At 31.4% G+C, this 72,089-nt stretch overlaps 6 protein-coding genes across 9 annotated transcripts; 3 read left to right on the top strand and 3 right to left on the bottom strand.

Annotated features, from left to right (window-relative positions):
* Positions 1 to 7,189: 7,189 nt before the first annotated feature.
* Positions 7,190 to 11,409, top strand: LOC145101381 (polyamine oxidase 2-like). 2 transcript variants are annotated; one of them, XM_079038572.1, is made up of 11 exons: positions 7,190 to 7,510; positions 7,620 to 7,781; positions 8,691 to 8,806; positions 8,941 to 9,029; positions 9,141 to 9,254; positions 9,531 to 9,618; positions 9,729 to 9,814; positions 9,932 to 10,034; positions 10,130 to 10,227; positions 10,330 to 10,759; positions 10,875 to 11,409. In XM_079038572.1, exons 2-11 carry the CDS (start codon positions 7,739 to 7,741, stop codon positions 11,181 to 11,183), a joined length of 1,476 nt encoding a protein of 491 aa, XP_078894698.1. In that variant the 5' UTR covers positions 7,190 to 7,510; positions 7,620 to 7,738; the 3' UTR covers positions 11,184 to 11,409. The 2 variants fall into 2 exon arrangements, with proteins under 2 accessions (XP_078894698.1, XP_078894697.1); XM_079038571.1 differs by having other exon boundaries at positions 7,190 to 7,781.
* Positions 11,410 to 16,804: 5,395 nt separating this feature from the next.
* LOC145101380 (protein GAMETE EXPRESSED 1-like) lies at positions 16,805 to 20,318 on the bottom strand. Of its 2 annotated transcripts, none has more exons than XM_079038569.1 (7): positions 19,968 to 20,318; positions 18,671 to 19,173; positions 17,992 to 18,579; positions 17,777 to 17,903; positions 17,531 to 17,717; positions 17,301 to 17,445; positions 16,805 to 17,218 (listed from the first exon to the last, which is right to left on the bottom strand). In XM_079038569.1, the coding sequence occupies exons 2-7, from the start codon at positions 19,144 to 19,146 to the stop codon at positions 16,966 to 16,968; spliced, it is 1,776 nt and encodes a 591-aa protein (XP_078894695.1). In that variant the 5' UTR covers positions 19,147 to 19,173; positions 19,968 to 20,318; the 3' UTR covers positions 16,805 to 16,965. The 2 variants fall into 2 exon arrangements, with proteins under 2 accessions (XP_078894695.1, XP_078894696.1); XM_079038570.1 differs by having other exon boundaries at positions 20,010 to 20,318.
* An 8,235-nt stretch (positions 20,319 to 28,553) lies between these two features.
* Positions 28,554 to 30,059, top strand: LOC145101379 (forkhead-associated domain protein). The gene is made up of 4 exons (XM_079038568.1): positions 28,554 to 28,745; positions 28,945 to 29,144; positions 29,254 to 29,666; positions 29,743 to 30,059. The coding sequence occupies exons 1-4, from the start codon at positions 28,589 to 28,591 to the stop codon at positions 29,783 to 29,785; spliced, it is 813 nt and encodes a 270-aa protein (XP_078894694.1). The 5' UTR covers positions 28,554 to 28,588; the 3' UTR covers positions 29,786 to 30,059.
* Positions 30,060 to 33,255: 3,196 nt separating this feature from the next.
* Positions 33,256 to 35,364, top strand: LOC145101378 (transcription factor SRM1-like). Of its 2 annotated transcripts, none has more exons than XM_079038567.1 (3): positions 33,256 to 33,497; positions 33,987 to 34,419; positions 34,786 to 35,364. In XM_079038567.1, exons 2-3 carry the CDS (start codon positions 34,022 to 34,024, stop codon positions 35,174 to 35,176), a joined length of 789 nt encoding a protein of 262 aa, XP_078894693.1. In that variant the 5' UTR covers positions 33,256 to 33,497; positions 33,987 to 34,021; the 3' UTR covers positions 35,177 to 35,364. The 2 variants fall into 2 exon arrangements, with proteins under 2 accessions (XP_078894693.1, XP_078894692.1); XM_079038566.1 differs by having other exon boundaries at positions 33,984 to 34,419.
* Positions 35,365 to 49,748: 14,384 nt separating this feature from the next.
* LOC145098273 (protein FAR1-RELATED SEQUENCE 5-like) lies at positions 49,749 to 53,701 on the bottom strand. The gene is made up of 7 exons (XM_079035924.1): positions 53,559 to 53,701; positions 52,940 to 52,955; positions 52,298 to 52,400; positions 51,047 to 51,851; positions 50,677 to 50,935; positions 50,160 to 50,576; positions 49,749 to 49,838 (listed from the first exon to the last, which is right to left on the bottom strand). The coding sequence occupies exons 1-7, from the start codon at positions 53,699 to 53,701 to the stop codon at positions 49,749 to 49,751; spliced, it is 1,833 nt and encodes a 610-aa protein (XP_078892050.1).
* Positions 53,702 to 57,720: 4,019 nt separating this feature from the next.
* LOC145101377 (callose synthase 7-like) lies at positions 57,721 to 68,105 on the bottom strand. Its single transcript, XM_079038565.1, has 41 exons — positions 67,723 to 68,105; positions 67,531 to 67,631; positions 67,334 to 67,446; positions 67,161 to 67,251; positions 66,950 to 67,060; positions 66,742 to 66,864; positions 66,569 to 66,658; positions 66,388 to 66,479; positions 66,189 to 66,312; positions 65,949 to 66,083; positions 65,788 to 65,864; positions 65,616 to 65,703; positions 65,411 to 65,533; positions 65,214 to 65,331; positions 64,614 to 64,945; positions 64,350 to 64,402; positions 64,209 to 64,269; positions 64,032 to 64,113; positions 63,905 to 63,954; positions 63,741 to 63,827; positions 63,548 to 63,652; positions 63,366 to 63,463; positions 63,215 to 63,296; positions 62,949 to 63,112; positions 62,734 to 62,857; positions 62,543 to 62,646; positions 62,363 to 62,465; positions 61,837 to 61,988; positions 61,611 to 61,720; positions 61,393 to 61,512; positions 61,222 to 61,290; positions 60,957 to 61,146; positions 60,756 to 60,867; positions 60,550 to 60,672; positions 60,354 to 60,472; positions 60,039 to 60,122; positions 59,612 to 59,954; positions 58,725 to 59,522; positions 58,582 to 58,632; positions 58,278 to 58,463; positions 57,721 to 58,089 (listed from the first exon to the last, which is right to left on the bottom strand). The coding sequence occupies exons 1-41, from the start codon at positions 67,919 to 67,921 to the stop codon at positions 57,850 to 57,852; spliced, it is 5,727 nt and encodes a 1,908-aa protein (XP_078894691.1). The 5' UTR covers positions 67,922 to 68,105; the 3' UTR covers positions 57,721 to 57,849.
* Between the last annotated feature and the right edge of the window lie 3,984 nt (positions 68,106 to 72,089).

Raw genomic sequence — 72,089 nt, 5'->3', positions numbered from 1 at the left:
GAGAACGAATCTCTTCAAGCTTCTCCATGTAATAAACTTCATTTGTAACTATTTCCTTCTTCCTTAGCATACAATCTTTTTCAAGGTGATTGTGCCCATTACAGTAGTTATAATTGTAACCCGAATCACCTTTTAATTTCAATTCATTCTTGTTCTCGTTTGAACTTTCTACATCCTTCTTCTCAACTTTCGTACCTTCCTTCACACTTTTTTTAGACATTGACAATCCCTTACCATCATAAGTATTCTTGAACTTCCCATTGAATGACTTTTTGAAAAACTTCTTGACTTTATTTTCTAGTATGCAACTGCTTCATCATCAGAATTAAAATAGAATCCTTCTTTGCCATTTTTAGCTTCTTCATCATATTCAACTTCCTTTGTAGTAACTTTCGATACCAAAGCCAATGGTCCACTCAAACTTGATTTGTTTTCCTGAACAATATCTTTAACCTCATTTTCATGAGCTTTCAATACGTTGTAAAGATTCGATAGTGAGTAACCATTAAAGTTTTCCTATGTTTTAATCATCAAACTTATGTTAGGTCATTCCTTTCTTAATCCTATAAGAACATCAAATTGAACTCCAGTATCGAACGAGAAAACTCCATAGTGAGAACATTTGAAGATCAACTCATTCAATAGATCATAATATGATTCGATTGATTCACCTTCCTTCTGCTTGAACTCACCTAACTCTAACAAACATTGTGTGATTGAACTCTTCTTTGTCTTCTTAGTACCTTGATACTTCTCCTTCAAAGCATCCCAAATTTTCTTTTCAGTTGAACATCCACGAACATAGTTGTACACCACTAGTGGAAGAGCTCCACGTAATTCACGCAAACACTTATTTTCATTCACTTGCATCTTGTTACTTTGTTTAATCATGTCTTCAGCAGTTACAACAGTTCCAACAGTGATTAACATCTCCATTAGAAACGGACCTTTGGTGATTGACCTCATCAGATCTTCATCAATGCCATTCAAGTAATCCTCCATTCTGCCAGCCCATTGTTCGTAGTATTCTGCAATCAACAATGAAATTTTTGTTGCAGATCCAAGAAAATTAGAGAAATTCGTCAGCGTCTTCAAGTTGAAGTTCGCCATTGATGTACGGTTTTTGAAGAAAGAAAATTTTGAATCAAAGAGAAATCAATAAGAGATTAATTGATCTAACACACAAAAAGCAGAATCGATACAATTCAATCGATTGACAAGTTTTCTGTTTCAATCTGCGGAAAATTTTGAAAAAGATGAAAATTACGAGAAAACTTTAATTGATGATATGAATCATGATTTGATACCAATTGAAGTGCGTTAAAAATGATAAACGAATCAACCGATTAACTAAAATCAGTAAAAGACACACCTATCTAAATAATATCTGATTGGATCAATTTCATGTTTGAAGAGTACAGAGAGAGAGAGAGAGTACAAATGATAAGAGAGAATATTCAAACTGATACTCTAACCTAAGTACTTATCCTATTTATGGGGTATAACAGACATACAAAAAATACAAGGACTAAACATGACGTATCGAAACAACTATGCCTTGCAAATTAATAACATATCGAAAGTACTAAGCTTTCGATACTTACAGACAAGTGACAAAAGAAACAGCTTTCGACTCTCACTATCTACTTTCGACCCTACATATTTCATCACCAAGTTACCTCGATCGGCTAAGGAATTCAACGCTATATGGGTTATAGTGGACCGTCTGACCAAGAGCGCTCAGTTTCTAGCCATTCGAGATAGTTCTTCGGTCGAGAAATTGGCTAATTTGTATGTGCACAAAATCGTTGCTTGACATGGTATTCCAATATCCATTGTATTTGATCGAGATGTTCGGTTCACATCTCATTTTTTACAGAAGTTCCATGAGGAACTGGGTACGAGGTTTCATCTTAACACTGCTTATCATCAAAAGACTGACGGTCAGAGTGAGCGGACCATTCAGAAACTCGAGGATATGTTGAGATCCTGTATCATAGACATCGACGGGAGTTATGACTCCTACCTTCCCTTAACTGAGTTATCTTACAACAACAACTATCACTCCAGTATCGGTGTGCCGCCATTCGAGCTTCTCTATAGGAGGAAGTGTCGTACCCCTGTTTATTGGGGAAAGATTAGTCATAGGGTCATGGAAATGACTAAGGTAGTCCTTCAGATTTCAAAGCTTATTCAACAGATTAGACAGAGATTCCAAACAACACAGAGTCGACAAAAGAGTTATGCCGATAAGCGTCGATCCGAGTTGGAGCTCCAAGTCGGCGACATGGTTTTGCTGATCATATCACCCTGGAAGGGTATAATACGCTTTAGGAAGAGGGGAAAGTTAGGACCCCAGTATATTGGGCCATTTCTAGTGATTGTCAGGGTTGACAAGGTAGCTTACAAGTTGGATTTGCCTGAGGAGCCCATTCAGATCCACACTACCTTCCATGTTTCGCAGCTTCAGTGGCTGATGATTCAGCGGGTATACCTTTGGATGATGTTCGGATTGATGATCGCTTGAACTATATTGAGAGACCAGGGGCGGTTTTGGATCAGAAGATGAAGGCCTTGCGTAACAAGGTGGTGTCCCTGCGTTGTTCACAACAGCAGAATTCGAGATCAATCAAATCCATAACACCTTCCATGTTTTGCAGTAGAATTAAAGGATGAAGTCTAGTTCAGGTTAGGGAGAATTGTAACATTTTGATTCCCAAGTATTTACCTTTTGACCCTTAAGTGTGAAATTTTTTGCAAATGGGTCCCTTATAGCGTTTTGGAGAAAGCTCATTTTCAGAGGAACGCGTAGCATCCGTTTTGGACGCATAGCGTTCTCGGTCTGGACAAAAAACCCTAAACCATTTTTGAGCATTTTTTGAGCATTATTAAGCATTCTTGATCCATTGAAGTGTGTTCTAGTGATCTTGAAGAAAAAAGAAAGAAGAGGAAACCATCTTAAAAGAGTAGAGCACCTTGGATCTAGAATCACATCATTATTTGACATCTTTTGGAGGTAAAAAGCTTCGAACTTGATGAAGTTATGTTTATATCTTGTTTAGCCATGGACTTATGTTCATTTTTGGTCCAATAGGCTTGCTATTACGAGTATGGGTTACTCTAATTCATATAAGTTGTCATTTCAGACATTTTGGAGTATTTAGAAGCAAAAATGTAGTCTTAGTCATTAGTTTCCTTCCATGCATGAACTAGGATGTCTTTATGGGTTAAGAAGTTACGATTTTTGGTATTGGGCACTTAATAGCCATGCTAGTCCATAAAGTTGGAAACTTTATGGTTAAGGACATCATTTGAGGACTAGATTTGGAATTGGATGAAAATAACTTAAGTATTAAGCTTTTAATAAGAGAAAAAGGAATCAACTGAAGAACGCTAAGTGTCCCCCTAGGAACGCTACACGTTCGAGGTTCAGATCATGATTTTCTGGTCAAAGGCTTGAGTACGCTATGCGTCCATTCTAAACACTATGCGTACTTAGCTGTCGGTTGACTTCTTGACTTTTTGACTTTGACCAGGATTTGACCAAGTTTGACCTAAGGGTATTTTGATTTGCATTTGAGATTGGTGACTATTTGATTAATAGGTGACAGGTAGAGTTGATATTTGGATCCGAGACCTATTCAACTATTTGTTCGGACTAAGATGTAAGTTTTCCTCACTGTTCTTATGGGTCAAGTGCACCAATGCTGACCTATTAGTTTATGTATCATGGTATATAGTATGTTGCTATGCGGTAGAGATCTGTAGATCTTTCTGTTAGTCAATTGACTAGTTATAAGATTATTTGTTGCTAGATAGATGTTATTTGTTATGTATATATCGACGTAGTATGTGGGGTTGAGACTGTACTACTTTGTGTTGTCAGTCAACGGACCGGGGCATTCCAACCAGGAGGTTATGGGTCGGGGGTAATCCAACCAGGAGGTTGTGGACCCATTATGTATTGGGCAAGCCAAACGAAAGGTTGTAGGTCGGGGCATTCCAACCGAAAGGTTGTGGGCCGGGAGTAATCCAACCAGGAGGTTGTGGACCCGATATCTGTTTGGTTATATGTTTGTGTGGTGGTACTCTGGAGGAACTCACTAAGCTTTGGCTTACATTTTTAGTTTATTGTTTCAGGTACTTCAGATGATCATAGCAAGGCGAAGGCGTGATCGTGCACATCTTTCAGATTTATGATATTTGGATTTTGGGACACTCTAATATTTGATTAACACTTTTGAAACCATGGTTTTGTAAACAATTAATATTTTGGGTTTTTTTTGAAAAGTTTAAATTTACTGTGATTTTTGGGATGTTACATCAATGTCGCGTCGACCATAACTAGCAGCTCTTACTGCCAAATGATGGGTGCTAAACACCACCCAAAAATCCACACAAGGTAAACCCTAAGTTTACCTTCTAAAAATAGAAATTTTACCAAAAGTCAACCCATGTTAACAAGTCAATGGTCAAAGTCAAATTCAACAGCCCACAATGCCAACTGTCAAGCCTTATGTTTTAACCAGCCCTTGGTCATGTCGTAAGAGTCCACTCGATCTGATTCCAACTCGACTCGCCCTAACTCAGCCCACTGTCAAGCCTCATATTTTAAACATCTTGATGTCGCATCGTGAGCCCCAAAAAGCTTAGCAGACAATGGGTTCTTTCAATCTAACATTGTGAGACCTCATGTCTCACATCGTGACTACAGTCTGAAGCCAAAATCCAAGGATTTAAGTCCTTAATCCATCAAGTCTTTCACTTTAACTTTTCCAGAAGCCAAAAGGGACTCCAAAGGTCCATAAAAATGATTACTTGATGGACATGCATTCCTCATGCATGTCTTCCATCTATTCTAGGTCCAAATGAAGAGATTAAACCAAAATCCTCAAGCATGGATCCAATAATCAACCAACTTTTAGATATGAACAATAATCATACTTTAAGGCCCCTTAGAATGCATAAATTTGCCAACTTTATGTGTTCCTTCCATTCAGACTTGCTTAAACATGAAAGAAATGGGACAATAACTTATATCTAACCACCTTCAACAATAAAGTTTGAGCCTTTGACACTTATAAAGGTCTAGAAACTAAATGAGATGATGACGTTTCCTTGCAAGTTCTACCAATAGAACACCTTGTTCTCCTTTTTCTCTTTTTCTTCAAGCCAATAAATTCTCCAAAAGGCCATGAATCAACCAAGGAATTTGGGTTAGGGTTTTTCTGAGGTAAAATCAAAAATGGGTGTTGGAGGCTAATAATGAACCCTAAAATTGGATTAAAGGGGATTAAATACGAAGGAAATCCTAAAAGATCATGGGTTTGGGCTGCAACTGTTCTCACGTAGTGAGACCTTATGTCTCATGTTGTGAGATTGGTCCCATACACGTTTCTCATATTTACCCTTGTCACACAGTGACCGCCCAATAGTCACATCGTGACACTCGATTTTCTCCAAAAATCAACATTTTCACTCCTTGAAACCTTGAAGCGATCCATCCTGGAAAATGGGGTGTTACACTTTCTCATCTAAGCATGTTAGATCTAAGTTTTATTCATTTTTCTTCATAATTGGGTTGAGTAGCATGCATGGGATCCATAAATTTAGCAACTTTATGGATCATTGAGGCCCTTTGTTTAGCATAGTCATCAAATTTGAGGATTGGTGGTGGTTGGGACTCCAAGCATGAGTTTTGGCATCATTTTCTCTTTATTGACCTAGTTAGTGTTCAATTCATGCATTGGACATGCATGACTAAAAAAGCTACAATTTTTATGGCCCTTTGGGTTGGGGAAAACCTTTTGGAAGGTTTGAAGGTTTGTCTTTAGGGATTAAGAGCTTAATGCTCTAAGCTGTTCAGATTAGGTTTTACGATGTGATGGGTTTTGTGTCACATCGTGAAGAAGGATGTTTTCGCGACTTTTTTGTCTTAACTCTATCACGACGTAACCCATAGGTGGCCACAACGTGATAATTAGTTGAGGTGGACTTTAGCATTGACTCTTGACCATGGTTGACTTTTGGGTCAAACTAGGGTTTTAGGGTGTAGACTGAGAGGGTACTTCTTTATTGATGTTAGGTGTCTCGTTACTCCTGCCTACTCTGTATGAGAGTCGTGGTATTTTTAGCTGCTATTCACGAGGTGAGTCTTCTCACTATATTTAAAAATGAAAAAATTTGTGGTAAAAATTAGGATGTTACAAGTTAACATTTGCTCCATTAACAAGACATCAAAACTCAAAACTTCAAGATTAAATCTAAACATGATTGTTTTATGATAGTTGTGTACTTGTAATATCACTTGTAGGGTCGATTTTTAAAAATGGTTTCTTGAAGTTCTTCTAGAAACGACTCTAAGAAATGTGAATACGTCAGTGTGAAATCTAAGGTGATCCAGGCTTACTCTTTGTTTAATGATAGTTAGGCACCTAGATTTTCATTTGGAGAGTCGCTCCTTGAAGTTCTTGTCATTCACCGACCTTGAACTTCTCCTTGCAGCTTTTGAAAGCTGAAGAGACTAAATCTTTGTTTAATGGTATTTCAAATCTGTTTTAAGACCAACTGCCACATATACTTTGAAACGGGATTAATCAATATATGTATATTTCCAAGTGAGACTAAGTAAGCAAATTCAGTAGGTTACATGCTATATCATTCATATGGACCATTTCGGGAGAAAATAAAAGTTAAGTGACATTGTAAAACTTAAAGTGACTTAAGGGACCAAATAAATACACAAAATTCAACTTTAACCTTTAATTATAATAAGTTTAAAAATCTTTTGAGTTGTAACGGAAACTAATTAAATATCTTATGTTAAAATGTTTTTAAGTTGTAGTACTTAGTTAGTTATAAGATCAATAATTACAACATTAAAATAAATTAATGTTATGGTTAATTAATAAAAAGTTAGTTTGAAGTTTTAAATGAATATGATTCAAGATAAATTGTTTAATTTAAATCTTAATGATTTTGATGATCTTTTAAAAAAAATTATAATAAAGATAAAAGTAAAATATAAAAAATAACTATTACTGCATATCTTTATATCTAAGTTAATATAAAAATTATTATTCCATAAATTTTTTTTTTTATAAAGTATATTTATCTATATTTTCGCCTAGTGCATATAAGAGGAAAAGCACGTACTTTATGAAACCTAACAATTCTCACACAATTTATTGAAAGGAAGGGGAACAAAGCAACGTGTGTTGGTTGATCTCTTCATCATCTCACTAATAAATACAAATCCAAAATCACAAAATATCTCACCCGTGGATCTCTCTCTCTCTCTCTCTCTCTCTCTCTCTCTCTCTCTGAGTCTCTGTCGAATCAAACTCTGAAACGCATTTAGCAATCATCAATTCATTCCGGTGGAGTTACCATATTTGGTTACCTGGATTTTGATCTTTTACCCGAATCCTACCAGATCATATAGGCACCAGGGTTTCCGAGAGATTTATACAGAGATTTGAAACCAAGAGTTCGTAATACGCATGAGCTGGTTGGTAAATCTGGGTTGTAATTCTTCGAATTCAAATCACTTCATCACTTGTCTTCTCCTTTTCGTTCTTCATCACTCACCCCAATTGTTACCTACTTCCCTTTTTCAGTTCGACAAACCCTTGGATCCTAGAAGGCCTGTTAATAGTTTCTCCCTCTTACAGTTGTCGTTATTATTGTTTTGGTTACGAATTAATCCCTTTATTTGGTCCAACATCATCATCGCAACATGGGTTCAGGAGGAGACAAGAGTAATCCCCAATTGAAACAAGGTATCTCGTAAATTCTATTCTCTTTTTGTTCTTACTTTAGTATCTGTATTACCTGTGCAATAATTCATTATTCGATTACTTTTCAATTTTGGGGGATCTTCATATGTAACAGCATATTACACTTTTTGCTAGTTCTCTTTTAATTCTAAACTTGAATTTTAGGAGAAGATTAAAACTTAAAAGACACACCAAAGTTACAATTAGGTATTACTTGTGTAGAAGAATAAACTGTAGTGGTAATAGATAATTTACCACTACAAAAAGTCAAGAACAGATAACCGATCATATTATTTGTGGTTATGAAAGAGGGTTTTAAAGGAACTGCGTGTCATGGGTCGTTGCCTCTACCATAAATTGTTGTAAATGGGGAAGTATTATTTGGGGTATACCACATAAGATACAAATATTTTTCATATATTTGGGCTCTACATGTTGTGTTTTGACCTGTCTGTAACACTATTTTGGAATGGAGTGTATACTAATAGTAATATACTACCATCGCTACATGTGCATATCAATACTGCTGGTGGGGTCCCTTCTGAGAATCTGTATTATTGTTTATGCATTCTAGTCACATTCCAATGTGGTCCCTAAAAAAAGCACTCATGCATCTAAAGTAGCAAATCTTTACAGATTCTTTTTTGTAACTTCTTTGCGTACACACATGTATGTATGTATATATGTATGTTTGTGTATGTATATGTATGTTTTCTACTTTCAGTTGCTAAATTGTAAACCTTTTATGGAGAAAATTGTATGTCAGTCTCTAGCTGTAATGAATCGAGCCTTATTCTCTTGGTTAAGCTAAAAAACTGTAAATTTATTGTTGACTTTCAAGTACTCATAGTAACATATTAATTATTTATATGAGAGTTTCATATCTAATTATTGTTTCCCCTTAAAATGTAGCAATTTGCTATTCAAATGTTGAAGCAAGGCGTTCAACCTCACCATCTGTTATTGTGATTGGTGGTGGATTTGCTGGCATAGCTGCTGCTCGTGCCCTTCATGATGCTTCATTTCAGGTACTTTAAATCAACATTCTTTTTTCTTCAGATATTGTTAAATGATGATTCTTTTGCAGTGACACTATTTCTTGAAGATAAATAATACACAAACATACAAGACATAAGCATGAATTTCATTTTTTTTTTTTCAGGTTATAGTACTTGAATCTCGTAATAGAATTGGTGGGCGGGTTCGTACTGATTACTCATTTGGTTTTCCAGTTGACTTAGGTGCATCATGGTGAGAAGGGCCTTCATATCCATTGACTGTTTGACTTTACATGATAGATAAATATAATAATTACCATATTAAGATTCTTTCCCTACTTGTACATTAATGTTAACCTTTCAGGTTGCATGGGGTTTGCAAAGAGAATCCATTGGCACCAGTTATCAGTAGACTTGGATTACCTTTATACAGAACTAGTGGCGATGATTCAGTGTTATATGATCATGATTTGGAGAGGTAATGAATTTCAAATCTTCATATTTAATGTATATTGCTAGCTCTACTTCTAGTTTGGTTATATAATGGTGAGTGTATTGTTATTTTAATATTGCCTAATTATTGTGGTTTCTGTGTGTGTTATGTTCATATCTTGAAAATAAGTTATGACTATTAGTTTAGATTCTTGAACATAGAAACAAAAAAAAAAGATAATGGTCAATTTGCATTTACTTTGTTACCGACTTAATTCAAGGAGCAAATTGGTTACTGATGTACTCCTTCAATTTTCTTCAGCTATGCACTGTTTGATATGGATGGGAATCAAGTTCCTCAAGAATTAGTCTCACAGGTTGGAAAAACATTTGAGAACATATTGGAAGAGGCAAGTTCTTCTATCACAACTGTTATCATTAATCAAATTTATTTCTAAATATTTAACCATTTTTTTTCTTTCATTATTGGTCTCTTGACATGCTGCTTTATGTACTGCAGACTAATAAAGTGAGGGAGGAGTTCCCTGAAGACATGTCTATAGAGCATGCAATATCAATCGTGTTTGAAAGAAACCCAAAACTAAGGTAAATCCATATCACACTTCAATAACATAATGTTAAAAATATTAAAATCAGTTTTCCATTTTTTAAGCCTGTTTGTTTGTCATAAAACACTATAATTAAAGCATCCATTTGTTACAGGTTGGAGGGGCTTTCTCATAAGGTCTTGCAGTGGTACTTATGTAGAATGGAAGGCTGGTTTGCTGCAGATGCTGAAACCATATCCCTTAAATGCTGGGATAAGGCATGTTTTTTTACCTTTTCCTTTTTCTTTATCCCCTTATATAAACATTTTAGACTGAAGAGGGCATTCACTGATAGTTACTTATTGATGAACAGGAAGAATTGCTGCCAGGTGGACATGGACTTATGGTCCGTGGTTACCTTCCAGTTATAAACACACTTGCCAAAGGGCTCGACATCCGATTAGATCACAGGTAGTTACCTGAGTTGTTATAAAAAAAAAAATAGTAATGAAAAAAACTTACACCCACTTTTTTCTTTGTTTAATACTTATTGGTGTATATTCGTTCGCAAAGGGTAACGAAGATAAATAGACGTAAAAACGGCGTAAAAGTAAGCGTCGAAAACGGGAAAACATTATTTGCGGATGCAGTTGTTGTGGCAGTGCCACTTGGCGTGTTGAAGTCAAACACCATTAAATTCGAACCCAGATTACCGGAATGGAAAGAGGAAGCCATAGCCGACCTCGGAGTCGGAATCGAAAACAAGATAGTTTTGCATTTTGAGAGAGTGTTTTGGCCAAATGTTGAATTTCTAGGAGTAGTTTCAGAAACTTCTTACGGATGTAGCTACTTTCTTAATCTCCACAAAGCCACTGGTCATTCTGTCTTGGTTTATATGCCAGCTGGACGCCTCGCAAAAGACATCGAGAAATTATCAGATGATGCCGCCGCTAATTTTGCTTTTTTACATCTCAAAAAGATTCTTCCTGACGCCTCCCCCCCTGTAATACAAATATACCATTATTATTATTATTATATTAAAAAAAAGTAACAAACACCACCACAAGCATAGCAACTCTCAGTAATTCATGTGAATATTTTTATTTGTTTTGATGCAGATTCAACATTTGGTGTCGCGTTGGGGTAGTGATGTAAATTCACTTGGGTCGTATAGCTATGATGCAGTAGGGAAACCCCATGATCTGTATGAAAGGCTAAGGATTCCTGTGGATAACTTATTTTTTGCTGGGGAAGCGACAAGTGTCGACTACCCGGGGTCAGTACATGGTGCCTACCACACTGGATTAATGGCGGCTGAGGACTGTAGGATGCGTGTTCTAGAACGTTATGGAGAGCTTGATCTTTTCCAGCCTGTCATGGGTGAGGATACCCCTGCTTCTATTCCTTTGTTGATATCACGTATTTAAGAAGGTGGGGCCGGGTTACTCACTCACAGTCACTGGGTTTTGGTTCCTTTTTTTTGTGAAAGGAACCTAATATTGAGATTGCTTTATGGATATAAATAATGAGGTGTGTGGACTATATAGCCAAACTTATTGAGGACACTGTGTTTATGAAATGGTCTGAACTTTGAGAACAATATGAAATTATGGATTGGTTTAACAAAATAGTAAGTAAATTGGTTGATGGTAATGTTTATTGTATGACATGTATTTACCCTTACATCGAAGTAACAAGTTATCTTGATAACAATTCAAGCGAATAGTTTTTGTTATGTATTTTCTATCATTTTTTATTTTCTAGTTTTCCAAAAAAAAAAGACTATAAATTTTTTTAAGTTAGTTTAAATAGGATAAAGGGTGGGTAGTGTGTGGTTTAGGGATGAGTGGGAGTGGATTTATAGGCCGGGTAGCTAAGGTAGGGTATGTAGGGTGGGTAGGGTCTATAGGGGTTTGGTGGATGAGTGTAGGGTGGGTTATGGGTGCATAGATGGGGTAGGTAGGGTGTAGAATGGGTAAGTTCTCTAGGGGGGTGGTATAGGGGTAAGTGGGATGGGTGCGTATATGGGTAGGTATAGATTAAGTAGGTGTATGGGTAGGTAGATAGGATAGGTCAGGTAAGTTAGAGTTGATGTATAGGGGGTTTTATGTTTTCAATCAATTATAAATTGACAACTTATATAAACAATTCATCAAAAACAAATTAAAAAACACTCTAATTGTAGAGATAGTGATGATAGAAATGGTGATGGTTATCGTGTCGCAACTATGATGTTATTAATGATGATAGTTGTGGTAGTGATGTTAGAGATGATAGAGTTTATGATTAGTGGCTTGCAGTTGATAATTCATTCATTGTTAAATCTTTTTTTCTTCCTAGTGCCATAGATTCTCAGCAATTTGGTAACCCCTTTACTCTTTCTCCCTTATCTCCCCTACAACGCACAACTGGGGATATGTAAGTAGATGAACCCTTCCTCGTCTATTACAATCATACACACCCTCTCAGTCAAACTCTAGTGTATTCTCAACTGTCATTACCTTGAATATTCCAATTATCTATCTTAGAACAAAGACTAGGAACTGTGTTCTATCCAGATTTTATGAGAAACATGTCACCACGCCATGCAAATCTAAGATCACTCCTAAACCTCCATTAACTGCTACTTAAACACTATTTTTCACTCCCTTTGCCACTTCTCGGACACCCGAAACTAAAGCGTCACTGAGCTCAATAGGACTCAACGTAAACAAACATAAGTAATAGGTTAGTAATATAATAGATAAATATATTCAATTACCAAACATGATCATTACTATAGATAGACACATATATGGGTACACAAAAAACTAGGTCTTCTTGCAAGCAGGTTAATGTATTTAGAAAATACACGACAACACTATTTGAATGTAGGAATCCGACTTAGTGCAGGAGGGATACGACATTTATAGTAAATAAATGTCTTCCGCATACAAGAAGTTGCAATGTCAAAAACTACGAAGAGAATAGTTGATTTATAGCTAAAGTCACCAAAAAAAAGAATCATAGTATTTATCAAAGTAGGAATTTCGAGACAAAGAATGTCTAAAAAGGAGCCCGTACGAGAGAGTTATGAATTTTGGTAGTTATAACATATAGGCTAAAAACAAAAGTTAAGATTTAGCCAAAACACCTAAAAAGAAAGTTGTAGTATACGTCAAGGCCTACACAGGGATTTAAGAATCGTCGAAAACGGAACTCATACGCATGAATTTTGGAATTTAGAAGCCTGAATTCTAGTTATGCATTCACCACTGCGTGTCACGCACGATGCACATTCTGACACCCAGATTCGTCAGGATACTAGTGACGTGGCATGATGAGGAAAGAACATGTGGCAACTTTCTAATGGAGCCACAAACACACCCTGTGCAGTGTGACGCACTGCACGCGCCCCAAAAACTTGCTATAAATAGCAAACTTAAGCAGTCCAGTTCTCACAGTTCCATACAACTCTCTCTCTCTCTCTCTCTATATATATATATATATATATATATATATATATATATATATATATATATATCAATTTCTGTGCCTCTACCTCCCAAGCGAAACCCGAGTTCTGGCTTCCCGGTTCTACCCTACGTCAACGACTCACACTTCAAGGATGAGTTCACGACCCTACTTTTATAGTTTTCAAACCCTTTTATGGCGGCGACGGTGGCGGGGGGGGGGGGGGGGTACATGTCTAACTACTACTGATTTCATAATAATTACTAACTGTATAACATTAGTGATGTAATCATGCCTAGTACTTTAGGGTAATATTATGTCTGGTAGATACCTGCCCAACTTTTATGGATAATATTATGCCTAGTTATTATGCTGACTATTCCACTTGTAAAACATGAAAACCTAGTCGTTACACTGCCCAAAATTTTAGGAACATTATACCTATCTGTTGTCCTAGCCAAACTATATGATTAACTAACACATGATGACAACACAATGGTTAGATGAGTCACTATTCATCCTTAGCTACATGAATTTTAGCTAGCCCTGACCTATAATCGTTAAATCTTAAGTGAGTAGGAAAGATATGTATAGATCTATACAGGGTTGACACCCCCACATGCGGTTACTAACTACAACCTGATGGTTAACTCGAAGTAGGCATGACTTTCTAAAATTTGGAATATAATAATCATAAGCTCGATTATAGGAACTCATTTTAACATTTTTCAAACACACTTATGAAGGGATGCATTGAGGAAGTAGTAATAATATAAACAGACTGATGTATGTGTGTCAAGAAATCCAATAGTATGTTAAATGTCTATGATCCAACATCCTAACGTCGCACCACTTGACGTTTTCGCCGTCGTCCGAGGGTGTGACACTTCCCCTCCTACAACATCAAAGGGAGATTCTCCATCTTATAAGGAGTAAACTCATAAAGCCCTTGCTTCATCTTGTAATCCTCCCTTCAAGGAAGTGATGACAAAAAGGGAGATACAAGTTTAGGAATAAAGAAAATCATTTTAAAGAAAAGGCTCTAGCAGAGTCTGCTGGTTCATCTAAAAAGCCACCTTCTTCCTACATATCTAAAAATGAAGATGAAGATCGAGAATCTATAATGTGAAATTTATATATACTATCTAGTTTTAAATTTAAAATACTAACCTACTTAACTAACTAATTGCACTTAAGCAGTGTACATATTCAAATTTATATAATAGTTTAGGTAAGTTGGGTATCGAATACAGAGAACAAATTTAGCTAATAAAATAATTACTAAAAGTTAATCTAAAAACAATAATTAAATTGAGGGTTTTATCTGATTTTGCAAGTTCAGATTAACTTAAAACTAAGCAAACACTCAACTAAAAACAATTGTAATCAAGATTAAAAAGACACCCCCGTTTAACTTCGAATACCCATTTTTCCTATGGTTAGTTTCCAAAACATGGATTTACTCAGTCGGTTACCAATTTAAATGTAATTAGCAGTCGCGATCCAATCTCCTAATATTTTCACCAATTCATGAACTACTATGTAATGATCATACACAAGCAAACACATAATTGATTATTAATGATAATTGGGCTATGTAAGATATATCTAAGATAATTATCTATAATCATGACAAGTTACCAAACATAATTATGATCAAATTATGTTCTCTAACACAGTCAAATTTGTTACCTTTATTACTTAATCTAAGATTTGGTTAATACTAGCTCTAGTAATTTAATAATCATAAACTACCATGTAATCAAGTTCATGCAATTCAAATGGTCATTAAACTACACTTAACTTGAATCAAAGCAACAAAGATGTAAACTTTAACATGCTAGGTAATGATAATCAAACACATGCATTAACCAACTTCATAAAATCCATAGAAATCAAGAAAATCACACACAATATTAAGGTTCATCTACACTAAACTCACACACAGTATTAGGATTCCCTTTGGAGAAAACCAAGCTCAAACAACTAACCAAGCAGAATATCCAAATTCCCATTTTCAATTTAAGCAAGGGATTGTTGGTGATAAATCGTCGGCGATGCCAAACAGTTGGAGAGAGAGAGAGAGAGAGAGAGAGAGAGAGAGAGAGAGAGAGAGAGAGAGAGAGAGACCTTTTGCATATTATTTCATTTTTTATCTTTTAAAAAAAATAAGTGAAAACATCATAAATGGTCCCTGTGGTAGTGAAATGACGAAAATGCATTTCAGTTAACGGACAAAACTTAACGGAGTTAACAATAAGGACAAATTGTCAAAAGTTTTGAAAGCATAGGTACCATCTACGATGTTTTTATACCACGGGAACTAAACTGGGGAAACCACACGGACCATTTATGATGTTTTTTATAAATAAAATTTCAAAATCTTTAAACCTAATTGTACACTATAAAAGAATATTTGGAAATTGCATAATACCATGCGTTATATTTAGTGTTTGAGTGTACGAATGAAAACTCCTTTTCATACGGCTAAAATTTTAAACTTTTGAAAAGAAGCAAATCAATCTCAAATATTATGATAAAATATAAACTAAATAAATATTATCTTAAACTACACAAATGTAATTTAAATATAGATTGCATTTTAAAATAATCCTTATCTTGGTTGTACACATGCGTCCATTAAAAGGACGTTTATATAATTACTTAAAAAAAAATTACACCTTTAACCAATAAAAAAATTCTTGACGCCAAGAGGACATAAACAGATATGTATATTTCAAAACGTTTTGGAGATTTGAAACCAACCATTAACGCCTTGTTTCCGAGTTCTACTTAAGGAGGGAAATGGGAGGATACGGAGGGAAAGTGACGGGTATCGAAGGAAAATCGTGTTCCCGAGTTTCATTAATGGAAGGAAAATGAAGGGCGGGGAAGGATTTTAGAGTCATATTTTCCTTCCAAATTTTCCTCCCAAATTGGGCGGATTTAGGAAGAAAGTGAGGGGAACGAAAATTTCAAGTTTTATTTTCTTTTTCCTCCTAACTTGGGAACACGAAAACATAAATTTTTTCTCTCATTTCTTTTCATTTCCTTCGAACTCGGGAACACGGTATAATGAATATTTTCCTTCCCCTCCCTTTCTTTTGGACAAAATTTTCCTTCCCTTTCCTTTGATGAATTTTCAAAAAAACTGGGGAACAAGGCGTAAAAGGATTTCTAGTAACATATATATTCGAGTAGACTCCGATACCAATTGTAAGTTATGTATACATACCTTCTTCTGTTGAGATCCGACGAGTATAGTTGGTTTTCCAGTCGATCTCAAGGTTCTCTCTATAATCCCGTAGCAACAAGAAAACAAATTTTATGAATGTATTTCGTGTATTCTTAATCAGTTTCTGATCATATGTTTATATAGATGGAGAAATAACCAAATGTGAAAGATAATAGGGATTTATGAGATCTTGAGTCAAACCGGAAACTCCACCTACAAAATAAACATAGTAAGTGTATATCTTCATTTATGAATAAAATCGGTCCATCAACAATTTTATATAGTTTCCATAATAATATAAAATTAATGATAACATTGTTATATGCTCTGTTGAAAAATACGACATGTTGCACATATAAGTAACTAACCCAATAAAAGATAATTAGATATTATCATTGTTATGGATCAGGTTTATGGTTTCTATAGAACACGCATATGAAACTGTATCATCTCAAAGAACAGTTTAATAATAATAACCCGATGAGAATACATGTTGCCTCAATATTTATGGATCTTAAAGCTTATAGATGACGATGGCGAAGATTATATTGTCTAGAAACTGCAGTGGTGATTGAAGCCTCTCCAAGACCTTCCGGAAGCATATAGTCAAGGTCTTCCAATTCATCTTCGGGCAAATCAGTGTCAACCCATGAAGACCATTCCACATCATCATCATCATCATCATCATCAGCTACCATCTGTTTATTTCCTTGCATGCCATTAACCTTCTCAATTAGTGATTGTAGCAGACGATGGTTCAATGTCTCGTAATCTCTGCTTGAATTCAATTTCACAAACAGTAAGTGATATTTCCCAAAAAAAAAAGAACTTCTAATGGAAGAGTCTTCATGTTTACCTGTATGTGTATATGGCATACAGAAGTTGACATGATGCGAGAAGCACAAATATTGACCTAACAATGCTTATAATCCATCTCTGTTGTTCAATGTCATTTCCATAACGAAGCACCACAATCTCAATCACAAATGTCACACATAATCCTACACAAACAAAAATAATTGGAGATTATTGTAAGATATGGAAACATCCTAAAAGTGAACTGATGAAAATTATTAGCTAATTTACCTATATAAAGCCTGGACCTCACATTGTAGGTTTGCTTTGTACTTGTGAACATATAGAGCGTGAAGATTAATATAGAATACACAAGGAAAGCTTTAAAGATTCGTGATTCAACCAAAATTGCATTGTGCAGAGTGAAAAGCTTGTCAATTGCAACAAACATACTCGCTTGCTTTGACTCAAAAATTTCCTATCAAACACAGATTATTTAGAATGATTTAAAAATAAATAAATAAATAACACACAAACCTGGGAAGCCAATATGGTTTTTGAATTCTCAACTAGATGATCATGAACTTGTTTAAGTTGTTGTTGTCTTTGTATGAGTTCCTGTTGTTGACTATGACCAAGTTCAATCAACTGTTGCAATGTGCCCCTTTAACAAAATTGTAAAACTCAATAAGTATATATAATATATGCAAATAAATATATTATGTATCTTTTTTTTTTTTTTTCTAATTTACCTGCTCTCTTCTAGGGCTTGGGACTGAAAACTTGTGACAATCTGAAGAGCCTCAAGTGCAGCAGTTTGGCTATCAAGAAGTTGTTTGTGTTTATCCAATGAAGTTTCTGTTATGTTCTCAATATCATCAGCTTTGCTTTGTAATGTATCCATTTTCATAAACATTACATCTCCAACTTTACTAATCTCTTTTTCTATTTCAACAGTTTCGTCTCTTAAATTCTTCAATTCTCCCCCAATCTTATTGGCAGATTCATTCAACATCATCATCCCTTCATCCAGTCTTTCATTCATTATACTTTGTCCATTACGCAGCTCCATTTGAGAATCTGCTAATTTGAGGGATTGCTCATAAATCGATTGGGAATGCTCTAACACAACAATGACATGTTGTTCAACGTTTTTTGATGTTTTAGCCACTTGTTGAGTTTGAACATCAATAGAAGCCAATGATTCATGAATATGTTGTGAACTATGCAACATACGTTCTGATTGCTCTTCTATGTTCTCTAATTTGTCCTCTGCATATTCAGCAGACCTTTTGAGTTCATTCACTAGTCTTTCGGTTTGTCTCTTGAATGCATCCGTTCTACAATACAAATTCAATTCTAATAATTGCTAATGTCTCCATATAACTTTTTTTTTATAATAATCTAAAGATCGCATATGAGAGACTCAACTGTAACTGATGACAGATGGAATTGGTCTCAAGATAGAACTCGAGATAAATCCTATGAGCATCTTCGTCTAATTTTTGAAGACAATTTTTCATGGGAGATTTTACATCACAATAAGGAAAATGAGACCTTCCAGTGTCCTTCTGAAAGCAATCAGTAAGATGCCAAGCAAGTCTAGATCGTTGTTCTTCACCTGCTAGAATCTCAGAGCATCCTGCAAATAGATCTTGATATGCATTTTGCCAACAAGAATTCGATGCAATAACCTTTCTCTTTGCTTTTTCAATCAAACTCATTCCTTTCTTGCTGTTGAAGGATTCCATTGAGAATTCAGCGACAACATCATGTGAAACAACGGGAATCGTTGAAGGCTTATCAATTTTTTCAGTAGTGAAAAACCAACTGAATGACTTGATGTTGTGCGATAGAAACAAAAGAACCCATAGGATCCCAATATTATAACGCTTATGTTGATTCATCGGATCCAGTAAACAAAGATCATAAGCCTGTATGAAAATTGTAGAGATATATATATATATATATATATATATATATATAATCAAAAGATATGATTTAGTGGAGAGAGAGACTGTATAAGATGAATAGTGCAAAACTTGTGAAGCAAGAATTACGAATAGTTAACAATTCAGCAGCAAAGGGCCTACCGGATAAAAAAGAATGCAAGCGGAAAAAGACTGCCCATGAATATATATAATATTTATATTAAAATCTCTGTTGCTTTTGCGTGAAGGAAACGGATATAAAATTTATTCTAGACAAAATTGCAAAAATGGTCCCTGTTCTTGTCAAAAATTTAACTTAGAAATTTGTTAACTTAAATGGAAGGCTAATAATTTCATTATGCGAAAAGTGGTATGGCATAATGAACTTAATGACACAGATGGACCTTATTTCAATTATTTTTAGAAGTAAATATCCTGATATGATAACATTACAAGCATAAACAATTGATATGATAAATAAAGATCCATACTTTCCAAACAAACCACATACTACTATAAATTTGATTTAGTTTTAAGTTTTAAGTAATTAAATCCATTCAATCTGATACTCTCTCATCGTTTCAAGAAGAAAGCTCGATGCAGATTACTGTTTATGTTCTGCTGTACATAAGTATAGATCAAATAGAGAAATGAACAGTTTTGCAACGTTCTTATCGATAAGACTTCTACTTTTTTGTGAGTATGTTGACTTCATATAGAGCACGAAAAATAGGAGCTTTTTACCATTGAGGCATTTTATCAAACAATTGATGCTCAGTAGAAATTTGGGTACTTACAGTCTACTGAGTTTTCCTCGAAATGAAAAGAGAAGAACCCACCGATTACTAAATGTGCCAAAAGGGTAAAACATGGTTTTAAAGGGATAAAACGGTTGGGGTGCCAATGGGTCGTCAGGATTTTGTTTCCCACTTTCACTTAAACGCTTCCTTTCTCAATCAACTCCGCGCTTCCGTGTTGGTCGCCTGCTACCGTAATACTCCGTGGCAAAAATTGTATTTTGGCGGTGTGGGCGACCCCATTACTGACAAAGAAGATTGTGTAGATGTCTTCATTTTTCTTTTTCTTTTTTTTCTTTTTTTTTTTTTTTTTTTTTTTTTTTTTTTTTTTTACGTAGGTTTGTATAGTCGGGTTGTGCATTAGCCATTGGAGATGGATTATATCATGGGAGAGTTGTATCAAATTTAAATATGTATGCAATCCCTTCAACTCTTAAAAGATTCCTAATTATCCTTACAATTCTATTAAACGTTTCATGGTCATTCAACGCTACATATTCTCTTCTCTATATTATATTCATATATGAAATTAAATGCTTATTTCTTAAGTTTTTTTTTTTTTTTTTTTTTTTTTTTTTAAATTAGTTTATGTTGTATTTAGAAGGTAGTGAATTAAAAGGTTATTTTTTTAGTTTAATAAATACACCTAATTGTTTGAGAAATTAAACATTTTTCCTATCTATTTTTCTAGCCTTTTTAGATGATTATAAATGTAATACAAATTTATTAATTTTATTAAATATGACAAGTATAATAATCTTAAGTGTAGTAATATAGTAGAAGAAAAAAAGTATGAGAATATTTGATTTCTCCTAATTGTTCATCAATTCCGAAAATTTGAACAAGAATGACAAAAAACAATATATATATATATATATATATATATATATATATATATATATATATATATATTAATCTTAGAAATTTTTGAGTTCTTTGTAACGGTTTGTTCATCTTATAGTTTTAATCAAGTTTGTCACAAGATCACATTTGGGATTATATTAGGGTCGAATTTGACATAAGATTGTATTTGGGATTGTGGGATTAAGATTAGAATTGTAAGGTCGAGATCCCATCTATCTTACTATTCAATCAAAATATGAATTTAGACATTACCCAATAGGTTTGTACATATTTCCCCCCTCTTTTTTTATTGTTTTATTTTTTGAACAGTAAACGATTAAAAGGGTAAAGTAAAAGACGTAAAATAAAATTTCCCTTTAGCCACTCAAGAAACTTGTCATGTCTTCATAAATCAAACAAAGAATCATGAATAACTCGAGAAAAGAATCAAGAAACAACTCAAAAAATTCGAGATTACATGTTTTGTATATGTCCTTGTTATTTTTTAATTTTTATTTTGATATAAACTTGATAATTCTTGATTTTTTTTGTACATAACCATGTTTGATCTTTTGTATATTATGTTCATATTTAATTGCTTTAGTTCAACATGATTAGTTGTACATAATGTCATACAATATTATACAAGAAAAAGTCATTAAAGATTTTGATACTAAGTACAAACATATACTTTCAAATAATAATTAGACAAAACTACAAGAATGGCAATCCATATGACCAAGAAGATGACAACTTATCCGAAGGAAATTGTGAATAGTCTACTTGTAAAAATAGGGAAATTTGTATTTCCAATTGATTTTGTGGTAATTGAAATGGAGGAAGATTATGACATTTCAATCATTCTTGGTCGGCCATTCGTTAGCAACGTACGCGCAGACTTTAGTTGACATTCACGATTCAAATGTAACTTTAAGAGTGGGTTCAGAAGAAATCGCATTTGGGGTTGATCAAGCAACAAAATTTTCAAGGAAAAGTGATGACGAAGTATTTTATGTCAATACATTTGAAGAAGAAATAAATGACATCATAAAAGGGATGACAAATGATGACTTGAAAAAGGAAGAAGGGTTTGAAGAAGAAATGCACAAATACGATAAGTTAATAGAAGAAGAGTGTGAAATATTGGAGGCAGGGGAGGATACGATATGCGGTGTAAAACCAAGTTTAAGGTATATCTCTTTTAAAAATATTAATATTTTAAAATTTGAATTTATGGTGGCCATGACGTGGTCATTGAGTCCCACGACATGGCCATGATCAGTGGATTCATGGAGGCCAAGTAAGTGTCAAGGCGTGGCAATCTATTCGCCATGGCGTGACCGTTATTTAATGACAAACTCTAATTGTGGGGTTTGTGCCCCTATTTAAGGGATGTGATGGCTAGGGTTGCCCACCCTCAGCCTCCAAAAGAAACCCTAGCCTCCATTGCTAACTCTTAAGTTTTTGTGGTGTTTGGTGGTGTTTTAAAGAAGAAGAATGTGCCCTTGATCTTTGTTTTAGTAAGCACCTCTCCCCATCCTCCTTGTGCATGGTTTCTGGAATTTTGTAAGTCCTCGAGATCCAATTTTTATGTTACTTGTCTCTAAATCTAGCCCTTTTGTCCCTTAATATTCATGGTGTGGGAGTTTGGAAGGTTGGATCCCATAAAGTTGGCAACTTTATGGATCTTTATGGTCATCTTGCCAACTTTATGGATCTTTATGGTCATCTTAGTGACATACGTTCCAAATATGAGGATCCTTGGAGTTTTGGTCTCATACACAAGCTTTGAGTTCCTAATTGGCATGTTTATTTACCTAAAATAGAAGGAGCATGCATTGGACATGCATGTCTATAAAGCTACGATTTCTATGTTCCATTAAGTGTAGAAAACCATTTTGGAAACTTTGGAAGAATAAGTCTAGTGATTAGGTGTTTAATGGGTGCTTTCATGCCTTTAGTTGCCTTTAAGGATTTAGGGTTTGGGATCTTGATTTATTGAGATGTCTTAATGGATAAATTTGGAAACTTTACAAGACCGTGGGAAGGATAATATATGAGCTTTGGAGCTCTTGGAATTGTTGGAAAATAGATTAATATGTTAAGTTGTCCAGACCAGTCCCCACAGTGTGACCTTAGGTTGCCACGGCACAGTGACTGGGTAAGGACACGTGTATTTGTCATTATGTTGCCACGACGTGGCAAATGGATGGATACAAGTATACAACGTGGCGACTCGCTGATTTGGACTTTTGGGATGTTGACTTGACCGTTGACTATAGGGGTTGATTTTTTGACTTAGTATACTTTTGGTCAACTTATGGGATTGGACTTTAGGCTAGGAAATGAGTTTCCTTGTATTATAGGTGACTCATGATATCAGACTTTATCCCGGGACGGATCTATTGGATTATCTTCTAGATTTCGAGGTGAGTTTTCTCATTGTACTTGTGGGTCGAAGGCACAAATGTCAGCCCACCAGGTTGTGTTGTGTATCCTAGTATATAGGATGTTGTTATGTTGTAGTGATATGTTAAATTGGTATATCTCTATGATTACATATACTTGTTGGTTATTATTTATCTAATGCATATGTCGACATAGTATGGTTGGGTTGAGGATTTACTGCTCCATGCTGTAAAGTCAACAAACCCAGGGCAACCCAGTCTGATGATTATGGGCCAGGGCAACCTAGTCTAATGATTGTGGACCCGAAGGTAATCTAGTCTGATGACTGTGGACCCAGTATGCATGCTTGTATATGTTTTGTTGTGTGAGATATTTTAGGGGAACTCACTAAGCTTTGGCTTACAGTTGTATTCGTAGTTTCAGGTATACCATATGATCAGGGCAAAGCGAATGCGTGATTGTACACATCATCCTTGGGATTTATGTTGAGAGATGTTATTGGATACTCTAATTTTATGACTATGTTTTGGAAGCAATTTTTTATATGAATTATGGATTATGAAAATAGTTTTTGAAAAATGAAAATTTTTATCATGATTTTTGGGATGTTACATGCTAAGATTCCATCAACGCACTGTGTAATGAACAAAAATCACGATCAAAATATGATTCCAGGTCCAGTTCGCGATGTGAACTACCTAATATTAGCGACGTGATTGCTGACAATTTTGATGTATTTTCCAAAATTCCAAATGAGTGTTAAAGCAAGAAACTGAAGTTGGACAACAATGCAAAATTCTAGAAGCAGAAGAGTGTCCAAAGGAAAAAGGTGTAAAGATCCATATATATCTCAAAGTGGTATCAAAGAAGAAGATATAGAGAAAAACTTAAATTTTTTTTCTTACTATCATAACAAGGATATATGAAGTTATTCGAGCAATGATTAACCTCCAAGAGTTGATTAAGTATCGCAAGTTTTGAAGAATGGAAAAGAGAGAAAATAAAAAAACACAAGGAATGTTATGAATAATGGGAAAAAAGGTAAAGGATGATACGAGAAAGAAAATAGATACATACACATTCATACACACACACACACACATATATATATATATATATATATATATATATATATATATATACACACACACACATACATACATATTCACATATATATATATATATATATATATATATATATATATATATATATATACATACACATACACATTCACATTAACATACACATACATACACACATACATATTCATTTATTCATGTGTTAAATGTAGTTTTTTATGCTTTTCGTGTGTTAAACGCATTTATTATTATTATTATTACTACTACTACTACTACTATCATCATCATCATTGTTATTGTTGTTATTATCATCATCATCATCATTTTCCCTTATTTGTGTGTTACATGTAGTATTTTCTGCTTCATGTTTTATGTGTGTATATGTAACATAATAATATATGTGTATCAAGGAGGGGCGGAAGCATGAATTCATAGTAGGGGTGGCACGAGAAATTTAAGATGTGTATATATGTATATGTATGATAAATAAATATGTAAACAAAACAAACCGAAAAACACTACGTTTAATACTTGGAAAATGAAAAATGACAACCACGACAATGATGATGATGGTGATAATTTTGAGAAAATAACCTATGCTTAAGAGATTATGGTGTGGAATATTAAGTTAGTCTCATGAATCTTTAGATAGCTCAACAATAATAAGATTGCAGAATTAAAAAAGAAACATAACAGCAAAATACAACAATAAATGTAAGCAAGTCATACATACTTAAAAAACTAGCATTTTTTCTTGAATCTCATGCATTTGAAACCCCCATTCTTTTTTCCTTTCACCACATTCATTTGAAACTCCCATGACTTTTCAATTTCTTTATAATAATAATTATAATTTGGTAGTTAGGATAAATAAATATCAAATCTAAAGTGTATTCATATATAAACTAAATTTCAATATTAAAATAATATCTTTAATTCTACTTATAAAATTATGTTTTTTAACTTTTAACATATTGTACTTAATTTATTAGTTTTAATATATTGTTGGATGTAAACCATTATCATTTTAAAGGTTCAATTTTTGAACAATTTGTATAAAATACTTAAATTATTAATTAAAATATAACATTATAGGCTCAACTTAAATATAAACTTTATTTAACTTAAACAACCCAAAGATTATTTAATAAATAGTTAAAAGTGATAAATTGTAATGTCTTTCTAATAATGATTGTAAGTTGGTTAATAAGGTTAAATAAATATCAAACCTAAAGTGTAATCATAAATAGACTAAATTTCAATTTTAAACTAATATCTTTACTTCTATTTATAAAGTTCTATCTTTAAATTTTAACATATTATACTTAATTTATTAGATTTAAAATGTTGTTGCATGTAAACCATTATCAGTTTAAAGCTACAATTTTTAAACGGTTTGGACAAAATACTTAAATTGTTAATTTAAATATAACATTACAGTGTCAACTTAAATATAAATTTCAGTTCCACTAAAAAACCAAATAATATTTTGTAAATAGTTAAAAATGATAAATTATAGTGATAAATGCAAAAAACTAAATTATAATATCAGTTTAACTAAAATATTTCCTAAATATATTTATATAATCGTTAAAAATTTTCAAATAAGTAGCTTAAAATAACTTATAACAACAATAGTTAAAAATAAATCTATATAAATGATTATATTGTTACCTTTAAAATCAAAAAAATAATGTTCGATGTTTTAAAAAATTATAATGATAAAAATTAAAACATTAAGCAAATATATTTTAAAAAATTAGTTAAAAATAAAACCTATAAATAATATTAAACCATATATAATATTTAATTTTATTGATGTGTAACTCACGAGTATAATTTATTCAAACGATTGAGATTATGACGTTATAATAGATTTATATATTATCATATAATTCAAAATAGTCAATATATTATATCAAATTAATATACGAATTATTATATAAAATTTAACAACGACGTTAGTGTTATATTTTAAAATATATATATTTTTAAAGACTTCAACTATATAGGTGTTTCTGCGCATTACAATGTCAACTCAAATATAAATTTCAGTTCCATTTAAAAATCTATAGAATATTTTGTAAATAGTTAAAAGTGATAAATTGTAGTGATAAAAGCAAAAACTAAATTGTAATTTCAATTTAACTAAAATATTTCTTAAATATATTTTTATAATCGTTAAAAGTTTCCAAATAAGTAGCTTAAAATAACTTACAATAACAATAGTTAAAAACAACTCTATATAAATGAATATATTGCTAGCTTTAAAATAAAAAACAATGTTTGATGTTTTAAATAATTATAATGATAGAAATTAAAACATTAAGCAAATAAATTTTAAAAAAATTAATTAACAATAAAAACAACTATAAATAATATCAAATCATATATTATATTTAATTTTATTCATGTGTAACTCGCGGGTAGAAGTCATTCAAAACGATTGAGATTATGAAGTTATAATAAATGTATATATTATCATATAATTCAAAATAATCAGTATATTATATCAATTTAGTATATACAAATTATTATATCAAATTTAACAACAACATTATTGTTATATTCAAAAAATCATATATTTATAAAGACTTCAACTATATAGGTGTTTCTGCTCAACGCGCGGGCATTCGCCTAGTTTAAATATATTTGTTGAATCGTAACATGGTTTGCATGCAAACACAAGTTTGTAAATGATGAACAACAAAGTATAATAAGATAATATAGATAAGGAGACTTGAATTTCAATAGCATGAAAATTACAAGGAAGATAGGATCAAACACACATTCTATCTATCGACATGATCATCTATTTATAGAAGCAAAAAGTACATGTCTTGAACTGATCAATACAAAAAGTGAGATAAGGATAGACGACCATGCTTGCCACATCTAAACTGACACATACAACCAAACATTCAATGTCAGCAAAAGTTGATCATTGTGCTATCTCCTCGGATACACAAAAAGACAAATCAACATCAAGTCTTCAGTAAGTCTCCTTCAACTCCGGTCATCGTAACTTCTTCGCCATATCAAAAGAGACAATTTTCCGTATCTTCATCACCAAAGCCTCCGCGACAACAAAAGATCTTCTTAGCTGCCGAAGGTCACTTTTATGCATCAACAAATAATAATAAAATAATGATGATGATGATGATGATGATGATGATAATAATAATAATAATATAAAAAACTACATTTAATTCTATATAATCCTTTTATATGGAATGGTGTTTGGACGAGGCTTATTAGCTGAAGTGGTTGTTGCATCCCCCTACCCCTACAACATCAGTCTACGTTTGAACTCCGACCATAACATTTTTTTTTAATTTTTCGAGCTGGCGATATTTCATTGGTACCGTTGATTTTAATAAGATGCTCGATCTCTGAAAAGGTATTCGACACCTACAAAAAAAAACTATGTTTAACACATAAATAAGTAGAAAAAACTACATTTAACACATAAGTAATTGAATGTGTATGTGTGTGTATGTATGTATATATGTATGTATGTGTGTGTGTGCTTGAGTTGTTGAATGAAGAAATAAATAATAATCGAAGCTAAATCTCAAATGCTACCATCAAAGAGGGTAAAACATAAAAGAAGAAAAAAAATACTATGATTGTTGGTCATTTACGGTTCACAAAAAAATACAAGAATGTGGCTATTTTGGATTAACCTTCGGATAAGGAGAGAGTCAACCAGTAAATAGGTAAGATAATAAAATCGAATTAAAATTTAGAAATTTTCATGGATTGGAAGGATCGGATTAGACCTAGTCATACGATCTACAAAACAATCATATTGCAATGCGACTAAGTTTTCATACATATATGATCAAGATCTCACTTTTGACGGTTTTGATTTTTATAATTTAGTCAATTCATTGCTATAATATTTCGTATTAAAGTTTTAAAAATATCAAATTATAATCTAATTTATCGAGACATTGCATGAAATTTAAGTATTTAATATTCTTTTTATCTCATATTTATTGTCTACTTTTGATTTTTAAAGTTTTTATTCTTCAACTTTGACCTTAAATTATTTTTTTATATATAAACTTGATGTAAAATATATAAATAAATTGTGTTTTAAAATATCGTTTTATTGTTATAAGTTTCATCAATTAATTTATAATACAAATAAAAATATTTAAGATTAAAATTGAAAAATAAAATCTTTAAAAATAAAAAAATGATAAATAAATATGAAAGGGAAGAATATTAACCAAAAGTCGAGATAAATTGAAAATTATATACGGAACGAGGGCACAAGGATAATGTTTCCGGGAGCGATGATGCTAACCGGCGCTGCAACCTTTCTTCACCGGTGTTCTCCGGCGAGGACAGTTTGCTTGGCTTCTCGAACCGACACCGATCAATTACGAGATCAACTCGATCAGCTTCACTATGAGGCTTCAAACACCAGAGCTAAAGGTAAACCTTATTGAATCCCACATACAATCTTAGGTTTCACCATTGGATCCCACATACAATCTTCATTGTAAACAAAAGAGCTTCATATGGCTTTAACTGTAAATCATATCACTTTTAGCTTCAAAAACATATGCTCCTTTTAGGTAAACCCCTTGGCAACAAGCCTTCATTAAAGAAGTGATGAATATGGTTATCTCAGCTAATAAAGCAAGACAGAGGCTGTTGCGCTTGTCTGAAGCAGCAGAGAAACTTCAAAGACAGGCAGCCATTAGTGTTCAAACTGGAAAAGAAAACGATGCCAGAGATCTGCTATTCCAAAAGAAGAAGACAATGCAAGCTTTAGAGAAGACAAAAAGTCGAATCGAGTTGCTTGATGAACTCTCAACTAAGCTTATCGAGGTCTGTTCATCCATTAACCTTTTCTATCCCCAATTTCGAGATTTAGAAGCTACATTCCATGTACATCACTTTTGAGTATTCATTTGATGTTCCTTCAATCTGGTGTTAGGCAATATCTCTGCGAGAACAGCAGCTTGTTGGGACAGTAGGTCAAGACGTTGAAATTGAAACAGAAGATGATACATCTCCAGTTAGGGTTGTGTCTGCACCTTCTGAAAAGGATTTGCTGAATTCTAGTGATGATCAAGAACTGCAAGATAAAACCTATAACATTCCCACCAATCTTCAAGAATCTTTGGAAGTTCTTGATAGTGATAGTGACCTGATCAGTAGCTTGACCGAGTTGACTTCTTACAGAGACTTGTTGGATCGTATTGATCAGCATCTGAACAAAACTGAAGCTGAGCTCATGACAGTTGTGAAGTTCTCAAGCTTGATTCTTGAAAGTGAGAAAAGCCATGAAAATGTGAAGGTGAAACAACTGATGGGAATTCTTGATGCTGTTCGAGACCTTAGAAAAAGGTATAAATGTAATCTACAGTTTATTCAAGATGATGATTACTCCAGCTGAACATTCGACTTTTTTTTTTGCTTGCAGAATTGCTAACATTATTATGCAGAAAGAAGCAGAGATGAAATGAATATGTATAACAATGCTCAATTGTTCCAGTCAGATCCGAAAAAATGAGAAAGAAATTAAAAGTAAAGGGATTGAATTGAATCATGGCCATATAATTGTTTTGATTTTATTGCAGCAGGTTTACATATGAATTGTAAAGCCATTATCTCATAGATGAATTAAGCATTTTTAGGCATATTCTTCTTCCAAAAAATTTAGACATCATGTTTGAGTTTTCTGTGTGATTACTTGTGGAAATGAGAAATAAAAAATTGAGTTACAAGTTACAACACCAATTATGATAAGTTCTTGAGTTACAAAACTGATTTGGGTTTGGTTTGGTTTGATTTTGTTTTAGGTTTGACCATGGTTTTGATCATGATTTATTTTTAGGGTAAATTATAGTTGTCGTCCCAGTGATATGTTGAAAATGACAAGTTTCGTCCATTTTTATAATTTGTAACGTTATGAAGGAATTGACAAACCCTGATGGATATTTGAAGAAAAAGTTGTAGAGTTAACCACTAATAGATGTTCTTCTACTCCAAATCTTGTAACACCCTTGGAAAGGTGAGGATATTTTACTGAATTTTAAAATCACAACCAAATTTTCATAGAGTATGCCAATCATAAGTAACAACAATATAGACAACTTTCAAGGTGTTACTTTGTTACATCAGTTCAATACGAAAAGAAACCAACTTCAAGCATCAAACTATGTCCTCAACTCCTCATTCCCATTATCATACCATCTCATTTGTCTCTCCTCTCCATTCTGAACGCCACGCCACTGTATCTCATCACCGCATAAATAAGGCACAACATTGAAAGAAAATTATGTCATAAAGCTTGAGTTTGTTTGTTCAGCCATATATAGAAGGTTCAGTTCAAGTCTTGCTGGAAACAAAATAACCAATTTAAGAGTAAGATGGAGAGTGTGTATGTGTTTGCCATTCTAAAAAAAAGTCTGAGTTATTCACACGTTGGTAACTCGATAAAACACGCAAAATCCAAGTTTGTAGTACAAATACCCATAGATGTTACTGTAATGTATCTTCAAAGTATAAATAAGTGCAATGTATGATATATAAGTACTTAACACATCTGATTCTCATCACCCAACTCGACTAGATAAGAATGAACTAGTCAAACTTCTCTATGGGCTACCGTCTTTGATACACTTGAAAGGTACAACCACCACGATTGTGTATCATAAAGTCAATGGGAACCACAAGCCCAATAACTTTAAAAAATAAATACATGAGGATAACATAGTTATTTTAAGTCTGGTATGAACGAAAATCACAATAAAACTAAACCATACACATAGTGAATTGTGAATATATATATATATATATATATATATATATATATATATATATATATATATGTTAATATGTTTCTCATATTTATTGTGTGTTAGAATGCACCAATAGAAATTTAATAAAATTAAATAATTATTTAATTAAGTAAAGACATATATTAAATGATTTCCATAATTGTTTGTATATTAAATGATATCCATAATTATATTTTTTTATGGAAACTAAATATATTCTTCATTAATGTCAGCAATAACATTCTTTCAGAATAAATTCGTATCTAGGTTTTTATATATGAGTTCATTTTTTGTTTCAGGATCAGACACTTAAAATAAAATAAATTTGCATCGAATATGAAGAATGAGAGTGCATTATTGAAAGAATATTATTGTTGACATTAATGACGAATTTAATTAGTTTCAATAAAAATGAATTATAACTATGTATATCATTTATTATGCATTAATTTTTACTTAATTCTTATTGGTGCATTCTAGCACACAATAGATTAGAGAAACATTTAAACCTACCTACCTCTCTCTCTCTCTCTCTCTATATATATATATATATATATATATATATATATATATATATATATATACACACGAAACGCAAGGACAAATTATTCTTTAATCCGAAAAAAAAATCATGTTTTCTTTATATCAATAAAATGTATATAGCTATAATTATTACATGTGATTTACACTAAAAAATTATTGTAGTTGTTTTTTCGTACAAATTAGTTGGGAGACACATGTATTACATGAGTTAATTATAAAAAAATCATATAAATGTCAAAATATTTGAAAACTTTAAATTTATAAGAAAATAAGAAAAATAATGAATTATTATAATGGAAATGTTTTTTATCTTTTAAATTTAAATAAATAAACAAAAGAAACTAATGAGCTTTAATTTTAGGAATTTTGAAATAAGAAGGTAAGTCCATTAATGAAATTGATATTCAGTTATTACTACATTTATTATAATTATTACATTAAAATATTATGTGGAATTTATTAAAATATAAAAACCCATGAAATGACATGTGGAAAATATATTAATTTAAAATAACCATAAAATGACGTTTAGCAAATTGAATAAGAGTGTGACATGTGACAAAAAAAAACACTTCATTTATTAGAGTAGATATTTAAACTAAAAAGTTATTGTAGTTGGTAAATTTTTAATGGGAGTTGGTCCGTACACAATAATATTTTTCCATATACAATAGTTCATGCTTTAAAATGTTGTACAGTACAATCATCATATAAAGCATAATTTTCCCTAATAAATAAAGATCTTTTTGTCAAATGTCATGCTCTCATTTATTTTGTAATATGTAATTTTGTGGTTATTTTAAATTAATTTTTATTCCACATGTTTTTTTATGTTTTTTCATTTTATTAAATTCTAGACAGTGTTTAAATGCAATAATAAATGCATATCAATCATCCCTAATAAATAAAGTTCTTTTTGTCACATGTTACATTTTCATTTGTTTTGTCACATGTAATTTTATGGTTTTTTAAATTAAATTTTATTCCACATGTCATTTTATGGTTTTTTTTCATTTTATTAAATTCCAAATATTATTTAAATGCAATAATAAATGCATATCAATTTCATTAATAAACTTTCCTTCTAATTTCAAAATTACTAAATTAAAGATTTATTAATTTTATTTATTTATTTATCTAAATTAATTGTTTAAATTTAAATGAGAAAAGAAAACATTTTAATTTTTATAATTCAATATTTTCTTATTTTTCTTATAAATTCAAACTTCTTAAATATTTATAAATTTGTATTTAGTTTTTCTTTTAAATAGACTCATGTAATACATGGGTCTCACACCTAGTTTTATTAATGAACTTTCCTTATAATTTCAAAGTTACCAAATTAAAGATTTATTGATTTTCTTTATTTATTTATCTAAATTATTTGTTTAAATTTAAAAGAAAAAAAATACTTTAATTTTCCGATTTTTAATACAAATGCTCATATTATCATATGAAGATTTTGTTACCAAAGTTTTTTTTTTTATTATTTTTTTTTTTTGGCTCATTGCTTGTTTCCACCTCGTTTTTGCCAATTACGAAAATTTTGTTACCACTGTCAACGATTTGTGCCGAATTTGAAGCGAGGAAGTATATACTATATATAAGATCCCAGATAAAAATATCTGACATCGCCAATTCACAACTTGAGTTCTCTTCCGGGTCATTCTGTCGTCATCACTCTTCCTTTTTACTGCAATTTTACATTTATATCAAAAACCGATCCACCGCCTCCACCTCACTTCTCCTAATTTGGGCACTTCAATCAGTTTTAGGGTTTAATCGAAGAAAAACAAGAGACTGCTGTTCAGTCGAGCTTTCTGCTGATGCCGATCACATATCAATTCAAAGGGTATTTGTTCATACTTCATTTCTTGATTTAGTTCCAGTTGAGTTATAAGCGTCTTGATTTTAATTCTACAATGGGTGATAAAATCCTTCTCTACTAGGTACATTTCTAGAGTGTACAAAAAGAAAAATAAGAACATAAGGATTGGTGAAATTTTCTGTTGTTTCGGTGAAAAACTATTGTTATGTAATGGCAATAGATCGTTTTTTTTCGTATTCCTGCTGACATCGTAAATAGATTTTTTTTTTTTTTTTTTAAATTCCATTTCCTCTTTCTTTCATTTATCCAATCTACAGTTTCTGAGCACATATTCTTTGTTTGATTACAAAAAACGGCTCTTGTACATTTGGGTATACACCAAAACCCTAAATTTCCATTGAACTATACCGACCATGATCTACTTGCGCCTATATGTTGCTATGCTACATCTTTGATTTGATGACATTCAAATATTTCTCAAATTTGTGGTTTCATTTTGTTTGTCATCAGTAGGGGTCAATTGAACTAGATTTAACAAATTACATACAATGGCTGATGAACCTGTGAAAGATTCCAATTCCATATGGAGTAGAGAGCAGGATAAAGCTTTTGAAAATGCTTTGGTTGATTACCCTGATGAAGACGATGAGAATCGATGGGAGAAAATTGCTGGCGATGTTCCAGGGAAATCAGTCGAAGAGATTAAGCGTCATTACGAGATGTTAATGGAGGATTTGGATCGAATTGAATCTGGACTTGTTCCTTTGCCTTGTTATAGTTCCTCTTTGGATGATGACTCAGAAAGCCATGCGGGTAATGATGGTGGAAGTGGGACCAGTAAGAAAGCTCAGAACACAAATGAATCCAATCATAATCATGGAGGTAAAGCCTCAAAGTCAGATCAAGAACGACGCAAGGGGATTGCTTGGACTGAAGATGAACACAGGTTAGTTATATATTACATATGCCTTAAATTTATTGCGAGAGAATCAATAATTTAATATCCTCCTACTAAATATTCCTATTTATCTTTTACTCATTGGATCATATGACAAGTGTCAAAATCAAAATCAAAGAATAAGACTACTAAATATTCCTACTTATCCTTTGCTCACTGGATCATGACAAGTGTCAAAATCAAAGAATAAGACGAGGAAGTTTTATTTTCCATTTATTGTTGTTATGTTGGAATATGACTAGTGTTCCTCGAGTAAATAATGAGTATTTAGTAACATATTTGTTCCTTGACTAAATACTTAATGCGACCCTGTAGGATCATATATAATTAACAGTATAGTAAATTCTTTTACAGGTTATTTCTTCTTGGTTTGGAGAAATATGGGAAAGGAGATTGGCGGAGTATATCAAGAAATTATGTGGTGACACGGACACCAACACAAGTAGCAAGTCATGCACAAAAATATTTCATTCGTTTAAACTCCATGAACAAAGACAGGAGGCGATCAAGCATCCATGACATCACTAGTGTCAACAATGGTGACGTGTCGGTCCCACAGCCACCAACAAACGCCAAACAAGCGCCAGGTGTCGGTGTCAGTATGTATGGCGGAACAACAATCGGACAACCGGTAGGACCGGCGGTAGGAACACCGGTTAGTCTTGCACCACCGCCACCACACATGGCATATGGTGCACCACCGCCACCACCCAATATGGATCCTAGGGCATCGCGTCACAGATGATGAAGGGGAAGAAGGAAAGTTTTTAAAATTGTACAAACAAGGGTAGTAGCTAGGAATGGATCAACATCATATGTTGTGGTTTGACTTACGTGAGTAGAAATGATTTTGAATTTAGTTTATTTTTATGAGATTAGTCTTTGATGATATTATATTCTAATAAGACATATAGGTGAAGATTTTGCTTATTATATTAATTGTGTGCGTGGTTAAGTGACAAATATATGTGTATTATTTGTTAAAGAAGTTGCTTGTTGTTGATATGCAACAATTTGCTAAGGGAAATTGACATTGTGATTAAATAATTGTTTTATTCAGGTGGACGACATAAAATCAAAATGCTCTGTTTACATTACAATAACACTGTTGGTGAGCATGCTAATTTAGTGTTATGCTATTTATTTTTTATCAAATTTTGTTCAATATTTAATAGGAAAATAGGAAATTGGCTAATAAAAATATATAATCATAATGATCTAATTTGAGATCTTTAAAATGAATTAAATATTAAATTTGATATTCCAAAACTGTAAATATATACATTACATTATCACTTTTATCTTAGTAAACGTTTTTATTTAAAATCTCTATTCTAATAAAAGAATAGTTTTAATATCTTTTTGACATGTGTCATCATATTAAGTCTTCTAATTAATACACATTTTATTCTTTTTTTTGCCATGTGTCACCCTATTAAACCTCTTAATTAATGCATGTCATTTGTCAACCTATTAATTATCTATTTCAAATTTTAAATTTTTCACTTTAATTACAATAAATTAATAACAATGCAATAAAAATTAAAATAAAATTAATATAAATTATAAGGTGATATAATTTCACATATTTATTTAAATTAACGATAATAATTGATTAATAATTTTGTGTTTTAACTGTTAAAGTTTAATTATTTTTGTAGCCGTGGTTTCACGGGTTATAAACTAGTATTGTTAATATAATTGTTATGTTTTAATAGAATAATGTAATACCAATGTCAACTGATTTTATGTCGGTTTCCAGGTAACCTATCGGTTATCTAATGCCAGTAAAGTCCTTACATTTTCAAAAATGTTCGTATTTACCCTTAAGTTTTTCAAAAATGTTCGAATTTACCCTTACATTGATTTTTATTTTGATTATTATTGTTATTATTATTATTATTATTATTATTATTATTATTATTATTATTATTACATTTTTAAATGTATAAAAATATTTTATACATACATTTTTAAATGTATGTAAATATTTGTACTAATATAAATATATTTTTATATGAAATAAATATATATTTATACCTACTGTATACAAATAAATACTTTTTTAATATATAAATACGTTTTAATGGAATACATGGTAATTCAAATGTATATAAATACCAGATACAAGTATATATATTTTTAAAAATATATTTATATTAATAAAAATATTTGTATACATTTAAAAATGTATGTATAAAATATTTTTATACATTAAAATGTATTAAAATACGTAATAATAATAATAATAATTATAATAATTATAATTATAATAATAATAATTGTAGCACATGATTCTTGGTACGTATTCTCTTATTTAATTCCTTGTGCATTTTGCATCTTGGCCTTGGACTCGGCGAGTCAGAGAATCGACTCGCCGAGTAGAAGCGGGAATGGGCATGGGGTTTAAGTTGTGGACTCGCCGAGTCGGGTCCCGGACTCGACGAGTAAGCTGCTGTTCGGACAAAAACCCTAATCCAGGAGTGTGCACCTTATTTAAACACTCTAACTCGGCCTCCCTTGCCCCTAACACTTCCAGAAGAGCTGTAGAGCGAAACCCTAGCCCTCATATTGTTCTTGTGAGTGATTTTGGCTTTGTGAATGAAGTTTGGAGCTTAGAAGAAGAAGGAGAAGGTTGAAGGGTGCAAGGAGGGGAAGTAGATCTGAAATCTACTCTGTGAAAGGCTTCCATTCAGGTAGAAAAGTTCCTACCTTGATCTTTAGTTCATTAGATCCCCTTTTTGTCCCTAATGTGTGGGTTTTAAGCCCTAAAACCTTAAACTCTATGTTTTTATGCTCTATGTTCTGAAAGGACTTCAGATCTGGGCCTTATGGACATCTTAGAAGTGTAAAGTTTTTGTGGTTGAAGTGATTGAGGTCCCTATTAAGTGTTTGACCTCATAAAGAGCTTGGATTTGCCTTTTTGAGCTTATAGGGCCATGCATGCACGTAAAGTTTGCAACTTTACGTGATAAGCATGCCCTAGGAACACAGATCTATGGTTTAGAAGCGTTGCATGTCTCAGATTTGGTCTGTATGGGAAGTGGGTTGAAGGGACTCGGCGAGTCCTATGAAGATGGTCTTAGACTCGGCGAGTTGGATGAACCACTCGACGAGTCCTATGAAGATTGCCTGGAACTCGACGAGCTGTTCTTCAAACTCGGCGAGTCATATGAACAGTTACTGAGTTGAGAGGGGTTTAAGTGTAGAAGGTCCAACCCTTCGTCACTGCTCGCGGAATTAGCAACTTAGCATGTAGCAATAGTCCTAGAAACCCAAATCCTCATAAAGAATGCCCTGGTGAGGATTTGGAAGCGAGTAGGAGATCTGTTCGTGGGACTCGGTGAGTTGTTCTTCAAACTCGGCGAGTCGGATGAGTTTCCTTGTAGCCTTCGAATGGGAGAAGAACTCATCGAGTTGTAGGCCCAACTCGACGAGTAGGGTCGCGGATGGGGACGAGTAGAGAGCAAGGGACTCGGCGAGTTGATGACCCAACTCGGCGAGTCGGGTCAACTGGAAGTTGACTTTGACTTTGAATTTGACTTGACTTGGTTGAAGGTAAAATGGTCATTTCACCCTAAGTATAGAGATCCATTTCTAACTGAGTGTTGTGGGGTTTGTAGCTGGAGGATTTCCGGAGCAGCAGCGGACGAAGGTTTCCCACACTGATTATCAGCAGCTACTTGTATGAGGTGAGTTACCTTCCAGTAGGGGTGGGTCTAAGGCCACAATGTCGGCCCACCATTAAGGAGTATTTAGAAGATAATTGTCTTTGTGATAATTTATCTTGGTCTGGTATGCATTTGGTTATGAGTTATATATGTATGATACATGATAGGGATAGTTTCCCTGATAGTGGTCCTTAGGACCAAGGGGTAGGTCAGTACCCGGATATGCCTGACTGTGTGCTTATATCTTGCTATTGTATGCTAGTGGTAGGAGGTGGAATAGTCCCCAGTTACCGGTTGAAAGATACCGATGGCGATTACCGGTTGAAAGATACCGATGGTATTGTATGGTATGTGGTATGATGGGGGAACTCACTAAGCTTTGTGCTTACAGTTTCAGTTTTTGGTTTCAGGTACCTCTTCATCTAAGGGGAAGGAGTCGGCGGCGTAGCATGGCATCACACACACATTTGATTTTTCGAACGGTGTTTTCTGGGATTGTACTCTGATATGTTATTTGCTTATGTTGTGGGTTTGAAACATGATACTTGATTTTATGAGATGACGTGTTGATTCAATATTTTCCTAGTAAATGTTTTATGAGCAACTTAATTAAAAATGAAATTTTTGGACTTAAATTTTGGGATGTTACAATAATAATAATAATAATAATAATAATAATAATAATAATAATAATAATAATAATAATAATAATAAGAGTAAATTACTCAAATTTTCCCTATGGTTTGGTCAAAATTACACGTTTGGTCCCTAACTTTTTATTTTGCACTCGGATCATCCTTATGGTTTGATTTTGTTGCGTTTTTCGTCCCTATGGTTTTGTCAAAATTGCACGTTTGGTCCCTAACTTTATGTATGTAAGGGACGAAAAACGCAACAAAATCAAACCACAGGGAGTATCCGAGTGCAAAAAAAAGTTAGGGACCAAACGTGCAATTTTGACCAAACCATAGGGACGATTTCAGTAATTTACTCTAATAATAATAATAATAATAATAATAATAATAATAATAATAATAATAATAATAATAATAATAATAATAATAATCAAAATAATCAAAATAAAAATCAAGGTAAGGGTAAATCCGAACATTTTTGAAAAACTTAAGGGTAAATCTGAACATTTTGAAAATTCAAGGGCTTTACTGGCATTAGGTAACCGGTAGGTTACCTGGAAACCTGCTACAAGGGTAAAAATGAACAAATGAACAAATTTCCCAAAACTCCGGGCTTTACTGGACCTAAAACACATCCAAGGGTAAAACCGATATTTTTGTGAAAACTTAAGGGATTTTATGTCATTTTCCCTTTTTTTTACAAAGTTCTTGTCAATGTGGAACATTCGAGCTCATGGATGCGATTTAAATATACAAGTTAGTTATGGTAAGTTGGTCATTGGAACATGGGGGAATGATAATGCTTGCATGTTATATGTCAATATTTATTGAGATTTGTGGTTTTGTTATGATATACAAAAGGTAATCCAAGCATGTTCACAACAAAGATGCACCATCAGGGATGCTTCTCTAAAGCTCAAGGAAGAATGTAGAGATGTGGATTTGTTGACTTTGTAGATTTCGTTGACATTGCTCGCTTCTCAATGAAGGGAATGGGGACGAAGGTTGTAAGTTTTTTGGGTGGTATTGTCGGTTTGTCATTCATTCAGTGGAAGCGGTTTAAGTGGGCTACAGAAAAATTAGTTTGAGCGGCTTTTAGAACCAAAAGAAACTTTGGGCGTGTTTGGCAAAAGTAGCTTTTAGCTGGAAGCGAGTAGCGGTTAGCTGGTAGCGGGTAGCTAGTAGCATGTAGCGGGTAGCTGGTAGCGAGAAGCTGTAACTTTTATTTGTTATATGAATGTTTGGCAAAAGTAGTTGGAAGCTTTTGAAATATATAAAATTACATTAAAGGACACTTGATTAAAAATAAATAAATATATAAATATATTTTAAAGGGTAATTATGGAAATTGATTTCGAAAGCTCAGGAACGTTTTGTTAAATGCTACATGAAGTAGCTTTTACAATCGGAGCGTTTTGTTAAAACTAAAAGTTAAACGCTCATACTGTCAAACGAAGCTTTTTGTTTAAACTAGAGTGTTTTATCAAAAGCTAAAAGCTAGAAGCTCCTAAACGTTTCCAAAAGCTCTGTGTCAAACACACCCTTTATCTATTTGCTTTGTGGGTCATGCACCGCCTTTTTATTTAATTTTCAAAGAAAAAAAATAAGAGGCATAGCATGCATATATGCAACCGTGACATTTTATTTATTTGTTTTTTTCTACATAAGTTTGTAACATATATATATATATATATATATATATATATATATATAGAGAGAGAGAGAGAGAGAGAGAGAGGAGGGTTCAATTGAGAAAAAAAAAAGGTTGAGAATGGGGGAACCATTCTCAGCCAATCATTTAATGAGCTTAAAAAACACACGGTGACAAACTTGTAAATAATCCAAATACATTAATGAGCGGTGGCAAATTTTTAATAATCAAAAAACATTAAACCGTCAGTGCACTTGAGTAATTTGATATCACGTCAAATCTCGACAGAAAAGCACCATTCCTTCTTCGATACACCATAACTCGAAAACCATTTGAAGAACAATCGACAAGAAGAAACACATTTGCAGAAGCATCAAATAACATAAACGAAGAAAAATGTCTTCCGATGAAAACATGAACGGGACCATTTCCTCACTCTTGACAATAAAAGGTAACCATCGGCGTTTTTTCTCGAGTTTTTAACGATTTCGAATCATTTCTAAAATTATCACTTGATTACTTGAAATTTCTCATAATGTTCGAAAATTATTAGTTGATTTAGAACTAAAAACATTGTTTTCACACTGTTCATTCTTCAAAAAAGGTTGTTTACTTCAATTTTACTTGAAATTTATGATACTCGTTCATTCTCGTAACCCTCCTTCGTTATTACTTTATTTACTTGAAATTTTTGTAAGAATCATCTATTATTATTTGATATATTGATTTTACATCATCTCTTCATTTTTCATCTTTATTCAAAACATTCAGTCAAAATACAAACGTTACTTAACATTTTGCTTATGTTTTCCGAATATTAACTACTTACCCTTACAGAAACGACACCAACAATGAAGAATACATATAAACGAAAACCAAGAACAAATCAAAAAGGTAAATAAAATATGTTTTGTCTACTTCTGAACACAAGCAAAACTAATTTTCATTCGTGAATATGTATAGCTTGCTGCCATACATACATTATTAATATGTGAATACAACAAGAATTACTTACGTATGTTCTATTCACATATGAATATTACAAAATATATTCATATGTGAATAAAGAAAATATGAATACATATGTTTTATTCAAATATTCATTCATGAATATGTATGTTATATTCACATAGAACATAACTTGGTGCCATACATACATTATTAATATGTGAATACAACAAGAATCACTTACATATGTTCTATTCACATATGAATATAACAAAACATATTCATATGTGAATAAAGAAAATATGAATACATATGTTTTATTCAAATATTTATTCGTGAATATGTATGTTATATTCACATAGAACATAACTTGCTGCCATACATACATTATTCATATGTGAATACAACAAGAATTGCTTACATATGTTCTATTCACACATGAATATAACAAAACATATTCATATGTGAATAAAAAAATATGAATACATATGTTTTATTCAAATATTCATTCATGAATATGTATGTTATATTCACATATAACATAACTTGCTGCCATACATACATTATTCATATGTGAATACAACAAGAATTATTTACATATGTTCTATTCACATATGAATATAACAAAACATATTCATATGTGAATAAAAAAAATATGAATACATATGTTTTATTCAAATATTCATTCGTGAATATGTATGTTATATTCACATATGAATAGAACATAGCTTGCTGTCATACATACATTATTCAAATGTGAATACAACAAGAATCACTTACATATGTTCTGTTCACATATGAATATAACAAAACATATTCATACGTGAATAAAAAAATATGAATACATATGTTTTATTCGAATATTCATTCGTGAATATGTATGTTATATTCACATATGAATAGAACATAGCTTGCTGCCATACATACATTATTCAAATGTGAATACAACAAGAATCACTTACATATGTTCTATTCACATATGAATATAACAAAACATATTCATATGTGAATAAAGAAAATATTAATACATATGTTTTATTTAAATATTCATTCATGAATATGTATGTTATATTCACATAGAACATAACTTGCTGCCATACATACATTATTCAAATGTGAATACAACAAGAATCACTTACATATGTTCTATTCACATATGAATATAACAAAACATATTCATATGTGAACAAAGAAAATATGAATACATATGTTTTATTCAAATATTCATTCGTGAATATGTATGTTATATTCACATAGAACATAACTTGCTGTCATACATACATTATTCATATGTGAATACAACAAGAATTACTTACATATGTTCTATTCACATATGAATATAACAAAACATATTCATATGTGAATAAAAAAAATATGAATACATATGTTTTATTCAAATATTCGTTCGTGAATATGTATGTTATATTCACATATGAATAGAACATAGCTTGCTGCCATACATATTCAAATGTGAATACAACAAGAATCACTTACATATGTTCTATTCACATATGAATATAACAAAACATATTCATACGTGAATAAAAAAATATGAATACATATGTTTTATTCAAATATTCATTCGTGAATATGTATGTTATATTCACATATGAATAGAACATAGCTTGTTGTCATACATACATTATTCAAATGTGAATACAACAAGAATCACTTACATATGTTCTATTCATATGTGAATAAAGAGCATATGAATACATATGTTTTATTCAAATATTCATTCATGAATATGTATGTTATATTCACATAGAACATAACTTGTTGCCATACATACATTATTCAAATGTGAATACAACAAGAATCACTTACATATGTTCTATTCACATATGAATATAACAAAACATATTCATATGTGAACAAAGAAAATATGAATATATATGTTTTATTCAAATATTCATTCGTGAATATGTGTGTTATATTCACATAGAACATAACTTGCTGCCATACATACATTATTTATATGTGAATACAACAAGAATTACTTACATATGTTCTATTCACATATGAATATAACAAAACATATTCATATGTGAATAAAAAAATATGAATACATATGTTTTATTCAAATATTCATTCGTGAATATGTATGTTATATTCACATATGAATAGAACATAACTTGCTGCCATACATATTCAAATGTGAGTACAACAAGAATCACTTACATATGTTCTATTCACATATGAATATAACAAAACATATTCATACGTGAATAAAAAAATATGAATACATACGTTTTATTCGAATATTCATTCGTGAATATGTATGTTATATTCACATATGAATAGAACATAGCTTGCTGTCATACATACATTATTCAAATGTGAATACAACAAGAATCACTTACATATGTTCTATTCACATATGAATATAACAAAACATATTCATATGTGAATAAAAAAATATGAATACATATGTTTTATTCGAATATTCATTCGTAAATATCAAACTCATTTATCTTCTACTTACTATTGAATGAAGGTAAGAACACTAACATTTCCGATAAAGATTCACCAAAAATGAGAGAATAAAGATCAATGCAGAAGAGGAAAAATGCGAAAGGTACAAAATTCCTATCATATCTAATATATTCATATATAATAAAATTGTATATATATTAGTTATATTTTTGAAATAAATAAATATTAATAAATCAACGAGCATATATCATATTCATATATTAGTAACTTATTCAAATATTATATGTTTTCATTCCCAGATAAAAAAGAAACAAAAGTACCAAAGAAAATGAAGCATCAAAGCAGGAAAGTCCATCAAAAAGGAAAACTCCTGAAAAACAACAACTACAAGATTCAGACTCTGATTTTGAAAGTAGTCATCCATCGAAGAAGGCAAAAAAAAAAGGAGTCACCAATCATAAAAGACAAAAAAAAAACAATGGTAAAAGAATTTTACTCAATGAAAAACAGATGTTCACCAGAGGCATTACTATCTATAATCCTTGGGATGAGCAAAGAACAAAAAGAATCTGTAAGATCTAGGGGTTTTGGAGCTTTGTTAAAAATGAAAATCACGAATATACCACTGAAGCTGGGATTTTATGTTCTTCAAAAATTTGATTCTGAGATAATGGTGATAGATATTGAAGGAAAGGAATTGAAAGTAACAACAGAGTCTGTTCATGACATGTTGGGCATACCAATTGGTGGAACCAAACTTACACAACCGGATCAATGGCCTAAGGATGATACAAGTTATGATGAATGGAAGCAACAATTTAAAAAAGATTCAATCATCCGACTGAGTGCAATCAAAAATGTTATTGTTTCTACCACACAAGCTGATTCAATGTCAAATTGAACTTCTTAGTTCTTTTTGTCAACACTTTTTGCGAGTCAACATCAATGGGAAGATGCAACCTGTTTCCCTTGTGTTATATTTCAAGAAAAACATATATCAGCAACATAGACTGGTGCAGCTATGTTTTGGACTGTCTTGTCAGAACAAAAAACTCATACATACCTTACTCAGATAACAGCTTCTTTGTTGGACCTTCAGCTTTCTTGGTGGTAAGTTATTATAATGTTTATACTCAATTTTTAATAATATTGATTATTCATAATCTAATAGAAAATATTCATATATGAATAAGAAAAATATATTTGTTCACACGTAATGCTTTACATTACTTATTCATTTATGAATAAGTAAAAAACAATATTACTTGTTCATATATGAATATCAATTAGTTATCATTTATGTGCAGTTGTTCTATGCTGATAACATCCACTCAGAAGCTTTAACAGTAACACGTAAACGTCCAACAATTTGTTATTGGAGTTCAAAGAAGATTAGATATCAAGAGACAATTGAACAAGAAAAAGGTAGACTTGGAGTTGGAGAATTAAACGAAGAATTTGTTAATGAACAAAATGAAGGAGATACAGATCTCGAAGACAGTGATTCTGATAAAGATGAAGATCATTATGTTGAGGTAATTAGTTTTAACATGTTAATAATATATGATTACATTAAATTATTATATTAAATTCTAATCATATACTTCTTTTTGTTACATAGGCATATGAATCAAAAATATCAAAAATGATTAATAGTTTTGAGAGGATGAAGGAAAAGCTGAATTCAAAGCTTAATGATGCGATGACAAAGTTCCCTGAAAAGGAAAGTTTTAGAATTTTCAAAGAAAAGATGAAAAATATGATTGTTGAAGAAAAAACTGAAAGCACAACACTTTTTAATTTTCCAATTAATGAAATTGGAGTTGAAGGAATCAATTTGACACCAATAATGGGTCAAAAAACAAATGATCAAACAGAAAATGAAGATAAAGAGGGAAATGGTGAAGAAGACAGTGATAATGGTGCAAGTCAACCAGAAGTAGATTATTTGCTTGATTTAAATGAAGCAGATAATGAAGGAATAAAGAGTGATGCGGATAAGAATCAAAAAGAAGGTGAAATTAGAGTAAAAGAGAAAGATGCAAAGAGGAATGAAAATCAGAATGATGAAGAAGAAAAAGATGATCATGCTGAGGAAACAAATAATCATGAAGAGACTATTCAACAAACTGAAAATCAAAATTTGTTGGATAAAGTTGTTGACAACATTGTGGACAATGTCCTTGGAATTGGAGTTTCAAGTTTAAATAGTCAAGAAGATGAAATCTAGAATCACCCTGAAATGAAAACTATTTTCAATAATATTGATATAGGTAAATTTTGTCTTAATTTTATTTTAAAAAAATATATAAAAATATCAGTACACAATAACAATTTTGTTTGTTAAATTTTGACCAGGGTCACCAATGAGTACAGGAAAACTAATACTCTTGTAGAAAAGGAAAAATCAGAAGGTGTACATAAACAAGGAACAAAAGTTGAAAAAACAAAGGGAGATGATACAGGTAAATGAATGATTTAAAATATATTACAATATTTATATTGATTTTTTTAATAACATTGTTTATTCATAAATGAATAATATACTATATAAATGAATAAAAAATAAAAAATATTCATATATGATGTATATGTTTCAGACAAGGAAAACTCTGAAGATAGAAATAAAGGAGGAACGGAAGCTAAGAACACGAAAGATGGAGGTGAAGAAAAACAAAAAGAAATTGAAAAAGGAAATGCAGAAGATAAAGGTAAATAGTTGATTCACTAATAAATGAATATAGTAAGTTTTATTATTCATAAATGAATAACACAATATATTAATAAATAAAAATATATAGTATTACTTATTCATAAATAATGATATGTATTACTTATTCATAAATGAATACATTACTTATTCACATATGAATTACTTAATCACAGTTCTTTATCTTTCAGGAAAGAAAAAGTCAGAAAATCAAAACAAGAAAGGAGAAAAAGCTGATAAGACAAAAGGAAATAAAGGAGGTAACAATTTGGATAAACATTTCAAAATATAAACTCAAATATTATAATTAACTTACAACTATTTATATGATAAATCTCCTAGCATGCAGATACTCATCCAAGCTTTAGTCTAGGTCTCAGTCAAGATTCAGATCAAACTTCAAGTAAAAAATCTAATGAATCTTCACCAGAAAAGCACTTACAAAGAAACAAATCAAAGACGACCATCAGAAGGTTGTTATCAGATTAGCAAAGAAAAATGTTCTTAATCCAAATCCAATCTCTGTATCAATTCCTACTGAAGTAGGACCATCAAAGCATGATCTGGATCAACCAAGAGAGAAGAAGCTTGCTGATGCTTTCAAATCACCTTTCAAATGCAGAATAACAGACACAAAACCCAAACTGACACATCAGCAGAGTATTGTCTGTAAATGGTTGTTCAACTTACAAGGCAATACATCGTAAGTAACTTTATTTTATATACATTCATATATGATTATTATATAGATAATAATCTATGACATTTTGATTATATATTTGCAGAGATGTGGTTGTCCAGACAAAATATGGTCAGATAGCAGAAAGAGCAGTTATGGAAAGTCTATATGCAAACACAGAGGTTTTTGGAGAAGTTTTAGACACTTGGTCTGATTTACTTAACCACCAAGAACTGGAAAGGGATTTTGGAAATTCACCATACAGACTCTTCTTGAAAGTTGGAGTTTCTGTAAGTTTATGTTCTAACCTTAATTCCTTCCTTATTCATAAATGAATACACCAATATGATGTATTCATTTATGAATATCATATTTTTTTTACAACTTAAATTCACATATGATTATACAAATATGATGTATTATTTAACATAATTATATATATTCAACCGAAATTCACATATGATTATATTGGTTACAGACTGCTTATCTAACTTCAACATTGTCTGGTGAAAGAAAGTATGAAAAATTCAAGGAGAACTTTCATGACAGTACCAACGGGTACAAAAAAATATTGAACATACAAGATATTGACATGGTATGTTAATTAAAGTTGTTTTTTTATATATATTTTATCAACAAAATACTTACCATTATATACATAAAGACAGGTATTCTTTCCAGTTGTTAGAAGTGCTCACATTTTTGTGATTGTCTTCAACTTAAAGAAACCGTCAATTGAAATTCTAGACAATAGTGCAGTTGAGGGGGATTATGAAGGGAAATACGGAGTAATAATGAAACCTTTGGTATGTACCCAGTTCACAACAACATAAAAGAACCAATTTATTACATATCTAACTTTTATTTTATTTAATGATCAGAAAATTTTGGTTGTGAGATACTTTAAAGAAATAAACCATCCAAGAGAAAATGCAATCTCAAAAGAAAGTATCAAACCCCAACGACTTGAAATGTCATGGAGAACAGTTAAAAACAAAGTTGATTGTGGGGTCTTTGCAATGAGACATATGGAGACCTATATGGGACAACCACTCTCAAAGTGGAAACCAGGTCTTCATAAAGAAAGTGCAGTTCAGCAAACTACTTTAAAGAAGCTCAGGCAAAGATATGCACACATAATGCTAACTTCTGAAATTAACATGTTGAAGGCTAAGGTGTTGGATCTTGCTGAAAAATATCAAAAAGTTGAATTCAAAGTGCATACTGATCATGCATACAAGGCTATGCAAACAATTCAAAAAATGTTAAAAGAATATTAATGATTGCTTGTGAAGATGAAAGAATGTTGAAGTGTGATGCTATAGAACAGTTTGTGTTGAAGATGAATGGATTTGAAGTACATGTAAGATGATTCTGCGAAACAAGTTTTAAATGGTTTGTTAAATATTGTTGAACAACGTTTTAATATTTTGTGAAATGCTTATGAACAGCTTTTATTATCTTGTGTTGAATGATTATGTAATAGAAACAACTTCGCTTATTTCTGTCAGTTTTTTATATTTAAATATTTTCAAAGTTTATTTATGTTTATTCATAAATGAATACGAATATGATATATTCATTTATGATTAAATTAGGAGTAATATGTCAGTATAACAAAGTTCATATATGAATATAACAAATTTCATATATGAATATAACTAACTTATTAGTAGAAACAAGTTTGCTTATTTATGTCATTTTTTTATATTCAAATATTTTCAAAATTTATTTTTATTTATTCATAAATGAATACGAATATGATATATTCATTTATGAATAAGTTCAAAGTAATATGTTAGTATAACAAAGTTCAGATATTAACATAAAAAAGTTCAGATATGAATATTACTTATTTATTAGTATAACAAATTTCACATATTTATATTCATTTATAAATAATTTACAATATCAATATAACTTATTTTATAGTAATTTAAAAAACAAATATCAACATATCAATTTACCATATCAATATAAATGTGTTTTATTCATACATGAATATTATTGTTTATTTTTTTTATCTGCATATATTCATAAACGAATAAAAAAAATCCCTAACTGTCTTTTGCTGATTTAGCAGCCCCAACTCTTTCTGGACAAGTAGGTAAATTCTGTGGAACTCGCTTTCCACATCCTGAACACATTCTATGTTCTTTTTTAGAATTTTCATATGCTACTTCAACTGCACTTGGAATTCTTTTCTTGATTCCAGAACCTTTATTGCTTTGAACTTCAGGAACATGAATATTAATCTCTTCTGGAATAGGAATAGTAACACCCAAAAGCTTGCATACGACTTCACCATCTGTTTTGCTTTTCAATCCAGGAGAAATATAATCACTCTTAAATTCCTTCAACAACATTTGTTGTTTCTCAGCAAACAAAACCAATCTCTTTTTGTCATCTCTTACAATATCCAAACATGATTCAAAACTATAATATGAATCATTGACTAGCTTTACATTCTCACAATCACCTGAATCAGATTGAACAGAACTAAAACGATAATTTCTTGATATCACATCCTTTCTCCATCTCTTCAAAATGTACCTTTCAGGAATTTCTTTAACACCACATCTCATCATTATTGTAAAAGCATGTCTACATAAAACACCCATACACTTAAATGTTCACAACTGCAATTTATTTCTTTCTCTTCAGCTTTTATTTCAACCTGATGCATAAACAAAATTTACACATTTACATTCATATAAGAATACTCATATCAACATTCATATATATTCATATATTCATATATGAATATTGATATTCATATATGAATATTATCATATTCATATATGAATATTATTACATTTTTCATAAAAAACAAGTAAAATTACCTTAAATTCATTTTTAAAATCACTTTTACTGTTGTTGTGCTGCACAATGTAAACTTCCCAACCATATTCAATACCAACATATGAGTACGTACATAAAAAACATGCTTTATATATATTTCTTTTTGCACCTCAAAAAATAATGTACTTGTACAAACCTTTGATGCTTGCAGTTCTATTTCTCGAGGTGTTTGCATTTTATATGATGCTTTCTTTGATGTCGTATCAAGCTCTCGTTGAGTATTCATTTGCTTTTGAATGGCAGTGTCGTAATTCATCATGAAATTCGAAAGTAAGTTCCCACTTTCTGAATATGTATTAAAGAATGAATTCATACTCTCTGACCTCGATGTAATCTTCATCAAACCACACATTGGAATATCACTAAAATATCCAGGTATCCATGAATCACGTATTGTAAACATGTCTTTAAACCATCTTGTGTCTTCAAGATTGAATTCTTTCATAAGCAAACCCCATTTCACCTCAAAAACATCAGGTTTCATACTAATGTCCCAAACAAGCTTCGAAAACCTTTTTCTAAAGTCTATGTTTGTAAATAAATCATCTGATATCTGTATTAAAACAAAAAATATTCATAAATGAATAAATAATAATAAGTAAAATAAATATTCATAAATGAATATACTAATAAGTAATATATTAAAATAATACCTTTTTTTTCAACTTTTTCATTATATGCCACATACATAATCGGTGCTTTGAATTATGAAACACATTCTCAACAGCTTGTTTTATTGCAGCATCTTGATCAGTTAAAACCAGTGTTGGTTCTTTCCCATGAGTTTTAAGAAATGCTTTAAGCAACCAAGAGTAAGACTCGATGCTTTCATTGCTTAGCAACCCAGATCCAACAGTAACCGATTTTTTATGATGGTCAATAGTAGTAAACGGAACAAAAACCATTCGATACCTAACACACAAAAAAATGTTCATTAGAGTCAATTTTTGATGTATTAATAAGTGAATATAAAAATATTCATATATGAATAAGCTATAAACAAAAGTAGATAAAATAACTTACTTGTTTGTTCGGAAAGTCGCATCAAACAAGATAACATCACCAAATTCAGCATAATATGTCTTCTCCATTTCATCAGCCCAAAACATACAGTCCAAAACATCATCTTGACAATTAAACTCAAATGAGTAATTTGTATAGTAAGCTCGACGGTCATTCATTGTGTTTACTATCATTTGGGCATCTTTATAACCAATAACACTGTTGATATATCTCCTTAAATTTTTATAGTCAACTACTTTGGGCTTTACAAACTCATACCCACCTCTCAGACTTGCCCTCAACTTATGAGCCATAGTTGGACCTATTTTTGATGTGGAAGCACGCACAATAAAATCTTTTTCTGAATATGACATTTGTCTCGCCTTTTTTAAATCGCTTCTCTTCTCAAGTGGATGGTTGTGAACTTCATCAAACTGAAAAACTTTATAATCTGGAGTTCCATACACAGATTCAAATATAATCTTTGCTTGACAACCAATAGCTCTTGAATTTGAATTTCCTTTCCTCCTAACACCACTTGTACCTAATGTGTCACAAGATTTCTTTTTCTGTTTACCACCACGATTACATATAACATGTTTCTTCTTTATAATCTTGTTATCAAACCTTGACTTTGTGCTCAGTCTAACATCAAAATCACCAATTTCAGCATACTCAGAATACATTTTGATAGCCAACTTTAATGATTTGAAGATTAAACCCTTAAAAGGAATAAGTTGAACAGGTACATCTGGCTTATAGACATGTTCTCCAATTATATCATCAAAATATTGTGCATCATGTACTGAACTTGAAGATTCACCACCTAAAATAATAATGCATGAATAAAACAATAATATATATGAATACATAAAACTCATATAAATAAAACAAAACACATTCATATATGAATACATAAAATTCATGAGGATTCAAAATATATAAAATAAAACATAACTTATTCATATATGAATAAAACGAAAAAAATAATAAATTCAAAATTACAATTAATACACGTTTATTCATATATGAATAAGACAACAATTTATTCATTTTAACATATTCATATGTAAATAAAACATAACTTATTCATATATGAATAAAACGAAAAAAAATAATAATAAATTCGAAATTACAATTATCACACGTTTATTCATATATGAATAAGACAACAATTTATTCATATTAACATATTCATATGTAAATAAATGATAATCAACAAAATTAAAATCAACAAAATTAAAAACAACAAAATAATTCAGTAACTGATACCTTCAAAAAATGAGTTCTCAACATCTTCTTCTTCACTCTCACTCATAGAAGAATACAAATCACCATCAATAACACTAGAATTCGACATAATACACCAAATGATCTATATAAATAAACAAAAACAATCTTAATATCGAATATATCTCACAAAAAAAGTCGTAAATATGAAAACCTGGTTAATTTCGAATGTATCTCACCTCAACGTACAAAATATCTGAAAGAAACTTAAATCATATATGATCATATGATGTAATTAAGCAATCTCTCTCAGTACAGAACGTAAAAACTACAACGATATAACTAATGAAATAAATATCTCAAACTACTTAACAAAAATCCGATGAAATAACTCCAATACATATTCGAAACTTGATAATCTTGATAATGAACTCCGATGAAACAACTCCAAAAGGAATATAATAAGCGTGATTCCAAATAAATTATAAAAAGCAATAATCTTGATAATGAACTCCGATCTATCCGATTCAAACGATATACATACATGATCAAATCGAAAACTCAAAACGAAGTAGAAAACTGAAACACAGATGCGAAACTTCACGATTAATTGAATGAAAACGTATAATTGCTAACGAGTTATATAAATAACTCCGATCTATCTGATTCAAACGATATACATACCTGATCAAATCGGAAGCTGAAAAAGAAGTAGAAAACTGAAACACAGATGCAAAACTTCACGATTAATTGAATGAAAACATATAATTGCTAACGAGTTATATAAAGAAAATAATCTTGATAATGAATTCCTTATATCCGATTCAAACGATATAAAGATATCATCAAATTGGAACCTGATAACACGAACAGGTAAGTTCTATGTAAAAAAAATTGCTAATTTACAAAGATACCCTTAATGAAAATGGACACGCGTATTTTTTTTAATTTGAACATGTTAGATAAATGATTGGCTGAAAATGATTCCCTCATTCTCAACCTTTTTTATTTTCTCAATTGAACCTACCTATATATATATATATATATATATATATATATATATATATATATATATATATATATATATATATATATATATATATATATATATATAGTTAGGTTCAAATGTTTTCAACAAATATTGTGTGCCTAAATGCACCAATGAGAATTCAAGAAATAATAAATAATTAAATAAATCAATAAAGGGTATTTTGGACCTTTTATACTATTAATTAAGGAAATCATTTAATTGAAATCCTACAATTATGGAAATAAAGTAAATATATTTGACCTAATCCTCCACCTTCGTTTCCTGCCTGGAACATCACCACTACAGAGAAGAAATTCAGCGACTTCCAAATCATCTCCACCATTGGCCGCCTTCCAAATCATCTCTGCTACTGCTGATTCAAAGGCCTCCAATTTGTTGCTCGATCTAAAGACCATCAATTTGTTAGTTATGCGTTAGAAACAAAAGAACATCTTGTAGTTACAAGGTAATTTTTCAAAAATTCTTGTTTTATCAAAATTAATCTCTTATAGAATATCTCTATCTGTAAATTTCAATTTTTTTTAAAGCCACATCCTCTGTTCTTTTATTGTCGGCACTCGATTTCACAAAAATCAATTTCTCTAATGTGCTTTAGGTAATACAAATTAGTCTTGTTCTTGAAATAAATAAATTATATTATATATTACGATTTGTTTATGAACATGCGTAAATAAGTTTGACAAATATTTTAAAATTGTTTTTGTCTTCACTATCTTTAAAAGTAATGCTAGACGATCAAATAGTTAAATTTTTTTGCTAATCTCTTTTATAATTGGATTTTTGTATTTGCTACTATTTTTTTGTAATTTATTCATTATTAGTATGATTAAAAATGTATGTTTTGTATTTTCCTCTTTAAAATGTTTCTGTTTGCATGCATATTGGTTTTTAACATATTTTTGATGATTTCTTTGTCTATTTATAAGGATCATGGTCTTTGTTGATACATACCTAGCACCCATATTATTATTCTAATTTCATTAATTGTTTTAGATGGATTTTGGCTTGTTTGATGAAAATGCATGACAAGTGTTTGTTGAAATGCTTGAAAGAGAATCTAAAGAATTTAACCTTGTGATATGCATTCTGTCAGAATTACTAGCAACACATGTTTTATGTAATTGTTTAAAAAGGTAATTAATTTGTCTATGTATTGTTTTGGTTCAATTTGTGGTTTTGAATTCCAATTTCTATTGTCAATCTCACAACAAGTATATTTGTTTAACTGATAATGAATTTGTGATACTTTATGGTTGACTTTATAGTCTCTACTACATTCTGTCAGAATTTATAGTTTTTATTTTTCTACTATATTTTGTCAAACTTTATAGTCTTTAATACATTCTATCATAATTTATAGTTTTTATTCTATTAGAATGCATTGAATTGTTTAATTTTTGAAACTTGATTATGTTTTCTTTGTGGATTTAGGTTTTGAAGAGGCTAACATTGATGTGGAGAAGGAAGAAAACATATAGAACGTGAGTGTATTATACCAGAATGTGTTATGCTACAATGTATAAAGTGTTGCTTAAAAATCATTTCTTTCAGAATGTTGTGATTATTCAATGAATCACAACCATAAAATGTAATTATTTGTTATATTATTAGTTCAAGAATTGATTTTGTGTATTCTTTCAGAATGTATTTACTAGTTTATGGTTGGCATTCTGTCATTCTAACAGAATAAAATCGAAAAATATATTTACTAGTTTATGGTTGGCATTCTATCATTCTGACAGAATAAATCGGATTTTTAAATTTGAATTAATTTAAAATATTCATATTTTTAAAAAAGAAAGGAATTAACTATCCCTAAAAATCCGAAAATTTCCTTTGTTAATATAGGTTAATTGACTAAAATGCCCTTATGCTGAAATTTGTGTGATTATATGGTACATGCTATCCTATTCTACTATCATAGACCCTCAAATCATGACCTTTGATTATATTCCATCTGATGGTCCAGATCTGTGCATTCTGACACACAATAGTTAGTAAAAACAAATAACCTAACCCTATATATATATATATATATATATATATATATATATATATATATATATATATATATATATATATATATATATATATATATATCGAAAGTAAATTACAATTCATTCTCCCACTCAATGTTATTTTTTGTTTTTTTTGTTTTTCTTTTCTATATAAATGTTATTTTAGAAAAAGAAATTGTTTTAAGTTAGCAAAAGTTTATTTTAAAGAAAAAAATATTATGTTTTATTTTATTTTATATTTTTTAATTTATTAAATAAAAAAATGATGTGGCAATTTGGCAAATAGGTTGAGCAGGTTGGAAAAGATAAGATTTTCATATGTTGTAGGTTGGGAAAGATAAAAAAAGAAAAGAAAGAAAAGCTGATATGGAACTGATGTGACAATGAGTTGAGTAGATTGGAAGGGAATGCACCCTAATGAAAAAATAAGGTTTGAAAAGTAATATCGATCTTGGATGACGATTTGGATCCTTAACGTAACTCTAATTCACATTTGTCACAGCAAGACAAAAGGTACCCACATCACTCTCAAACGTAAGTATAAACTCGTTTTAATTATTGTAGTTTAATGTTTGTACTTATTTTCCTATACGATACAGTAAATACAAAAGTTGTTTCCATATGCTTCATAAAAGGACCCTATCATAATTCATAAATATTGCTCATACATGAGAATATGAAACTTATTTGGAGGGGGATTTTTATAGGGGCTTGTTATGGAATTGTGCAATTTCTTGTATTGTCCCACATTTTGAAAAAAAAAAAAAAAAAAAAAAAAAAAAAAAAAAAAAAAAAAAAAAAAAAACTATGGAGGAGCTAAGGATGCATAATCAATAGGGATTTGAATGGTTAAAATGAATTCCACCAAAAGCACTTGGTCAAGTCACATTTTACAGAAAGAGCTTATACTGATGTGTTATTGAACAACATTTATGAGGTGTTTAATAGCAAATTGATTGATGGAAGTGACGAATTAATAATAACTTGTTTGGAATACATGATGGAAAAATGGAAAATATGCAAAAGGCTATTTACAAGGCCAATAGACCCTTAACAACAACAACTTACCTTTTATATGGTATTCAAACCCAAGCCAATTAATGCAGTGTGGTGTACTATGGGAATTCCAAGTATCGGCTTAGTGGTCCTTTGATGAGCAATGTGTTATATATGTTAGCATTATAAGTTTCTCATGTAGGCAGTGGGAGTTGACATGTATACCTTGTAAGCATGATGTTGGATTCAATTCGGGTATGACAGAAAGTCACAAGCATGTATGAATGTAGAGAGTTGGTTAACTGTTACAAGCTAAAAACATGGTAAATACGTATGCATTTAAGATAGAACAAATTAAAGGTAAACGAATGTGGCCTAGAAGTGATTGCCCAACCTTATTTTCACAAGCAGGTTGGAAGAGCTAAAAAGAAAAGAAAGAAAACACAAGATGAGATTGCAAGTCAATACAAAGTAAAGAAAAAATAACAAGTTGTCAAAAGATTATAAACCAAGGAGCTGTGAAAATGAAGGTGTTGGCTCATCTAATGGAGTTCCAAGGTAGAAATCATGATCATATCCGGTTGGGAAAAGGTTATTTTGTTATGTAATGGTCTTGTGTCAACCAAAAATTGCCTTTTGTTGGTCTATGTTGCTCTTATTATACTAAGTTATGGTTTGCTATGTAATGACATATTATGTCATGTTTGATTTGGATTGTGGTTTATTGACATGGTAAATTATTATTTGAAATTTACAAGGATGATAGTTGATAATTTAATGCAACCCTTAGATTGGAGCTTGGAAACTATGATTCTGGAAACAATCTAAGATGTCATTTTCCAATATGCTTGGAATCTAATTTAGTTTTCATTTTGGAAGTGATTTAATCTTGCAGTCTAAACTGGTTTGACATTTTAGCTTGTTATAAGAATCAAATAGAAAGACAAATTTTGAACTCTAATTGGTCAAAGTTACCAACCAAGCCAACTTAGACGATTGTTCCTGACTTGCTACAGTCTCCAATCTCTAAGTATCATGTAATAGATTTTAATATTTATTTTGGCCAACAAGAATCACTACATCCTTTCTTTTTGTTTTTGAAAATTATCAAGAACTTTATAAACCACTTGAAAACAAAGGAATTGTGAACCAAAACAAAAAAGTTAATCCAAACAAAAAAATTTGCAAAATGCAAGGGGTTTTTTTCCCGAAAAAAATGTTTAGGATTTTTTTAGAAAAAAAAAAGTTGGATTTTTTTTAAACATTTGAGTAAACCGGAAAATTAAAAGGGTCAAATCGAAAATATGAAAAAACATAAGGGCTTTTTTAGAAATAAAAATAATAATAGAATAAAACTTATGTTTAATCTGAAAAAAAGAAATATATGTATATATAGGGTCTTTTATGTAATTAAGTCTTTACTTATACCTCTTGAATAAAATAACAAAATACCTAGTTTCATACTAAGTAAAAAAGATATTGATGTCGTTGTTCTAATAATTACAATTTACAAAAAGCATGATCAGGGCTCAAGCAGATTGAGTCTTGTCTTTCTTCCCGGCAAGAATCATCGAGATTTGCAGACCTCTGCTGAATGCTTGATTGAACAAAAGGCGTGTCTGGAACTCAGACACAAATGGAAACCACGATAATATAACAATCGGCATAAATATCACCAATCCCATCACACACTCATACGCTCGGCCCAACTCCATTATTGAACCCCAAAATCCAATCCCTTTTACACAAGGCCTGCATGCCTGACCAATCTGAAACAACCAAACCATCCAAATTACTACAACTGTGTTTGGTGTGTGCATATGTAAATGAGACAAAAATTGCAATTTTGTCCAACCAAAAAAGATCCATGGGAAAAGATTTTTAGTTGGTAAAGATCAATGTATATGCAAAAGACGTAAATGCCCCTAGACAAACAAGTAGGGAACTTGAAACTTACGAGGAGAAATGCCCAGCCTGTTGGGAGGAAAGCAAGAAAAGCAGCAAATATGTCGCTTAAAGTGAGGCTGCATACAACAAATAGAACAGTCATAATTGATAAGAATCCGAGGAAAAGAAGCGCCTTCAAGATTCTGAACATGAGTTGAAAATCTGTCCCAAATCTCCGTCTTCCCATTGAAACCAGCTTATTAAGAGAAAAAAAAACACAACCAAACAAACAATTAGATCCAATGTATGTATGTGAATCAAAACCCAACAATTTTAAAACATTTAACATGTGTGTGTTTTATAACTTTACATACCTTTAACCCTAGAAGAGCAGTTATCATGACCAACCAAGAAAGCCCATAAACCTATAAAAAACAATTCAAAGAAAAATCATGAGCATGATTGATGGAAGGGCATGACATGACATGAGTAGGGGTATAATTGGAAATAACGGTACCAGTATACTTTGGCTGCCACGAGCTATGTTAAGGTGATACACAAGTCCATATTGGTAAATAAAGAACCGAATTGCAAGTACAATTTCCAAAATTCTCCCTCGTATATTTGTATGTCTTAAATGTTCCTGTTCCGAATCCCACCAGGATTCCCAACTTTTATCCGGTGGGATTCCGATTCCGCCGCGATCCCCCATCCACCGTTTCCAATCCGTCCAATCTTCCACCGTCTTCTGCCAGTCAAATCCGGAAGGATTGAAAACAAAAGGAGCAAACAACCAGGATGCCACCAAGAACCACATCGAAAAGGTTATAAACAGATACAAATTCGAACTACGGTATGTATCCCCATAAACTTGATAGATAACCAATAACATCGCCAATTCCAATCCTTTCACGAAGTGACTCCGCGAATATAGTCTGTAATTTTCAGCAAATTTCGCATGGAAGATGACAAATCCACGACCTGTAGCGCGATATTTTGAACCTCCGTGTAGAATTGTTTTCCCGTAGTAGTGAACTTTTGTTCCGAGTTGGAAAGTGAAAAATACGGAGGCTAATTGAAGTTGCATGATGATGAAATCGCCTAGGGCTCTTCGGAATCCACTTTCCAGACCTACTTCCATTGCCATGGGAAGTACCAAAAGTAACCCTAGTTGAAACACGGATTGGGTTGCTAACGCCTCTTCCAGGGCTCTATTGTTGTTAACAGTTGCATTTTCTACAATTTTCTTTTCTAGTCCACTCAAAACCATGTACATTCTTCCATATAGGAACACGTAAACAACAAGTACAGTTACCTGGACACAACACAAAAATCACAATAAACATATTGATGGAAGTAGAAATTTGTGATGTAACACATGAATGAACGATTCTATGAGTATACCATGCTGCTAAAGTAGAAACCGATTGTGGTGTAGTAGAATGACAACATTCTAAAAAAGTCAAAGCGGCGACCAAGGCGATAAACATCACGGCTAAGTGTCTGTTCACCATTTCCATTTGCAACTTTTGCCTCAAATTGAGATATTTGATTCATACCAACATCTCTACCTTTGCCTACTTGGATGTATTCATGATGTGTCACGTATCCCCCACGTAAAGTTGAATTGTAACCTGAAAATATGTCCTCACTCAAGTTGATGATTTTTGAAGCTTTACTTATACCACCCCTTGTTATGTGGAATATTCTGTCAAATATGTCAGGGTGGCCATAATGAAACCTCACCCTGTCAATTGTCAAACATAAACATTCAAATCTTACCATTTTCACAATATCATAAAATTCATTAATTATATGCATTCATACATACCTCAGAGGGTCTGCCAAAACCCTTTGTCCAATTGTTACAAAACTTGTCTCTTGATTGGACATGAACCAAGCAAGAGATGACACACTGTAAATTAAAAAGTAATATACTGTCAATCAACATTTAGAGGCTTTTCAAAAAAAAAAATCATTGCTGATTTTTGCATCTTTGGCCCAAAAACGATACAAAAAACTCAAATAAAAACTAGAATCACAAGAGAACAACTTTTAGGACTAAAATTGAAAAACCCAGCTATACTTGGGGATTAAAAATGTAATTTACTCAAAAAAATTGTGTTAACATGAAGGGTATACCGACCTTCCAGTGAAAATGTGTTCCCTCAATCCTAGTATTGTTGGTCTTCGATCACCATGATGAACTCTATGGAATTCCTCCAAAATATTTCTCATTTTGAAAGCTTCCTCAAAGTAATTGTCCTAAAAAAAAGAGGTAAAAAAAGATGCTTAGTAGCATGCATTGAAGATAAAAAACCAAGGGGTAATTCTGGAATTACCTGATTCATGTCAATGGTTTGAAGGGCTTCCCCACGAGTGAAAATAATCGCATGGTTTTGGTTTTCGGGTTTTCCTTCACCAATTTCTGTAGGCGGGCCCGGAAGCTTGATCCGATATATTTCCTAAATTACAAAATGTAGCCCTTTTAGAAATTTCATTTTGTCAAAAAAAGGTATTATTTATATATAAGAATAGTTGTAGTTACCTCATCTAGTTTATCCCCACCCTTGACAAGAACAGAGTAGTAAACCTTTTGAGATTTCCCATTGATGGTATCTTCTCTCTCGTCTATATAAGCCACACGTAAAGATGGATATCTGAGAGACAATTAAGAATTTAAATAAAAGTTATAACAGCAATAATAATAACAATAACAATAATAATAACAGAAAGTAAAAATAGTTACGTAAGCATTAGATTGAGTATGTTAGCATAGCAACTTTGATCTCTATTATCACTTGATTTCTTTTGAGCACCATAAATCTGGCAAGAAACAACATATGTGAACTTCAGATCTGCCAATGCTTGTGCACGTTCTTTGAGAAGAACCCTGTGATCTTTATTCATATCAACTGTTCTGTAGCCACTAAAAATCTCTGCAAAAAAATTACTTTAATAACCAACTAACAAAATTATTTTATATATAAGAATCTGCAAAAGATTACACTAACCACTGTCATCAGCAGAGTCTAGGAAGCATTGAAGTTCAAGAGCTTCTTTGTAGTACATCATCCCTCTCACTGAAAAAAAAACAAAACATTTTCCCTATATTTAAATGTTTGGTTATTATAGGGGTGTTTTTTTTTTTAAATATATGAATAGTAAATTAAAGGAAATAACACCTGTTCTTGAAAGTGTTTGCCCCCTGTAAGAAACCCATTGACGTGTTGCTTCTGTTCTGTCTTTTTCAGTGGCGTTTAGTTTTGGATTTCTAATTCGCTCTTCAAAGTTCTTCCATTCATCTGATTTATATACATGTGAAATCAATAAGTATGAGGCTAGGGTCATTGAAGATAACAAAAGGATTTTATTATAATTGAGGTAAAGATTAAAGAGTCACCTGGATATATCTTTTGAAGATAAAATAAGATTGAAATTCCATCTTCGTTTTCCAAATGAAGCTCCTCCTCGGAATACAGAACATCTTCTTTATAGTAAGGAGTCAATACACTGTTTTTAAACAAGGTTTGATTTCATTAACAAGCATGTTTATGTAATTTAATTGCATTTAGGACATGTACGTATTTTTAAGCAAGTGAAACAATATGGTGTTATAATTCACTGACCTAAATGACAGCATATTGTGAACTTTTGGGGCGTTTGGCATCTTCATATACAAGGAGTTTGTAAAGAAAGTGATACGTCTACGAGCCTCCAAATTCATAGGCACGTTAATTGCAGATTCCTTAACAGTCATAAGCAAATGGAGTCTCACTACCTATAAATAAATAAATAAATAAGCACAAATAAAACAATTAGTAAAATAGCATTTAACTAAAAGTGGACAAATTAAGAAAAAACAAGCCATATCAAATATTGAAAAGTTGGACTAAAACTGCAGATGGGTGTAAACCATAGGAACCAAAACTGTAAGTTACTCTTTCCTAAATATTATACTACAGGGACCAAAACTGTAATTAATGCAAATTAAAAACTACAGGGACCAAAACTGTGATTCAGTCATTTCCTAAATTAAAGACCACATGGACCAAAACTGTAATGAATGCAAATTAAAAACTACAGGGACAAAACTGTAATTAAAGCATAAAATTTACAGGGACCAAAACTGTAATTATTGCATTTCCTGCATACCTTCTCCTTCCAAGATTTAACGCGAGTGAGCCTGAGATTAATCCGTACAAATCTCTCCTTTTTGTCATTGTCCTGAAGATGAGAATGAACACTTTCAAGTATTCTACAGTCACCCAATAGATTTCATGTTATAAAATTGTAGAAAAAATCTTGTGAATATAATTTTTTGTCAAAACTTACTCGTGTCCATTAATCATAACATCTTGTGTAATAACCTCCATAAGATCTTGAAGGACATTAATAATTTGGGATGTATATTTCTCAGCATTATCATACTCTGTTAGCTGAAAAACACCCAATTCAATACTAAAAAAAATAGTTTTTATAACAAGCATAACAATAATGATAATATATACTGTATATAGTTTTACCAGATGGCTTAAGAATTTCTCCAACTTATCATTGAGTGATGGCAATCCACTCATCCGAAATTTACTTAAGAACAATCGTGTTTGGATGCTAGTATCAATTTCATTGCATATATGACGTATGATCCTATTATATTAAGTGGGGGAAGAAAAAAAAACAAATTGTCATTATATTCATGACATGAAAGGAAATAGTTACATAAAAGCATGGAACTTACATTTTATCCCCATCATCATCAAGAATACCATATAATATTCCCTTTAATGTTTGGTAGCACTCGATAACTGCTGAATGCATATAGTCATCATTACTGATCTTTCTAAAGAGGTCTGCATCTTCCTTTCCTTTAAAATCTTTGGCCATGTCTAATGCAATTGGGATCTTAAATTAATAAAAAGTGGTCAATACTCATAACTCAATACATGATCCACATTCAATCTAAAATATTAATTTTATGATCAAATAAGGTTTAAGGAGTTGAACCTTGCTAGCAAGCAGGAAAGGTGGCCATTGGATAACTGGGACAACACTTGTTGTATATGGTACAAGCAGTAGATCTCTCTCACTGTATAATGAAGGGTATATCAGTAAAATCGCCCAAAATACAATATTTAAGATATGAGGTGGTTTCAACCTGTTGCTGATCAAGTCCTCCATCCGCAACGAAAATATGAACTCATTCCACACTTGTGAAAATTTTGCTATGTTTTTCCTCACCAATGAATCATTCTCCTACAGACCATTTTTCATTAAAAGAAAATGTAAGACTTAATTAGAATAAAAAAGAAAAATATATAATATATTTTTTTTTCTTACCAAAGGGTCTCTTTTATGTTCTTCTTTTTGCATCGGTACAAGGCGTTCATAGAAAGCTGATGGAACTGAATCAAATCGGGAACGCAGCATTCCAAGTGTCCGAATCTTGAAATTAAATAGTAGAAAATAATCATAAAATAATTTACAAAATAAAGGATCTTGATTAAAGAAGATATGTGTACTAAGTACTAACCTCACCCAAGTGACTAAAGGCTCCATAGATTCCACCAATAATAGTAGCAAATATTGCATACCAAATTTGTGCATCCATGAAATAAATCTAAAGGAACATTAACATATCTACTTTTAGTGAGTTTCATGAAAGCAGAATATTCATATACACACACACACACTCACCATGACAATTGGTCCCCAAATGGAAATGACAACCCCAATATTGTGAGTCACTACAAATTATTCAAAAGGAATTAGATTCTAATTTAAAATGTAAGCACAAGAAAGAAGATTAAAAAAGTTACTTTACCATTAGGAAAGAATTCATGCCATTCATATTTGCTAACTGACATATTCATGATTGTTTTTGTTGGTGCAACCAGAGGCAATATCTATCATGAAAATAAGAAAAATGATATTTAAAACTACATATGTGGTTTATAAAAATTGAAACTTTTTGTAACTGAATGATAAGAAATTAGACAACCTCCACATAGTAGCTGAATGCGAACTTGCTTAGTAGCAGAAGAATCCAAAATAGTGTATACCTAAAGATCAAGTGTTGTAGACTTAGAAATAGAAATGAGAAAAAGAATATTTAAAGATCAATTAAAGTGTGCATCCTTACTTCAAAAGGGAAAACATGCCCTCATGCATCCCTCTACCAACATACAGCTTTGGCTGAGAAGATTCGACAACTTTGAAGTCAATAGGAAGAAATAGCATTCTACTTACAATTTTATTTCTTATTAAGACATTACCCTTTGAAAGATCTACCTTGTTTTTTTTGTATTTGGATGAAATTGCTATAATTGGGTAGATTTTCAATGTATAATGCTAGGAAATGAAAGTAGGATGCTATAAGAAGCAAATCAATGGAAGATTAGCTAACCTGGGCCCACCACATTAGAAGGACAGCTACACGCCAGTTGGAGCGCTCCATGGATCTCCGCAAGGGTGGGAACATAAATAGCAATGCAGACAAAATGGTGGGTGCCAAATAAATTGCAACAAGATAGTTATAAAGCGACTCATCCCTCCCATTTCCTCCAAGAGTACTGAAAAACTTAACAACCCCAGTTGGATTTGAAACAGATCTTGAATAACCAATGGGTAATATCACCACCCAAAAGGCAGCAATTGTAAATTTAAGAAGGTAGCGAAGTATCTGAGTACGTTTTAAACTCCTCCAAGCATTGAAGCTAAGAATTATATCTAAACCAGCTGTCAAATAGGAAAAAAAAAACACAAACGTTAGGGTAAAATCGTCATTTAGCTCGATTCAGACAGTTCATTCAGTCCAAAGAAAGAAACATCTTTATGTATAGAACACTTTATGCTGACAAAAACACACTTTATTCAGACAGTTCAAAAAAGAAAGAGTCTCTATGTATACATCACCAACTCAGCCACTTTATACATATGCGACTTAATGGGGAAAAAAGAAACAGTGACTTAATGGAAAGGAAATAAATACAAGTGCATAAAATACCTTGGAAAAAGTTGAGGACAGCAGATGTAATGAACATGCTCAAAATACTCTCAAAAACACCATCATCAAATATGCCAAATATTGATCCGTCTCCATGCCATGCAACAATTACCATAGCCTGAAAAAAAAAGTTTAATGAAACTAATTCCAAAAGGGGACTATGAATGGAAAACTCTAGAATGTTATTAATTATATACCTGAAAACATAATATAAGAAACATCCACATCCGATCAAAACTTCTGTAAAGGTGCAAAAATGTTCGCACTTCAACAAAATTTGTTTTAGGCTTCTTCTTTCCAGATATGACTTTAAAGTGTTCCTGCAATTACATGTTGAAATCTTAATGCCAACTAACAATGTATAATTATTAGAAACATCAAAGTTTCGGGTTGAATGGATACATCATTTTGTAGCAATTCATCGTTAGAGTTGACAAAAAAGTCAGATGTGGGGTCCATTGGCCATCCTAATTTGAAGCATTTGTCAGACCTGAAAGGAGAAAAGTTCAAGTTTCCATTAGAAAGAACTAAAATATGTTAAAAGAAAAGAAAAGTCCTGGATCATGTGCATTACCAAAAGTACTCATTGAGATCATCATAGTTTCTCCAAGAAGAATGGCTTGCTTTGCCACCTCGATTTCTCCTGGCTTCCTGTCACCATTTAATAACAATATTTTCAATAACCCTAAACACTAAAATTGGAACAGTGTAGAAAGTGGAGATAGATGTTATTACCTTACGCATAACTTCATAAATAGGGGACACAACATCTTGCAGAAACGATTCTTCTTCAACTGCTTCAGGTTGATATCTGGCCCCACTTACAGATTCAACATTACCAAACAAAATTCCATGAATTTCATTCGCCATCTTAATCATTCAAAAAAAAAAACATGTAAATACTATCTCATAGTCAATAGAACCACATCACAAAGATGAAAGAATAATGCTTTTAATATGTCTAACACAACATACATTATGGAAAATATAGCAAAGACATTCAGGCATGAAGCGGATATTTGAAGCTTCACCCCAAATAAGCAGATAGAGTCCAATGTAAAGAAGCTCTAACTGCTGCCTATCAGCATCAGGTTCAAACCTATGCAAATATATCAAATAAACATTAGATTTCAAACAGCAACAAGAATGCCACTTAATATCTTTTATAACTTACTTGAGGTTTGATTTGCAGTGCAAATAATCACACCATGAAGTATAGTTCTTGAATGTTTTATCCATTAATTGTTGTACAGTGTAGCCATCCAACTGCCAAATTCAAACACAATGTAACAAATCTGATACAAAACTAAAATCTATAATAAAATTGAGATGAATGAAGATGTGAAAAGAAGTACCTGTTCATAATCTTCAACACTCTTTGATCTTGTATCAATATTTGCAAGCAGCAAGATTAAGTGTTCCCTCTGATTTGCAACATTTCCTTTCTTCATTGCAAGAAAAAGAAACAAGAGAAAGCTTTAATTAAGAAACCATGACTTGTATGAAGCAAAATAGGGACACAGTTTACCTGAAACCCAAAAATTAAAGATAGCCATTCGAGTATATCAATAACAGATTTGTCCCTATCCCCAGGCTTTCTAAGAAGTGGAAGATTATCCACATTACGAAGAGCTCGAAGAGCCGCTTTAATCTAAAAATATTAAAATGAACAATTAAATAAACAGTAGCAGACACAGACAGAGTTGTATGTGCATGTATTTAAGCAGGGGGACAACCTCAGGAAGCTCCATAATTGCAGGTTTAACCCCAACAGCATATAAAGGAAGAATGTTGTAGTGCTCATATTGTTCCTTTTTCTCTTCTACATCTTTTGCATATCTTTGAGTCTGCATGTTACAGAAATAAGGGCATGAATAATCCAGTGTGTTGGTGTCCACAGTAATTAAAATACCTATCATCTGCATGATAGAGGATAGACCAGTTTACCTCATCTTCAATTTTTGTAGAAGGTAGTACCACTGTCCTCAATACATCATACAAGACCGTTGCAATCTGAATAATCTTAGCCATCTCCTCACTTTGAAGATTGAAATTGTAATGAGCTAAGTGATCATTTACAGAAGATTCTGGAAGATAGTTAATTAAACAACAAAACTCACGGTTTCTTTGTATCTTGACCATCTCTGATGTTTTTCTCATAGAAGTTTTGGTAGTATTTCTGTATTTCCTTAGGATCACTGTTTGCTAATCGGGGTTTTGTCTCTTTTTCTTCCTGTAGTAAACAAAGGGAATAATCCAAATTTCCATGAGTTTCTGTAAAAGCAAGATACCTCTACATAAAACTTGTCAGGTGTACCTTCTGAAGTCTATGTAGCAGGTAGGTCTTAAATTGGCGAACACCACGTCCTGTAGATTTAGAGTCCATCCTGTGTGCCTTCTCAAATGCATGAAACCGACCTAATTCCAAAAAGAGGCGATGAACATCAATGATCACAATATACATGAAAGAAAAAAGGAGGATAGGGTTAATTTTAGGATTTGAACATACACAAGTAAGCAACTCTGGGGTTAGCCTTCTCGATTTCATTAGCAACACGAAGGATTGGAGCAACAGAAGCAAGTGACGATGGCACGAGCTCACTGTCAACGATAGAGTTGTCGTCCGCATATGGATCAATCATGGCGGAACTCCTCCTTGACAGCGACCTCGGTGGCCCAACATCTTTCGTCCCACTCGTGCTTGCCATCTCGAACCAGCTTCAGTAAAAGCACTAAAATCCAACTGAATCTGTTGTTGTGAACCGATGTTCTTGCAATGGAAACATATGTTCTGCTGAAAAAGTATAATCGAGATTCATTCTTGTACGGACGTATGAAGTCGGTATATATCGGGATCTTTTGAATTTGCATTTCAACTTTTTGAGAGATTGATCGCTGTTGTGTTTTGTAGTGATGTTGCTTTTGCTTTTGCTTTTTGGCTGCACTTTTTGTAAATTAGATAAATGATCGATACAAAATGGGGAAAAGTGACTCCCACGAAGAAGAGGTAGCTTAGGAGATTAAGGAACCTCTGGTGACTTTTGGGGGAAAAGGCAAGAAGATATGAACTCGCTTTCCGCCATTTCCCGCCTTTCTGAAGCTCACGGCTATATTATTATAAACAGAATCTCTATCTTTGGAAGTCACACATCATGACCAGACCGGATGCACAAAAAAAGAGTAATTACATTTTTGGTAATGGTTTTCTTAGATTCGTATTTTTCGGTTGAATCTTTAAAAGTATTACAAAATGTATTTTTGGTATTGTGGTTTGGTTAGATTCATATTTTTCAATTTTCAGTTTAATCTTTAAAAATATGAGAAAATTTATTCTTTGTGATTTAAAAAGATTTAACGTCTTAATCTATTTAAAAAGATTATTTTATCTTTATATATATTATTGTTTAATTTTTTGCTTCCAATTTATTTTATTTATTTATGTATTTTATTACTTAGATTTTATTTGACATTTTTTAATATATTGTTTAATCTTTTTTACATTTAGCTCATTTATATTTTTTTGATGTTTTTTTGAATATTTTTTTTTTATTTTTTAACGTGTTGTTTTATTTTTTCGCTTATATTTTATTTTATTTATTTGTACATTTAGATATTATTTGACATTTTTTTAAGTATATTGTTTAATGTTTTTTACATATAGTTTGTTTATATTTTTTGATGTCTTTTTGAATAATTTTTTCTAGTTTTTTGACGTGTTGTTTCAATGCATTTTGATTTTACATTTTGTTTGTTTATAGTTTTTAAAGCATTTTTTAATAAAAAAAATATAAAAAAGTTCGTTAAAAGTAAATATTATTAACATAGATTAGGTATAAAATTATTTTTTAAATAGTACTAATAGATAGGCTAACCGAAATTCGAAAATGGATTTCAAGTTATATAATGGTTAATTGGAAACCATATAACTCGAAAACGAACAAAATTTCTAAAACTAAAAAATGAACTCGAAAACATTAACACATGTGTTTGAGTTATTTGAATTCTGATTAGCATATTTCATTCAGAACAGGATATAAAAAAATCTAAAACTAAAAATATAGAACTCGAAGCAATTGACGTTCGTTTCGAATTCCAGTTACCCTATACAATAACCTTATTAAAATAAATAATTTTATACCTAATGTGTTAATCATACTCACATTTAACAAAAAAAATTATATTTTTTATACAAAAAAATATTTTTAAAAAGCTTTACAAAATATAAAAAAAAAACAAAAGATCAAAAAAACATTAATAAATATATTCGACCAAAACTACAATAAAATAAAATAATAATAATAATAATAATAAACTAGAAAATTTATTCAAAAAAAATGTAACCAAACAAAATATTAAAAAAATTAAAAAATACATTCAAATAAAATTTCAATATATATATATATATATATATATATATATATATATCATAAAAATATAAATAAATAAAATAAAATACAAGCGACAAAATATAAAAAAAATTAAATAATCATATATATATATATATATATATATATATATATATATATATATATAAAATAAAATTTTAAAAGTAAAGGTAAAATGGTTTTTTTAAATAGACTAAGGATGTACGGTGGAATTTCTTTAAAACACAAAGATGTATCTTATCAAATTTTCAAAGATTGAACTGAAAATGTGATTCTTACCAAACCATAGGGATCAAAAGTGTAATTTACTCACCAAAAAATCACAGCATTTCTTATTCATTATTTATCACAAATTTAAATTTCTATTTTAATCCTTAAATTATTTTCTATTTATTAACTTTTTAATTTTTATTTATTTATTTTAGAACGAGACATCAAAGTTTAAGAAGTTTTTGACCAAACAAGTATGTTTTGAAATTTTATTTATCAGTGTAGTTTTAAAAGTATTTAAAAAATACTTATTTTTTAAAAAACTTAATGTTTTTATTTTATTTTTAATGTTTTTTCAATGTCATTATTTGACTTTTTTAATTGTTTTCCTATTGATATTTATCAATTTTTTTATAAACACTATTTTTACCTTTTTTTTATTAAACAACAATTTTTTGAAATGAAACCCATCGAGCGAGCGAGCACAAGTGGATCTTCTAATTTTGGGCTTGAAGCATTTAACTGCATTAAGACAAAAAAATAAAATAAAAAAGAAAATGAAAAATTGAAGTAAAAGTATTATGATTTTTTCATGATTTAGGCGTAGATGAAAGGTTTTGTCCTAATGTGTAGATTTTTTTAAAAGGGAAATCGAGTAATCTAACAAGATGGTAGTTATATATATATATATATATATATATATATATATATATATATATATATATATATATATATATATATATATATATATATATATACTAGTCGTTACCCGCGCACAGCGGCGGGGACAAATAGCTTCTTTCAACGATATTTTTTTAAAGAAAAATGTTATGTTCCAAAAGAAAGTTCATGTCGTGGGTAAGAGGAAGGGCGGTAGTCGTGATAGTGGTTGGTTGAAGACGGAAGGAGGCAAAGCGGCTGTGGTGGTGGTGGTTATACTGTCTTGGTTACTGGTTAGGGTTCTTCGAGAGAGTGTGCGTATATTTCTTACTTTGAAGGGATTACGAAGATAGATATTATCAGATGGTTTGTTACCAATGTGAGAGAAGAGATCATTTATAAATTGTTGACATTGACCGCTTCAAATGACTGAAGTGTTGAGATTGACGGGTTCAATTTGCAAATGAATTCTTCTATTAATTTGATACGAGATTTTTAAGGGATAAAGGATAGGGTTAAAGTTTTAATATTATTATATTATAAATGTGTTGTACTTCAAGCTTAATAGTTTGGACGTCTTAAAAAATAATATTATTATATTCAATCTATTTATAGAAATAGTTAGATTTCTTTTATAAGTAGTAAAGATATATATATATATATATATATATATATATATATATATATATATATATATATATATTTGAAAACTAACCGTTTTGTTCGGGATGATCATTTCGGACCAAATCAAGACGGGTTAAGGTCATTATTGTAGCCCAATATTATATATATATGGGGCTCACATCCAAAAAACCTTAATAAGCAATCCGAAAAGTGGAATTTCGAAGCTCTTGTTACAGCTAGTTCAGACTTAGTTTTTTAATCTTATCGACAATGGATTCAACAAATCATGTGAGTTATATTCTTCTATTTACTTGCATTTTGCTTTATAAACAATTTTTTGTATTCCGGAATGCGCAAATCATGTCCGGAATACGATGAACAAGTCTAGAATATGTAATATTTGTAATTTTTTTTACATTTTAAACATATAAGAACCATATAAGTATCATAAAATGTGTGTTGCACCTTTTTTAGTGGGGAAAAACTCTACCTTTGACATTAGAAATGATTATGGAACAGTATTGTCACTCCATAATACAAAGAACATAGTCTGAAATACGAAGATCCCAATATCCAGAACAATGATGTTTTGAAATGACACTCCGAAATAGCAATTCAGTATTTGTTTATGATATTTTTAAATTATTTTTTATATTGTTCATAACTGGAGTTTTAGATCGGGACCGAGTTCCTAGCCACGGAGTGACCATGGACTGGTCATGACGTGAGTATCAGCTGATGGTGATGTTGACTGTTGACTTTAACCTTGAACGTTGACTTTTGGCATGGGTTGACTTTTAGTCAAATTTCTAGTTTTAGAATGTATGCTAAATGTTTACCTTGTGTGGTTTATTAGAAGGAGTATAACAACCGATCATTGGCTGTGATAACTGTTAGTTGTTGATTACGTCTACGAGGTGAGTCTTCTCACTATACTATGTAGGATGCTAGTTGTCTTTATGACTCTTGCATTGTGTGATGGGTTGGACCCGTTTTG

The sequence above is a fragment of the Lactuca serriola genome, chromosome 4, assembly GCF_051521515.1.
Source record: "Lactuca serriola cultivar US96UC23 chromosome 4, Lser_US96UC23_V15, whole genome shotgun sequence".
NCBI lineage: Eukaryota > Viridiplantae > Streptophyta > Magnoliopsida > Asterales > Asteraceae > Lactuca > Lactuca serriola.
Note: the sequence above shows the minus strand (reverse complement) of the source record. Positions and strands in the feature narration are given on the sequence as shown.

What these genes read in the sequence shown, in the direction of transcription:
- LOC145101381 (XM_079038572.1), top strand. Translation starts at nt 7,739, where the DNA reads ATGGGTTCAGGAGGAGACAAGAGTAATCCCCAATTGAAACAAG. An exon ending in GACATCCGATTAGATCACAG is followed by an intron (nt 10,228 to 10,329) that starts GTAGTTACCTGA and finishes TCGTTCGCAAAG; the next exon opens with GGTAACGAAGATAAATAGAC. An exon ending in TTCCTGACGCCTCCCCCCCT is followed by an intron (nt 10,760 to 10,874) that starts GTAATACAAATA and finishes GTTTTGATGCAG; the next exon opens with ATTCAACATTTGGTGTCGCG.
- LOC145101380 (XM_079038569.1), bottom strand. Translation starts at nt 19,146, where the DNA reads ATGAATCAACATAAGCGTTATAATATTGGGATCCTATGGGTTCTTTTG. An exon ending in TCCATCTGTCATCAGTTACA is followed by an intron (nt 18,580 to 18,670) that starts GTTGAGTCTCTC and finishes TTTGTATTGTAG; the next exon opens with AACGGATGCATTCAAGAGAC. An exon ending in AAACCATATTGGCTTCCCAG is followed by an intron (nt 17,718 to 17,776) that starts GTTTGTGTGTTA and finishes TGTGTTTGATAG; the next exon opens with GAAATTTTTGAGTCAAAGCA.
- LOC145101379 (XM_079038568.1), top strand. Translation starts at nt 28,589, where the DNA reads ATGTTTCCGGGAGCGATGATGCTAACCGGCGCTGCAACCTTTCTTCAC. An exon ending in TTCAAACACCAGAGCTAAAG is followed by an intron (nt 28,746 to 28,944) that starts GTAAACCTTATT and finishes TGGTTATCTCAG; the next exon opens with CTAATAAAGCAAGACAGAGG. An exon ending in TCTCAACTAAGCTTATCGAG is followed by an intron (nt 29,145 to 29,253) that starts GTCTGTTCATCC and finishes ATCTGGTGTTAG; the next exon opens with GCAATATCTCTGCGAGAACA.
- LOC145101378 (XM_079038567.1), top strand. Translation starts at nt 34,022, where the DNA reads ATGGCTGATGAACCTGTGAAAGATTCCAATTCCATATGGAGTAGAGAG. An exon ending in TGGACTGAAGATGAACACAG is followed by an intron (nt 34,420 to 34,785) that starts GTTAGTTATATA and finishes ATTCTTTTACAG; the next exon opens with GTTATTTCTTCTTGGTTTGG.
- LOC145098273 (XM_079035924.1), bottom strand. Translation starts at nt 53,701, where the DNA reads ATGGTCTTTAGATCGAGCAACAAATTGGAGGCCTTTGAATCAGCAGTA. An exon ending in TGAGAACTCATTTTTTGAAG is followed by an intron (nt 51,852 to 52,297) that starts GTATCAGTTACT and finishes TTATTATTTTAG; the next exon opens with GTGGTGAATCTTCAAGTTCA. An exon ending in TGAAAAAGTTGAAAAAAAAG is followed by an intron (nt 50,577 to 50,676) that starts GTATTATTTTAA and finishes GTTTTAATACAG; the next exon opens with ATATCAGATGATTTATTTAC.
- LOC145101377 (XM_079038565.1), bottom strand. Translation starts at nt 67,921, where the DNA reads ATGGCAAGCACGAGTGGGACGAAAGATGTTGGGCCACCGAGGTCGCTG. An exon ending in TTTGCTATATTTTCCATAAT is followed by an intron (nt 66,084 to 66,188) that starts GTATGTTGTGTT and finishes TGAATGATTAAG; the next exon opens with ATGGCGAATGAAATTCATGG. An exon ending in GCATGAATTCTTTCCTAATG is followed by an intron (nt 63,955 to 64,031) that starts GTAAAGTAACTT and finishes AATAATTTGTAG; the next exon opens with TGACTCACAATATTGGGGTT.